The following is a 59,279-nucleotide window of genomic DNA, read 5'->3' as shown; positions in this document are numbered from 1 at the left end:
CTGTATATACACTTATACTTTCTTGGTCAAAAACTTGAAACGGGTCAGTCGTCTGAAAATGAAGGACAATACCCATTTTAAAACCAACTTCAGTAGTGTGAATCAGAGCAAGGTTTGTTAATATTGGGCTAAGGTCACCTAATATTGGGCTTCAGGTCACCTAAGGAATCACTGTCTAGATAGTATAGTATGTCAGGGCATCAACGATGGTGGGAAACGTAGGATAATTTGCATAAGGGGCTCAGCCCCCCCCCCCAACTTTTTTCGCAAAGTCAAACATAATATAGACATTTAACATTGGGGCGTAGGTTTAGCCCCCCCCCCCCCCCTTTTAAGAAGCACATTGAAGTTTAGGTCCAAAAATTGTATTTGGTAGTGGTTTTTAAAAAATTTGGTACTGGAAATGTTCCTTACCCACCCCCCCCCCCATCCCCCCCACGAAAATAGGGTTTTCGTGTTTGGACAATAAACATTTATCTTTTTTATAAATGTTCTTTTTGTTTGTCAAGGTTTTCCGTATGTTGGATATTTTTTTTGGGGGGGGGGGGGTCTTTCACTTAGGCCCTCCTTACTTTAAATTTGCTTCCGACGCCAATGTAAAATGTTAAAGAGAAAAAATAGCACTTTATGTCAGTTGACCCATGATTGACCCCAGAAGGGATATAACTCTTGTAAACATCACACTGTAAAAGGTGACATCACAATAACATCAATATACATTCTAAAGATATTTTGCATAGAAATGACTACAGGTATAACAGCTGGTATTTTTCAAAAATTAAAATCCATACAATATGCATATCTCTGAAATATGTACAATTGATAAGCAAAGAAAAAATAATTTCTGTGATAGTATCTTGAAAACAGTAGAAGTTATTCAGACAACTCAAATGGAGTATCTGGTCTTATATGCAATATTTGCATGAATTTAGTTCTTACCCTGAAAACTGTTGGATGAGTTGTCCAGAAAGACTCTTATTGTAGCCACTATCCAACAAATAACCCATTATATACATTTTCACTATTTCAATAACCGCATTTACATATACCTACAGAAAACCCAGTTAAAAATCTCTTCAACTCTCTCTCTCTCTCTCTCTCTTGTATTTGAGAGGCTGAGTGTGCAAATCAACAAAAGACACACTACATATGGAAACAAGAGGCCCATGGGCCTTATAGGTCACCTGAGCATTATGCAACAACTTTCCAGTGATTGAATTTGATTCATGTTTTAAGCCAGATGCTATGGCATTCACAATTTTGAAAGAGGCACCATTGATCCATCGTCGCAAACCATGGCCCAAATGTACGCTCCTCTCCCATCTGGCCGTGGTTGAACGAGGAAAGAATTCTTCGTAGCTCATTAAAACATTGACCAATGCGAGTAAAGCATAGTCGGATGATGAACTTTATCGCGACCTTTCAATATCCAATCGCAGTATAGGAAATATTTCTTGTATACTGTTGACGTCAGTTGTTGATTTCGATTGCGATGGAAACAAAACTTGCCAATGACTGAATATGATGTCACAATAGAGAGGCGTAAATATTCAAGATTACGACACTTTTTGTGATCAAGCAGCCGCGGGTAGGAGAGAGCTATACGCGGACTCCGGACCGTGGCTTGAGACGATGCCATTGATCATTATGACTATACATATAGCAGTTGCTTAGTTTGGGTATTTAATACCCATAGGCAGGATAGGGGAACAAAAAATGCATTTCAACTAATCAGTAGTATTCAGCAATAATCAGTAAAGCCCCTACCACACATGAACCCCTGACCCTTAGGCCGAGATCCACACATTGCACAATTTTTGAAAAGGCATCCTTGCTTTTCAAAAATATTTGATTAATACCAAGGAACAGATTTCAAACAATTCATTCGTTTTCAGTATACAAGTACAGCCCCCCTCTGTGGTACCCCTGACCCTGGGGCCTTGAAATTCACATTTCTGGAAGATAAGGGCCCTTGCTCATAACTATATAGTTAGTTCAGTTGCTTTAAAAATACCCAGGAGCAGAGAAGAAAATTTTCAAAAATTTTAATGTATTTCCACTATATAATCAATAGAGCCCCGCCCTAACACCAGAACCCCTGACCCTGGGGCCATAAAATTCACAATTTTGGAAGAGGCACTCTTGCTCATCATAACTATGCACTTATTTAGCCTATTTAATATCTAGGAGCAGAGAAGAAGATTTTTAAAGAAATAATATATTTTCACTATATAATCAATAGAGCCCCGCCCTAACACCAGAACCCCTGACCCTGGGGCCATAAAATTCACAATTTTGGTAGAGGCACTCTTGCTCATCATAACTATGCACTTAGTTAGTTTATAATACCTAGGAGCAGAGAAAATGTTTTTCAAAGAATTCATGTATTTTTACTATATAATCAATAGAGCCCCGCCCTTACACCAAAACCCCTGACCCTGGAGCGCCATAAAATTCACAATTTTAGTAGAGGCACTCTTGCTCATCATAACTATGCACTCAGTTAGTCTATTTAATACCCATGAGCAGAGAAGAAGATTTTCAAAGAATTCATGTATTTTCACTATATAATCAATAGAGCCCCGCCCTAACACCAGAAGTCCCTGGTGCAATAAATTCACAATTTTGGTAGAGGCACTCTTGATCATCATAACTATGCACTCAGTTAGTTTATTTAATACCTAGGAGCAGAGAAGAAGATTTTCAAAGAATTCATGTATTTTCACTATAATTATAATGAATAAGGGCCCCGCCCTAACACCAGAACCCCTGACCCTGGGGCAAAAATATTCACAATTTTGGTAGAGGTACTCTTGCTCATCATAACTATGCACCTAGTTAGTCAATTTAATACCCAGGAGCAGAGAAGAAGATTTTCAAAGAAATAATGCATTTTCACTATATACTTATTTAGCCCCACCCTAGCACTAGAACCCCTGACCCCAGGGCCATGAATTTCACAATTTTTTTGGTGGTTTTGGCCCCACCCCTCAGGCCCCAGGGGGGCAGGGATCATGAAATTCACAATTTTTGTTCCCCTTCACCCATAGATGCTTTGTGCCAAATTTGGTTGAAATTGGTTGAGTGGTTGCAGAAAAGAAGCAGAAAATGTTCAAATGTTAACACACGATGGACGACGGACGTCGCACGACGACGGAAGAAAACGGATAGCAATAGGTCACCTGAGTTTACTCAGGTGACCTAAAAATACTAAACTTCTTTTAAAAATAAATTTTAATCTTGTAATTGCATTAACAAATTTCTGTAGGTCCACAAGACCTGAAGAGCGGTCGGCCTGTTGCTTGGATCCACATGTTTACATGCCATATGAATGTCCAACAGCCTCAGCTGAAGATTGGTTGCTTGGAGACTATTTCCAAGGAAATAATTACACACACTTGGAACTTTCCAGATGTCTGTCTTTTCATCATAGGTCTGCATTTCCCTGTCATTGAAGTCTGTATTCCTGCTCCATCGCTGTTCTGGAGCTACAAACTCTCCATCTAGCTCACGATTTCCACATTTGATACCTCTCCATTTCCCATTGACCTTGGTTGTCAAAGCAACAGAATCAACATCATTCAGGACCAATCGCATATCTCCTGACAGCAAATACTGTGTGAATACTTTGTCTAAGCTGTTGGTATCACACATCACATACGCGGTGTCAGCTGAAGTGGAGTGAAGCTTGGAGAGAATTTCCAAGTAGTCAATGCATAACTGGAATCTTGTGAAGATATTGTTCATTTCTGGAAATGTATCTAGATGTAGGTTAAACTTGGTAGCTTCACCAAGGGAGTGAAATTCAGTTATCATAATATTATCACAGAAACCTATCAGCTGTACAATTCTCTGGTTTCCATGGAAATGTTTCAGAACTCTAATTCCTTGCTGAAAGTCCTCATGGTATTGAAGAGTTGTGAGTTGACTATAGGCTACGACATAATCCTTCCATCTGGCAACATACACCTGTAAAATCAAAAAATTCTTGATAGCCCAGCTTATAAAATTATTTAAAATATTTTCTTTTCATTCATATTCTAAATTGTTGAGAACTTGTCATTTAAAGCTTTCAGATATTAAAGAATACATAGAACCTTTAATACAAAATTCAGAATGGCTATTTTCCTCAGTAAGTTGACCTTGAGGATAAATACCTCTTTGACGAGTCCTCTCCCGATTCTGTTCATCTTCTCCACCTTCTGTACATCGTCACACGTAAGCCAAGGCTGACACTGGTGCATCCCATACAGGCTAAACTGTCCATATGGACAGACTGGTCGACAGAGTTCCTTCCCTTGAATAATGCTCTGGATACAAATAGGCTCTAACAAGTGTGTGTTTTTATGTGATGAATACCAAGTTAAATAAAATATTGGTGTGTGTACAAGGATAGCAAGTGTCAGGTAGAAACAGTTTGTTGGAGAAACTGAAAAAAAAAATTAAAATATCTACATGAATATGATATTTTAATGATCTGCATGGCTTGGTAGAATTACACTTTACTAATACTTTTTATGAATAAAAAATTCAAAATGTTACTGTTGCTGCTTAGTAAACACACCAAACTGTCAGTGATTGAAATATCAATAATTTCATTACTATAGGCCTTAATTCAGAGTTGAAATGGCAGAAATGCTGCAGAATGCTAATCTAAAGTTGCATATGCATTCAATAAATCAATAAAACACATATATGCATGTACATGTACAAGTACAGAGTTCCCGAAACGCACCGGTCCACCGGGGATCCCCGGTAAACTTTGAATGGGACCGGTAAAATCTTAATTTTATCGGTCAAAATGTCCGATGGTTTTTTTTTACAGACTGTATAACGTTTACATATAATCTTAACAAAATCATTTAATTCAATTGTCCTGACAATAAACAAATGCAAAACTAAAGGAATGAAAAAAAACGTCAGGGGCGCGCCAGATCTTGTTTAAATAAAATGTAGACGGTGATTGTCTAACATAAAAAGCTACATATTAAAATAATAATTTCCATAAGTCTGGGAGGAAAAACAGTTTTAAAAACACTGTCAAACAAATATTTTCCCTCTAATAAATATATGCACTCTGTAGTTCTGACAGTGAAAAAATGTGACAATCTACTTTCGTTTTGAAGGACGAATTTGCAGGGTTGCAAGAGTTGCCTGCTATTTCTGCTTGATTACAGACAATTTTTTACCATTTATTATTTTCTCTATAATTTAATCTATTAGCATGATAATATTATACCAACTTCTGGATTTTTTTTAATGTATTTGATAGCATTTAAAATACATGCGCGTTTTTCCCCTTTTCTAAAAATAGCGGACTGACTTGAATGTAGTAAAACGACAACAAATTCACTTAAAAATCATCATTTTCATGATAAATTTGCATATCTTTATATAATTAGTACATATTTTTAACTGTGTGGAGGTTGTATAATAAATTTTAACTAGTCAGAAATATCGGACGTTTTCCAGGCTTTTTAAAACGAGTTTGATATTTTACGTAATATTTTTCCTGGCACATAAAATACCAAAATCCAAAATCCAAAAGAAAAAAGCCTGGAAAACAACATATATTTCCCACTAATTCCAAACAATCAACCAAGAGTTGTCATGTTGCAGATTTTATTTAAAAAAAAATTTAAAAAAAATCTGTCAGAAAGGACATATTAAATAATTTTATACGATGAATTAAGCGTTGGTCATCACACGCCGTCGGCGACGTCAAATCCTGCATACACAGGCCTTATAGAAAATATTTTAATAATTTTTTTTTAAAAAATCTGCATTTGCCATCTTTTTATTTACACATATTATTTATTATATCGTTACAATTTCCAATCCTATAATATGTTAAATTTACATACAAAAAATTAATGTCCGGTAAATTTTACAACTGTCCGGTGAATTTTGAATATTTACAGGACAATTGTCCGACATATTTTTGACTAGTTTCGGGAACTCTGCAAGTATTTCTTCCATCAAGCGACATGTGAAAGATTTAATATCTGAAATAATGTATCCCTCTCCATTAAAAAAAAATCGAACACCTCCTCCCCAAATAAAAGGGGGGACAGCTGTATTAATGCAGCTAAATTATATAAGAACTAAATAAATCTAATCAAAACAAATAAAGTATCAAATAATATAAATCTCTAGGATTATTTAAAGTAAAACTGCAAGTGCTCAACCCTATCATTCAAACTTGACTCTTACTGACTCTTAGTCTTAGCGGTTAAGAAAATGTTTACGGCCAATTTGATACGGGTTTACAAATCCAAGGAATTATGAATAGAATTCAGCTTATATGAGTGGGATTTAAAAGTTGCTAGAAGAAATTTAATGGGAAAACAAGATCTGTAGACAGGAGTCAGGTATATATAGCCCTTTGGCTGTCCCCTCGCCACTGCCAAGATAAGCATGATAGAAGCATTGCTCTGTCATATGTACCGGATCCAGTGACTGTGAAGATGATAATTATTTCGCTGTTGTCCAAGATGAAAAACAACTAAAATGCTTTTTTATTATTTCAAAGAAATTAAAAAGAAAACAAATCATTACCGCAGAAACTGTTGATTTTTTCAGCTGTTTTATTTCGTCGTGTGGTTTCTAGTTTCGATTTCATTCCATTTTATTTTCACTTTCTTAAACGTGATGCACTAGTATATTGGCCTGTCAAAATATTGATTAAAGCACCATAAGCATAAGTTATTTGATTCTATGGATAAGAATTATTAAACTATTTGAAACAATATACTTAACAATATTTTTAGAGATCAGTTTTAAATGTCTGTGGTTCAAAAGCGCATCACGTGGCGCGTTCCTTTTCCGGTTATCGGCCATAAGTAAACAAGGTACGAGTGAGACTTGTGTCGCAATCAGAGCCAATCCATGATAAAATAAACAAAAAATTGTTAAAGTAACTTTTCTGTATAATAAATACGTTAAATCTTTTGTGTTTTTCATCACTATTTCGGCGCTAGGAAAGCTTAATTAAGAAATTTTAAGAAGGGGGGGGGGGCTTGACAGCATTGGTCACTGCAGGGTTTAAACTTAACTGAAATTTCCACGAGCCATGTGGGCTCCTGACATTTCAAATTTAGGAGCCCACTGCTAAATTTGTTAGCCCACAGTCTCTGTGATTTTTTTAAAAAAGCATAGATACTGGGACAAAAAGTAGATACAAATGAAATACATATATAAATTCATCTGTTTAAAATTGGAGTTCTTACTTTATAAAAATCAAATGTCATAAAAATATTTAATCAAAGGAAATAGAATTGTATTCAATAAACATTTTTACTATCTTTTTTTTTTTTTTTGCTTGGTAATACATGTATATAAATACGTAGCCCTGGTACATGTCTTCAACTGATAAATTGACAATGACACAATAAGATTTTCTAGGTTAAATATTTTAACTACAGCATATCTGAAATAGGTGAAAACACTTACTATTCATATGACTGAGTAGTTGGGAGTTATCTCTCACGTATCAACCATTTACATAGGGTTGGAGGAAATTCGGATTAGGAAAAAAGACGATCGTTTTAGGGAATTTCACAAATCGTGTAGTACTTTAAATGGAAAAGATGAAGGATATTTACGAACAATAGGACAATACTGCTGTGATTTATTTCATTCTTCTGTAGTTTTTAATCAAAAACCTGCATAAAATGTCTGTTTTTCAGTAAGGGGACTGGGAACGAATTCGGCCCATGCAGAATTTTTATTCGCCACGTTGGCGAGCAACTTACAAATTTTATGAGCCCACACCAATTTTTACTCGCAATTTGCGAGTGGGCGAGCGTTAAGTTTAAACCCTGTCACTGTGTACATGTTTTGTTTTTAAGGCCTGAGGATGAAGTTCAATAAAATGGTCACCTCCTCAAGGAGGAAGAACAGAAAGCGTCACTTTAATGCTCCCTCGCACGTTCGTAGGAAGATGATGAGTTCTCCCCTATCCAAGGAACTTCGCCAAAAATACAATGTGAGAAGTATGCCCATCAGAAAAGACGATGAAGTGCAGGTAAATTTCGTAGTTCTATATGTTTCAGTTCTTTACATTTAACTGAATGTCCTGTGTCAGCAATAAAAATTATTCATGGGCCAATTTGCAGATGCAGCCAGGGCTTCCACACTAATATCACTCCGATTTTGGTGAACTGTTGCATGAGCCTTTAGCAGGTCCAGTCCAAAGACTATTTCTACCTATGTATCTATTAAATTTAAAAGCTACGTAGGTATTTAAAGCCACCCAAGGTAGCTATTTTTACCTACTTTTTATAATTTCAGCATTTTGCGGCACAAAGACCAAACGGCGCAACATGGTGAATACCATATCTCTTGATACAGTCTTACTAATGATGAATACGACAAAATGTTGGCCAAAAAATGATTACTTCCTGAATTGGCAATTTTACTTTAGTTTCTACGCAAAATTGATAATATACAAAGTAATCATTTTTTGGCCAAGTTTTTGTCATATCCATCATCAGTGTGACTGTATTAAGAAATTTTGTTCTCACTATGTTGCGCCATTCCTGCATTTGGCCACAATATGCAAGTAAAGCAGAAAGTAGGTAAAAATAGCTACTTTGGGTAGCTTTAAATACCTAGGTAGCTATTAATAGCTATGTAGGTAGAAATAGTCTTTGGACTGGACCTGTTTAGTTTTGTCTGTGATAACAAAATAAAGTCTATAATTAAGGGTACTTACCACAAACAAAAAATGGATGCACGGGTTGATATATATTTTTTGACTGATTTTGATTTGAAATGACATAAATGATAAATCCCTGAAATATTAAGAAATCGTAGGTTTTCCTTGGTGCTTAGATATGAGATTTTGTTTTGCTTTCTATATAATTCCATACAAAATTTTGCACAATTTTTTAACCTTATGACAAAATCTTATATAATTCTCTCACTCTACTTGGTAAACATTATTCAGGATGTCAATTTAAATGTAAATCTATGAAAAATAATGCTGATTTCTGAAAAAAGTTTGTTTGTGTTATTTATCCTTAAGGAATAACTGTATAATTCTTTGGTTTCATGATGTCATCAATTGAGTGGCTTACATGATAATTTGCATATTAAACATTATCACACAAGTCAATCAATTGATCATCGTTATGAAATTAAAAAAAATCTGACAGTTATTCCTTATATTTACTTGCTCTTGATTTCGCCAATCTACATGCTGTAAACCTGACTTCTGTCTCTATGATTTTTTTAACCATGCCTACCGATTAACCAGTACATTTATGTAGAAATAAAATACATTTACGATTTGTAATTTTATCTTGGACAAATACATTAGAAATGTATAAATATTATGTAATCAAATCAAAAAATACAGATGGAATTGAAATTTTTAACCTAAATACTGTGTTGTGAGATGTGTATTGTTTTATTATGTATATAATTAGTAACATTAAGTTTCTTGAACATTCCAGAGTGGTCAACATGTTTGGTCATTTTATCTAGAACATTCTTAAATTTTGTGTATGTCCAGATTGTTCCAGTAATATCATGTTTTAACATTTTCTAGAATATTCTAGATTTATAATACTGTATAAATACCCTGTCAATTCAATGCATAGATATACAATAATTGTGAATACTTTGTCGTATAAGCACTATTGAGATATAACTGGGATATATATTTTCACTGGGACATTGTGTGCAGCAACGGACACTCTGATGTATGTATTTTTAGATTCTTGCTAAGTTTGTACTTTACGTTTCATACACTTATTATATATTACTGTAAATAAATTTTTGTTAAGTTTAAATTGTGTTATTGATCTTTGCTGGCATTTTGGGTAATTCTGACCCATAACAGAATTGGGGGCTCGTCCGGGATAAAGAATTTTTGCACTTTTGCAGTTTATTGTCAGAATTTTGTTAATTGAACCGTTAAATTTGATTATAAGCCAGCAGAAATCAACATGGTGTTTTCGGTCACAGACTCTCTTAGTTCACCAAGTGTTCAGGTTTTTGATACGTTAAAAAAAGATGACTTGATCGCATTAGGTTTGCATTTTGGGTTAGATGTTAAATCCTCTCAGAGAAAGCAAGACATTAGAATTAAGGTTGCAAACAAACTAGTAGAAGAAAACATCTTTGAAAAATACGATCTTCCAGAATATACAGTTAAATCAGAGTTAGGCTCTTACAAAATGGCAGAATATCAGTTTCAATTAGAGTTAGAGAAAATGCGATTAGAAAGAGAAAAATTAGAAAGAGAAGATCGAGAAAAAGAAAGAGAAGAGCGAGAAAGAGAAAGAGAAGAACGAGAGCGTGAACGAAAATTTGAATTAGACAAATTAGCAGCAGAAAGAGAAGAGCGTGCAATGAACTTTGAATTAGAGAAATTAAAATTACAAAACCAACCAGAACCGTCAGTTGTCAAAACTGAATTTGACGCAGCAAAAAACATTAGGTTAGTTCCGAAATTTCAAGAAAAATCTGTAGACAAATATTTTCCCCAATTCGAAAAAGTCGCAGAGAATCTTAAATGGCCACAACACGTTTGGTCAACAATGTTACAAAGTGTACTGGTTGGAAAAGCGGCTGAGGTATACTCTGCACTAGGGGTAGTTGAGAGTTCAGACTATGAGAAGGTCAAAGCAGCAATATTAAAAGCATATGAATTAGTACCTGAAGCATATAGACAAAAGTTTAGAAAGTATAGAAAGTTTGATAATCAAACATTTGTTGAATTTTCACGAGAGAAAGAAGATTTATTCGATCACTGGTTTAGATCCAAGAAACTTGATAAAACTTTTGCTAATTTGCGCCAAGTCATCCTGGTAGAAGAGTTTAAGGAATGTGTTCCTCAAGATTTGAAAACACATTTAGAGGATAAGAATGTGAAAACTCTTGAAGAGGCAGCAGTCATATCTGATACTTATGCTCTGTCACATAAAAAGAATTTTGTTTCAAGATCTCAGACTAGCAATAATTCTACCAATTCAGACACATATAAAAAGAGTGGTTCAGGGTCTCAGTCTTTCACAAGTTCCCAGTCTCCATCCCAAGGTGGTTTTAAGTCCGGTCCAGGACGTGTTGAAGGATCGTCTGGAATAGGGTCGCTTCCTACTTGTAGTTATTGTAAGAAAAAGGGTCATCTGATCAGTGAATGCTTTAAACTTAAGAGAAAAAATGATTTTGATAAAACTCAACCACACGCTTGTGCGGCAGTTAGAGGTGATAGAGAAGCCTTAGTTTCCATTTGTTCTGACACTCCTGATGTCCAGGGTTCACAGTCCAGTTCTATTGATTCTATGGAGGATTATAAGCCCTTTATGTCTCAGGGATTTGTCTCACTCGGTGACTCTAGCGAAATAAAACCTGTCCAGATTTTGAGAGATACTGGTGCTGCACAGACGTTATTGTTAGAGGGCGTGCTTCCTTTGTCTGAGCAGACTTCCACTGGTGGGTCAGTTTTATTACAGGGTGTGGAGCTAGGCGTCATTGATGTTCCCCTGCATAGAATTAGTTTGAAGTCAGATTTAGTTACTGGACCTGTTATCGTAGGTGTTCGACCTACTCTTCCCGTTCCAGGCATTTCTTTGTTGTTAGGCAACGATGTAGCTGGTGGAAAAGTTGTACCAGATCCTATAGTTTGTGAGAAGATCAATCCAGATGTCATGTGCGATGATGAAGATGATGACATTTATCCAGCCTGTGCTGTTACTAGAGCGATGGCCAGAAGACGAGAAATGGAGGCAGACCATACTCAAGCCTTTGACGAGACGAATTCCTCTGTTGATATTGATTTGAATGACACTTTCTTATCTGACCTTGATGGCACTCAAACCAGCATGGAACCACACAATATCAAGAAGCAAGAGAAGAAAGAATTTTTACCAAAATTTGGTGGTGAGGATGATGAGTTGCATCCACTAGTTAGCCAAGGCAAGGACATCCTCAGCCGAGAACGTTTACTCTCTGAACAACATAAAGACCCAGATATCATTCAACTTAGTAAGAGGGCACTTCCACCAGAAGAGGCTATTAAAGTTGGAGAATGCTTCTATATGAAAGATGGCATCCTTATGCGAAAATGGCGACCACCTGACGCTTCTCCAGATGAAGTGTGGCGTGTTGTTCACCAGATAGTGGTCCCAGCTGCTTATCATCGAGATGTCATGAGTTTAGCCCACGATACACCTATGGCTGGTCATTTAGGTATCAATAAGACTTATAATAGGATTTTGAGTCATTTTTATTGGCCTAAGCTAAGAAAGGATGTTTCGAAGTTTTGCAAGTCATGCCATGTCTGTCAGATGGTAGGTAAACCAAATCAGAAGATACCATCTGCTCCTCTCCAACCCATTCCAGCTTTTGAAGAACCGTTTAGTCGAGTGTTGGTGGATTGTGTAGGACCTTTGCCTAGGACCAGATCTGGAAACCAGTATTTACTTACCATTATGTGTACATCCACTCGGTTTCCTGAAGCCATACCTCTTAGGAATATAAAGGCAAAGAGCATAGTTAAGGCCCTAACCAAGTTTTTTTAGTTTTGTAGGAGCACCCGAGGCAATTCAGTCGGATCAAGGCTCAAATTTTATGTCGGGGTTGTTCCAGCAAGTCATGCATGAGTTGGGTATTAGGCAGTATCGATCAACTGCTTATCATCCTGAGTCCCAGGGAGCGCTAGAACGTTTTCATCAAAACCCTAAAAACAATGCTGAAGACCTATTGTTACCAGTATGAAAAAGACTGGGATGAAGGGGTTCATCTTGTACTATTTGCTGCACGAGAAGCAGTCCAGGAGTCTCTTGGATTCAGTCCTTTTGAATTGGTGTTCGGTCATACAGTTAGAGGTCCTTTGAAATTGTTAAAGGAAAAGTGGCTGACTGAGACTAGTGATCTTAATCTTTTAGATTATGTGTCTGATTTCAAAGAAAAACTTTACAATGCTTGTAAATTAGCACAAGAAAATTTGAAGAGTTCTCAGATGAAAATGAAAATGTGGTATGACAAAGATGCTAGAAATAGGGTGTTTAAGCCAGGTGATAAGGTTCTTGTATTTTTACCTATTCCTGGTCATCCTTTACAGGCCAGATTTTATGGCCCTTATAAAATTGAAAGCAAGATCAGTGATGTAAACTATGTAGTTAAGACACCAGGTCGACGTAAAGAGAAACGGGTTTGTCACATTAACATGTTAAAAGAATATTTTGAAAGGTGTGACCGAAATTCTGTAAAACCAGTTTCCACTTTAGCCAATGCTAAGACTGTTCAAAATTGTATTGAAAGTGATACGAGTGTAGAAATGAATGAGAAAGATTGTAATCAGAGTGTTCGTTTGAAAAACTCAGAAATTTTGGCTGATTTTGATGCCAAACTTGGACATTTGAACATTCACCAAAAAGAACAAGTTAAAAACTTGATGAATGAGTATCATCAAATCTTTTCGGATGTTCCAAAGAAAACTAATGCAGCTTGTCATGATGTCATAGTGAGTGACGTTCTGCCTATCAAACAACATCCGTACCGTCTCAATCCAATAAAATTGCAGTACCTAAGAAGGGAAGTGCAGTATATGTTGGACAATGACATTGTTGAACCTAGTAAAAGTAATTGGAGCTCACCGTGTATTCTTGTACCAAAACAGGACGGTTCCTACCGATTATGTACAGACTTTAGAAAGGTGAATTCTGTTACCAAAACTGATTCATACCCAATACCTAGAATCGATGACTGTATTGACAACATTGGAAACGCCAAATTTGTCAGTAAATTTGACCTGTTGAAAGGCTACTGGCAAGTGCCGTTCACAGAAAGAGCAAAAGAAATATCTGCTTTTGCTACACCAGATGGACTTTACCAGTATAAAGTAATGCCTTTTGGCATGAAAAACGCACCGGCAACATTCCAAAGGATGATTCACTCCCTTCTTCAAGACCTTGAGGGATGCGAGGCCTACATTGATGATGTCGTCATATACAGCAACACATGGGACGAACATCTCCGAATCATGCGTGCTTTATTTGACATTTTAGCTAAAGCAAACTTAACTGTGAATCTTAAGAAGAGCGAATTTTGTCATGCTTATGTAGAGTATTTAGGTCATAAAGTAGGTCAAGGTTATGTTACACCCATAATGGCTAAAGTGGAAGCTATTGCAAAGTTCCCGATTCCTACAAACAAGAAAGAATTAATGAGGTTTTTAGGCATGGCTGGGTTTTACAGAAAATTTTGTCCAAATTTTTCCTCAGTAGTTAGTCCACTTACAAATCTTTTACAAAAGAGGGTTAACTTTGAATGGACAAAGGACTGTGAAAAATCCTTTCATAAAATCAAATCTGTCCTTATGAGCAACCCAGTTCTGTCAACTCCAGATTTTTCTAAGCAATTTAAGCTTACTGTTGATGCTAGTGATGTTGAAATCGGGGCAGCTTTGTTTCAAGAACATAGTGATAAGGTAGATAGAGTTGTTTCTTATTTTTCAAAGAAACTTACAAAATGTCAACAAAAGTATTCCACCATTGAAAAGGAATGCCTTGCTTTGTTGTTAGCCTTACAGCATTTTGATGTTTATCTGAATGTTACTTTGCATCCAATTCTTGTATATACGGATCACAACCCCCTGACTTTTTTGCATAAATTGTCAAACAAGAATCAAAGACTGACTAGATGGAGTTTGTTGTTACAAGAATACAACATAACAATTAAGCATATCAAAGGCAAAGACAATGTTATTGCAGACGCTTTGTCAAGAGTATCGTAAACATACTAGATTTTGTATTAATGTACAAAACTTTTATTTTAATAATATAAGTTTTCATTGACATTCAAACTTTTTTAAGGGGGGAGGTGTTGTGAGATGTGTATTGTTTTATTATGTATATAATTAGTAACATTAAGTTTCTTGAACATTCCAGAGTGGTCAACATGTTTGGTCATTTTATCTAGAACATTCTTAAATTTTGTGTATGTCCAGATTGTTCCAGTAATATCATGTTTTAACATTTTCTAGAATATTCTAGATTTATAATACTGTATAAATACCCTGTCAATTCAATGCATAGATATACAATAATTGTGAATACTTTGTCGTATAAGCACTATTGAGATATAACTGGGATATATATTTTCACTGGGACATTGTGTGCAGCAACGGACACTCTGATGTATGTATTTTTAGATTCTTGCTAAGTTTGTACTTTACGTTTCATACACTTATTATATATTACTGTAAATAAATTATTGTTAAGTTTAAATTGTGTTATTGATCTTTGCTGGCATTTTGGGTAATTCTGACCCATAACAACTGTGAATTGTGTATTTTATCATGTTTATGGACAATATTTTTTCTTTCTTTCTTTTTTTTTTGATTTCCAAAAGAAATCTTAAAAATTAAAGTATTTTAAAATTGATATATGACTGTTTGTCACCAACATACATAAGCACCAGGTTGCTGTGCATTCTGAAATCTGCTCATCTGTCCAGTGTTCCAATGTGTTCTTATTCTTGAATTGAAAAGAGTTCACTGCCCAATATAAATACACTTTACGATTATTTTTATCAGTGTTTTGCTTACAAGTTCACAAATTCTGACTGAAAAATTGTAGGGAAAGTTTATCAGCAGTGAGAAATGTGAAGTGATCTAGAGACCTGTCATTATCTGATGAAATGTACAGTTATGAAAAGTAGAGTGAACTCATCAAACATGAATGCGCATGGGATTAAAAATGATATGAATAGACATTTTACATACAGAATGTAATATTATATAAATGGTGCCTGTTTTGGAGGGTAACAGTTGAAATTGACACCCCAAGGAAAACCATTGTCAACCGACGCGTCAGCGGAGGTTGACAATGGTTTTCCGAGGGGCGTCAATTTCAACTGTTACCCTCCAAAACAGGCACCATTTATTTTATTATACTGAATGTCATCCAGGGTTCGACATTAACGTTAGTCCGTTAGTCTCAGACTAATACATTTTCATTCGGACTAATAAAAATTGAAGCTAATTAGTCCGAACGGACTAATAAAGTTTTCTTGGGAGAAAAAAGAAATTACCGATGTTCAAATTTTTGACAACTTTCACTGGAAAAAACCCCATATTTATTTTTAGCTTTCTAGCTTCTTGCCGAGAAGTTAGGTAATTCTGAGTCAATTCGGCGCTTAATTTTAGGACTAATTGGTCAATCGTAACTACTCGGCCATTTCCGTGAACGATAAATAATATTATTTCTCTTTTGGAAAATGGCCGAGTAGTTACGAATGCTAATTGGTATGAAATTAAACATTTTAGTGATATTGATTTAGTATGACACATAAAAAAAGATGTTGGATGTTCATGTAAAGAGAAAAACGAATGAGATCGGGAATACTATCGTAGTTCCTGATTGTGCGATTTCAACGAATTCTTGGTATAAACATTTCATGTAAATGCTTTGTTTATTTCAAAAAAGTATAAAAAGTACAATGCAACATTAATTCTATTTACTTTTTTTAAAAATTTTTGACGGACTAATAAAATTGCCCGCGGACTAGTAAAAGTAAATAAGCACTAGTCCGGCCGGACCAAAGCCTAAAAATGTTAGTGTCGAACCCTGTCATCTAGATTTACAATGTCAGCAATACAAATCGTCGATCCCCTTTTCGTTCACGTTTAGAAAGCTTTCAAACTCCCCGCTACTTCGAAAAAGATTTCCTGACCTCTTGATTGTTTATTTGATGCTCTACGAGTCCTTTATCATCTAAAGTTTCATTGTTTCTGCACTCGCAAGCATGTTTTGTCTGTCGTTTGTTGTTTTCAAGTAAGCTACATCGGACGCAAGCTTTTATTGACGTCAGTTTTATTCTGGTTCTTTCAAACGTGCAACTGACGTTTTGAGAATTCTACGTTGAACCGTATGCGCATAATTTCCACGCATGTGGCATTACCGTTGTGTTACCCATTGTCACGTGTGTTGCTAAGGCTGAGGGTAATAGAACAGATTGTTAACTGCGTCTAAACCAATCAGATTTTAGTATTTAACATGAAAGTATAATAAAAATACATGTATATGGCTGTCGGCTCAGTGTTCAACTTGCCAACCATTTTGGCTTGCATGGTATTTTAGCTGTTAAAAATTTTCTTTGGCCTTTGAATTTTTTATCTGCTGATTTCTACTGCCATTTTCAATTTTCTCTGCAAATGGCTGATAGGTAAGGGAAATCTGAAACTAGTTAGAAGATTGATTCTAAATAGGTCAAGCACTCTGTTTAAACCCTGACTAAATTCATTTTTATTGTTAATTAATGTACTAGGGAAAAATACATTATCATACATTTGAAGGTACAACATGTATAAGTGAAATTGTAATTTTTATTCAGGTTGTTCGTGGTCATTACAAAGGACAGCAAGTGGGAAAAATTGTCCAGGTGTACCGTAAAAAGTTTGTTGTGTATATCGAAAGAATCCAGAGGGAGAAGGCTAACGGAGCCTCTGTCCACGTGGGACTCCACCCCTCCAAGGTAATGTAGAAGGAGAACGACTTACTAAAATTACAACTCGCAAGTAATTGCGAGTACCAAAAAAGTAAACTCGCAATTTCAAAATCCAACAAGTGGGACAAAAATTGAGAATTTCATGACTCTCTATAGACCATTTAGTAAAAATGCATTAACTACATTACTGTAATTTATCTATTGAATAAAATTGATCTTCTGCCATTGTGTGAAAGAATCATCAAAATGATCTGCTGTTACACTGTGAGAAAATACAAGAAATTCTTGCTTTTTCTTTCCTTCACAAACGGTGTTGTAATAATCACTCCCTGATGTGTTTTAAGATTGAAAGATGAAATAAACCATACTGACAAAGACTAAAATTGTCAGTTTCAAAAAAAAATGTTAAAATCCATTTTACAATGTTTTTAATCTCAAAATCACTTAGCTATAATGTCTCAACTGGTCAAATACAATGTCACTGCCTATGACACTATGTTATGAAAAGACAGAGGCAAAGGGGAAATTATAGAAATATAATAAACAGAAAAATCAATGTTTTGTAGTTAAATACAGAATTCATTTCACATGTGAGACAGGATTTTTTATCATTTTCACTCATGCTTCTTACTTGTGAAAATATAAAAAAAAATCCTGTCCCACTGTGAAATAAATTCCATACTCAACTACAAAACATTATCTCTATTAAAATTCATTTTAAAAAATTCTTGTTTTCCCCTTTTAACATGAAGACAAATTGATATTTTAGTTTTGTAAATTCTGTTATGAAGAAAAATTACATACTACACTGTACATGTGTAAAATTCTCTGACTGCGTAGGTAATAATTTTTTTTTATTGCAGGTGGTGATAGTGAAATTGAAGATTGATAAAGATCGCAAAAGAATTCTGGACAGAAAGGCTCGTTCTAGACAAGTTGCTGATAAGGGCAAACACACTGAAGAAAGTGTAGCGATGGAATCATAATAAATTAATGGGGAGAAACCAGTTCTTTTTGTTTGTTGAAATGTAATACAGTATATATCCCAGCTTTCCTGGCCCCAAGACCATAAATTGAGAATAGACTTAAGTCAGAATTTCAAACCAAAACAACTTTTAAATAAAAAAAAAAAAATCCATTATGTTGTGGATTTAGATGCTTGAAAGAACTGCAAATGTTTCAGCAAATTACACCTTTAGAAAAAAAAAAACTCAAAATTCGATTTAAAAATCAAATTTTACTCAAGTCTGTTCTCAGTTTATAGTCTTGGGGCCTAATTATTGATGAAATTCTTAGATTACACTGTAGACCTTTCCCAAACAAGATGTGTTTGTGAAACACTGATCCCCCCATATTGCAACATAGTGAAGATTAAACTGTTCTTCAATGCAAATTTAATTTATTGGTACCCAAAGTAGGATCATACAATTGTGAAACATGAAAGCCCTATCACCATCTGTTCACATTATGGCCAGGCTAAAGTTTTTTTCATAAGTACAGAAATCTTCAAGATCATGGTCAGAAGGTGAAGGTTATAGGTGTCCAATGAAAGGTCTTTCCACAAAGAACACGTGTGAAGTATGGGAGCCTTAGCCCTAACCATTCAAAAGTTATGACCAAGGTTAAAAAGAGTTTAAAAGTAGGTTAAAATCCAAGATCAAGGTCAGAAGGTTAAGGTTATTGGTACTGAATGAAAGGTCTTGTCACAAGAATTACATATGTGAAGTATAAAAGCCCTAGCCCTTACTCTTAAAAAGTTCTTGCAAAGGTTAATGTTTTTCTTAAGTCCAGAAATCTGTAAATTCAAGGTCAAAAGGTCAAGGTTATTGGTATCTAATAAAAGGACTTACACAAAGAATACATATGTGAAGTATGGAAGCCCTAGCCCTAACCGTTCAAAAGTTATTGCCAATGTTAAAGTTTTTTCATTAGTACGTAAATCTCCAAGGTCAAAGGGTCAAGGTTGGTGGTATCCAATGAAAGGTCTTGCCACAAAAAATATAGATGTGAAGTATAAATGTTCTGGTATCTACTGTTCAAAAGTTATAGCCAAAGTAAAAATTTGGAATTTTTGTGTAAAAGTGGGTCAAACTCCAACGTCAAGGTCAGAAGGTCAAATTTGGTGGTACCCAAAGAAAGGTCTTGTCACAAGTAATACACATGTGAAATATGAAAGTCAACGCTCCGCTAAATCAAAAGTTATGGGCAAGGTTAATGTTTTTGCGGACAGACAGACAGACAAACGAACACGACAAAAACTTCGTTTACGGGGGCATAAAAATTGAGAAAGTTGCCATTATTTGATGGATTGATTGCATACAATCCTGAAATTTTGATTCAGTGGTTGCAGTAGTGATAACAGGGGTTGCAAGCTGCAACAAGATGTATTTGTGAAACACTGATGTCCCCGTATGACAACATAGCGAAGGTTAAGCTTTCTCAAATGCAGATCAAATATGTTGGTACCAAAAGTAAGGCCTTTTCACAAGAAATGCAAAATATAAAACGCTAGCTACACTGTTCCAGGGTTATGACCAAGGTTAATATTTTATAAGATAGGAAAACTCCGGGTCAAGGTCAGAGGTTCAAGGTTGTTGGTTTCTAAAGAAAGGCCTTGTCTTAAAGATTACGTATGGGAAGTATGAAAGCGCTGACCCTTACCGTTCAGAAGTTATGGACAAGGTTAAAGTTTGTAAAAAGTAGATCAAACTTTAAGGTCAAGGCCAAAGGGTCAAGATTCCAATGAAAGCTCTTGTCACAAGGATTACACATGCGAAACATGAAAGCTCTAGCCCCTACTGTTCAAAAGTTATAGTCAAGGTTAAAGTTTGTAAAAAGTAGGTCAAACTCCAAGGTCAAGGTCAAAGGGTCAAGCTTCTTGATATAAATGAAAGGTCTTGTCACAAGGATTAAATTTGTGAAGTATGAAGGCTCTATTCCTAACCCTTCAAAAATTATGGTTAAGTGTATTTTTAAAGTAGGTCAAGGTCAAAGGGTCAAAGTTCTTGGTATCCAATGGAATGTCTTTTCACAAGGATTGCATATGTGAAGTATGAAGCCCATTTACTTATTGTTCAAAAGTTATAGCCAAGGTTAAAGTTTTTTCATAGGTACGGAAATCTCCAAGGTCAAAAGGTTAAGGTTGTTGGTATCCAGTGAAAAGTCTTTCCACTAAAAATGTTAAGTATAAATGTCCTGATATCTATTTTTTAAAAGATGTGGCCAAAGTAAAAGTTTTAAATTTTTGTGTTAAAGTGGGTCAAACTCCAAGGTCAAAAGGTCAAATTTGTGGTACCCAAAGAAAAGTCTTGTCACAAGGAATACACATGTGAAATATGAGTGTCATAGCTCCACTTAATCAAAAGTTATAGGCAAGGTTAAAGTTTTTGAGGACAGACAAACAGCTAGACAGAGAGACAGGCAGACAGACAGACAAACAGAGAGGCAGATAGACAGACAGACGGACGGACACGACAAAAACTATATACCCCCGAAATTTCGTTTACGTGGGCATAAAAATTTTAAACTTAAAAGAAGGTGGAAAAGCAAAGAACAGAGGATGTGTAGTGGAAATGGACAGTAAAAAAAATAATTATACAGTAAAACATAGCTTGTAATGAACTGATACCTGCAGCGAAGTGATTTTCATTCCCTTTGGCTTAAATCATTGATAGTTAATATTGGACATAACGAATTGGGTTTATAACAGCAAAATCGCCCATCCCTGGCACTTCCTTAAAAGTATGCTTTACTGTACATGTATACATGTAAATGTACTGAAAAGGGGGGGGGGTCGTACTGAAAAGGAGAGGAAAAAAGTTAATGGATAGAATTTAAAGCTTATTGCTGCAAAATTTAATCCATGTATATTTTCTAGATGTGTGTTGGAGGGGGGAGGGGGTTCAACAGTATTGTCCGACTTGTTTTTAGCCCTACTGGTCAGAGACCAGAAGAGCTTATGCGATAGTAATGCGTCCGTCCGTCTGTCTAGCTGTCTGTAAACAATTTTTCAAAATGCTACTTCTCCTACAAATTTTGATCTGATTTCAATATAATTTGGCACACAAGTAGACTACACTAAGATACATCATTCTGTATATCGGTTTTTGATTTCAATGAACGGTGTTGCCGTGGTTACTAAAAATAGAAATTTCTGTGAAATACTTTTAAAATGCTACTCCTCCTACAGCTTTAATCTGATTTCAATCTAACTTGGCACACAAGTAGAATATACTAAGATACATAATTCTGTATATCGGTTTTTGATTTCCTAAACGGTGTTGCCGTGGTTACTAAAAATAGAAATTTCTGTGAAATACTTTTAAAATGCTACTCCTCCTACAGTTTTAGTCTGATTTCAATATAACTTGGCACACAAGTAGACTACACTAAGATACATAATACTTTTTATCGGATTTTTTGATTTGATGAACGGTGTTGCCTTGGTTACTAAAAAATAGAAATATCTGTGAAATACTTTCAAAATGCTACTCCTCCTATACTTTTGGTCTGATTTCCATAGAATTTGGCGCATAAGTTCATGTAGACTACACTAAGATACATGATTCTGTGTATCGGTTTTTGATTTCGATGATCCGTGTTGCCGTGGTTACTAAAAGTAAAAATTTCTGTGAAAGACTTTTAAAATGTTACTCCTCCTACAGCTTTAGTCTGATTTCAGTATAACTTGGCACACAAGTAGACTACACTAAGATACATAATTCTCTTTATTGAATATTGATTTCGATGAATGGTGTTGCCGTGGTTACTAAAAATAGAAATTTTATGAAATACTTTCAAAATTCTACTCCAAATACAGTTTTAGTCTGATTATAATATAATTTAGACTACACTGAGATACATTATTATCAGTTTTATGATTTTGATGATTGATGTTGCCATGGTAACTAAAATAGAAATTTCTGTAAAATTTCATTAAAAGCTACTCCTACAGTTGTAGTCTTACTGTATTGCAGTCTTGTCACAAAAAGAGACTTAATCAAGGATCATTATTTTTATTGATTGCTTTTGTAGAGTTTATGTCTCAACTGCTACTTTTCTCTTAATCCTTTATTATAAGTATATACAAACCAGTAGAGCTACAGTCTCGATAGAGACTTCTGGTTTGGTTGATCCAATGACCTTGCCAACAAATTACAGCCTATGATACTCCTCCATGGCACCTGATCCCACCTCTGGAGGTTCGTATTTGCTCTTCTTCTGATTTATATTGTTTGATTGGAAATTGGAGCTTGAAAACTGAAAAGGGAACTGTGGGATAGCCCTCGATTTTGCAATAGCCAAAGTGCCAAGCTAAAAACAAAAACATAGGAAATCAGAGATTACAGAGCTCACCTCAACGAATGTTGTCTTTAAGTAAGGCAAAGTCACACAATTAACCAACAAAAAGTGTACATTCCAAAAATGAAAATATTTAAGCAATTTTGATCTGATACTTTGAAATAGACCTACATAAACAATTTAAACTAGTTCTTCTTCATGAAAATGTAATCAAAATCCAGCATCTGAAGCAAATTTGAGAATTTTCATCTCTTGATGAAAACTTTAACCTGTTCACTCAACTGCAAAATGTAGGTCAGATTCAGCATCCGAAGCAAGCCTGGTAGTGTGCATCCTTAGATGTATCATCCATGCAAGTTTGGTCAACATACGGCTTATAGTTACTTGGAAATGAAACCTGCACCAAAAACTTCAACCTGTTCACTCAACTGGAAAATGTAGGTCAGATTCAGCATCCGAAGCAAGCCCGGTAGTATGCATCCTTAGATGTATCATCCATGCAAGTTTGGTCAACATAGGTCTCATAGTTACTTGGAAAGGAAACCTACACCAAAAACTTTAACCTGTTCACTCAACCGGAAAATGTAGGTCAGATTCAGCATCGAAGCAAGCCCGGTAGTATGCATCCTTAGATGTATCATCCATGCAAGTTTGGTCAACATAGGGCTTATAGTTACTTGGAAATGAGACCTGCACCAAAAACTTTAACCTGTTCACTCAACTGGAAAATGTAGGTCAGATTCAGCATCCGAAGCAAGCCCGGTAGTATCCATCCTTATGCCCTGTTCACACGGAGAGTTTAATTCGAATTAAACGTAAGTTTACTGCGAATTAGCTTCGCTTTGCGTTCACACGGAGAATTTAATGCGAATTAGTTTACTTCGCATTAGTTTACTGCGCATTAAATTACTTCGCATTAGCTCCGTGTGAACGCTAAGCGAAGCTAATTCGAATTAAATTTTTGGGCATGCGTAATGGCAAAATTAAGTCAAATGCGTCATGTCAGTGGTCAAATTGAAGTACTTGTGCTATTTTTGAGTGAAAAACTAAGGAAAAATGTGTCAATCACTAAAATATGTCTCCAGACACTGTGACATTATGTCAAATGCATCTGTTTCAGGATAAGGTGACGTGATTTGTAAATGACGTCATAATAGCCTTCCTCACGCCTGACTGTCAAAGTAAAATTTTAATTCGCATTAGTTTACTTCGCATTAGCTGTCGTGTGAACGCAATTTAATTCGCATTAGTTTACTTCGCATTAGTTTACTTCGCATTAATTTACTGCGAATTAAACTTTTCGTGTGAACAGGGCATTAGATGTATCATCCATGCAAGTTTGGTCAACATAGGGCTTATAGTTACTTGGCAATGAGACCTGCACCAAAAACTTTAACCTGTTCACTCAACCGGAAAATGTAGGTCAGATTCAGCATCCGAAGCAAGCCCGGTAGTATCCATCCTTAGATGTATCATCCATGCAAGTTTGGTCAACATAGGGCTTATAGTTACTTGGCAATGAGACCTGCACCAAAAACTTGAACCTGTTCACTCAACCGGAAAATGTAGGTCAGATTCAGCATCCGAAGCAAGCCCGGTTGTATGCATCCTTAGATGTATCATCCATGCAAGTTTGGTCAACGTAGGTCTCATAGTTACTTGGAAATGAAACCTGCATCAAAAACTTTAACCTGTTCACTCAACCGGAAAATGTAGGTCACATTCAGCATCCGAAGCAAGCCCGGTAGTATCCATCCTAAGATGTATCATCCATGCAAGTTTGGTCAACATAGGGATTATAGTTACTTGGAAATGAAACCTACACCAAAAACTGCACCAAAAATGTTAACCTGCTCCAAAAACATTAACCTGGTCATTCCTTTGCTGAAATTGCAGCATCTGAAACTTTGACTGGTACAATGAAACACACTAGAACCATCTTCCATGCATGTCTAATCAATATAGGACATAGAAGTACTTAAAAAGAAAACTGCTCCAAAAAACTTAACCTTAACCTGGGACGCCGAAGTGGACGCCGACGCCGACACCGACGCCGACGCCGAGGGTATTACATAAGCCCCCCCAACTTCGTTGAGGTGAGCTAATAGGATTTTCGAGTCAAAAGTTATTAGGAAAAATTAACATTTTTGAAAAGTATGTTCAACTTTAAGGTCAAGGTAGCGGGGTTAAAAATCAAGAAGAGGTAGAGGTAAGGGTTTCATATTTGACACGTACATTATCTGTGACAAGATATTTTCGAGCTACGATTTCTGACCCTTTGACCATAGGCACTCCCCATCTTAATTGTTTAAAAAAATATCTCTACTATTTGTTTATAGTATAGTAGAGATATTTTTTTAAACATTTAAGATGGGGAGTGCCTATGCCTTTGACCGGGCTAAGTTTCGAAAAATCAATCTCGGTGATAACTTCTGAATAACATAGATTCTATGATAGGGTGTTCATATTTGACACAATTTGCCATAAATAATGAAATCTCACCGCCAAAGACACCGGGGGACCATAATTCTTTCATACAGAGAGAGAGAGAGAGAGGTCACCCAGCCACGTAGCATCGTTTTTGAAAGTGGGGGGTCAGCCAGAGAAAAAAAATTGACTTACCTGAAAAAGTTGACAAGCAAAAAAAAAAAAAAGAAATTGCTCAAACTCGAAAATCCTATTTTGTTTTTAGCTTGGCACTTTGGCTATTGCAAAATCGAGGGCTATCCCACAGTTCCCTTTTCAGTTTTCAAGCTCCAATTTCCAATCAAACAATATAAATCAGAAGAAGAGCAAATACGAACCTCCAGAGGTGGGATCAGGTGCCATGGAGGAGTATCATAGGCTGTAATTTGTTGGCAAGGTCATTGGATCAACCAAACCAGAAGTCATGACCAGTGTTAAATTTTTGTGACAGACTGACAGAACAACAGACGAATGAGATTTAATGTCCCCTCGCTTTCGCCAAGCGGGGATAAATAAAAAAAGAATCTCTTTCTGCATTCAATGAAACATATGAATAGCAAAGACGTATACTAAGTACCTCCAATTAATTTGAATCGGGCTCGGGATCAACATTCGTGTCCCTGGCAATTGCGACGCTGTGGCCAGTTACTCACTGAGCAAATTATTGACATAACGCATTAACTTTTATAATGGATGTGAAGATACAGGAATACATGTAAATGAGGTAGGGTTACATAACTTTTTGCTTGTGATAATTAACACATAATTTCATTGCAAAGTAGTTACGTAGATCCATGCATAAGAACAACAGAACAAATTCTGGTTGAATACTAAGGGAAGCTAATTCGAATTAAATTTTGACTCATACATATGGTCAGAATTAATTCACAGGCCACATGTCTAGCTAGGTGTCTGCTATTTGTGGTTGAAAGTAAAGGAAAATGATGTTACATGTATAATCACTAAATTCAATGCATAATCAGACACTATGATTATTATGTCAAATGCTCTCAATACATGACATGATTTACAAATGACGTCATAATAGCCTTACTGATATAGCCTTAGTGTGGAAATAAAATTTTAATTCAAATTAGTTTACTTCGCTTTTTAGCTGTCATGTAAACACAATTTAATTTGCATTATTTTAATTCACATTAGTTTACTTCGCATTAATTTACTGCAAATGAAATTCTACCTATGAACAGGGCATTAATAATATAGAATTTTGTGTTGTAGTGTAACAGGTTATGGGAAGTGGTGGCAGTAAAAGTCCACCAGTCAAGGAAACTTTAACATCCAACAAAGAAAACACAGAGTCCTCTTCACCAAGTCCTGCTCCTCTGGACACAAATGTAAACGTTAACAGTGGCGGGCAGTCCACCAATCAGAGTGAAGCAGAGTCTGGGTCAGCCAATCAGAATCAGGACAAAATAAAGCCACAATCCAGCGAGAAATCTGTCCTCCCAGAAAAAGCAGCAGAAAGTGAGGGAAATAAAGAACAAACAGAGAATACGGAAGGAACAATGCCAGTAAGTGTAGACCAGGGCTCCTCTAATTACCGACCTTTTCAAAACATTCTCTAATTTTCTCTCTTCATAATGATTAATTTTGTTAATTTTTATTATGAATTTAGTGCCTTTTAGAACTGGTATACAGTATGTATACTAAATAGACGCAAGAGCTGTTTGTGACGTCAAAAGTTATAAATTACACAGACAAACATTGCAAGGGAAAAATAGCAAATTAATTTTAAAAATACAGTTGTTTTTTATGCTAATTTAACAGGATAATTGTTCTTTATTAAATTGAATTAAAAATATACATTTTGGTGTTTTTAGAGTATTGAAAATGCATAAAGTTCCTGCTGTGTATTCTACCGTGCGGTGACAAAGTTTTGTGTGTTTTAATTGTAGAAATTTGAACCTTATAGATTTCGAATTGATTTCATAAAGAAAATTACACTGAATGTAAATAATGTGATATGTAACATGACACAGTCCCATTGCATCATGATTTATGATGTTCTATATATGGCCGTATTGTTACATGTAAATATATAATGCATAAATACATCCACACCAAGAGTTGTATAGACCTATGTACTTTTATACAATTCTGTCTTGGTGACAAAGTAATGTATCTTTGCTTTCCTTTTAGACAACAAAACCCAAAGAGGGTGCCAGTCCCGCGGAATCTGAGGAGAGACTGATCCCGGAGGTTCACAAGGAACAGCAGTTGTTTGATGACGCTCTCAGCTCCGCCTGTCAGCTGGTCAAGAGTCAGAGTCTGATGAAGCTGGTCACCCTCAATGTCACCTCCCTCTGTCTCCAAAGAGCCCTCCCCCAGGGATTCTCCCTGTACGAACTCCTCAAGAAAATGACCAATTTACAGGTAACTTTGATCCCTTAAGGGCCTCTCCCTGTATGAACTCCTCAAGAAAATGACCAATTTACAGGTAATTCTTATCCTTAAGGGATTCTCCCTGTATGAACTCCTCAAGAAAATGACCAATTTACAGGTAACTCTGATCCCTTAAGGGATTCTCCCTGTATGAACTCCTCAAGAAAATGACCAATTTACAGGTAACTTTGATCCCTTAAGGGATTCTCCCTGTACGAACTCCTCAAGAAAATGACCAATTTACGGGTAACTCTGATTCCTTAAGGGATTCTCCCTGTATGAGCTCCTCAAGAAAATGACCAATTTACTGGTAACTCTGATTCCTTAAGGGATTCTCCCTGTATGAGCTCCTCAAGAAAATGACCAATTTACAGGTAACTCTGATCCCTTAAGAGATTCTAAATGTTTGAGCTCCTCAAGAAAATTTCAAAGGAAAAATCTCTTAAATTGTTTTAATATTTTACAGATCTCTTACCTAGTGATATAGATATATGATATATTTACAGGATTTGGACCTGTCACACAACGACATGGGACCCCAGGGTTTCCGCAGCCTCTGTCTGGCTATGTGTACCAATACGTCTATATTGTGTCTGAATCTCTCTGACAACAAAACTGACACAGACAGCGCTGTAAGTACAATATGGATTCCATTTCTATTTGTTTTGTCTGTGATAACTCCTTGAAAGTTGGTGGATTTGATTTCTTGATATGATTCTGTCGGCATGTAAATTTCACTAAGCAATACATTAGAGCTAAGGAGGCCTAGCTAATGTGCATGTAAATATTGTGTCTGTCTTTGTGTTTGATGTCAGTGGGTGGGCACTATTGAAATCGACATTGGTGGCCTCAAGAATTTAAAAATTATTAGACTACATTTTTAAAATCTTAATTTACAAATTTATTTCACAATGAAATGGAAATATAAGGAATCACTGTCTAGTTAGTAGAAATATGCCAGGGCATCGTTCATGCCCTAGCCTATTCTACTAACTTGACAGTGATTCCTTGATTATAGGAGTACTGTCTGTTCAAGATGAGAGTACTAGGAAAATTTTCATTTTAATGATGATTGCCATATGCAGTAAGAGGTTATAATTTTTATTTTGTGTTCATCACAATACTGTATACTGTAGATCACTAATTTTTTGCGATACCTTATTTTCGCGAGGTAGTCATTGATTCCTGATAAGCAAGACAAAATTTTCAAGCATTATGGTTATTGCTCTATATAATCCAAAGGAATGCTATTAAACACAAAAAATTAAATTTTCCTGAGCACGCTATCTCGGGTAAATACGTGAAAATAAATTTCTCGCAAATCAAAAGTGATTTACAGTAATATACATTTCATATATTCATTTGTCAAAAGAGAAAGGTGTCGATGCAGGTGGACATTTTGGCCAATGGGTTTTGTTGTTTATTTGTTATTAGTTACTTCTTTATTTATTTATAGGAATGCCTTGGATTGATGCTGAGTCATAATGGCAGCATGTCTTATCTCAATATCTCAAATAATTACTTTGGAAAAGATTATTTCTCACGCTGTGTTGGACCAGCCCTGAAGACAAACAAATCACTGATGAATTTCAGGTAGGACTGGAAAAAAATGAATGTCCAGTAATTAAAAAGAAAACTCATCTGTATATGCATAGATATATTGGGATATTGTTTTTTATATTGTATGAAAATCACTCCCTTATTATCTGAAACAGAGCTGAAAACATAGGGGCCACTGATGTGAAGGATTTCCTGGCAGGACTAAAAGAGAACACGTCTCTAACAGAACTGGACTTCAGTAATAACTGGGTCACAGACAAAACAGCTCTAGGGGCTGGATTGGGTGAAGTCTTAAAGGTTAGGTCATAATCTTACTTTATCAGACTGTTAACCAGGTATTATTCGCAGCATCTTTTATTTACAATTCTTGAGTTCAGAAACTGGTTCTGCATGATAAATATTCAAGACTGAAAGAAAGTCAAGAGACTCACAGATATTTCTTGCTAACGAATCAAAGTTGGTTTACAGTAGTGTTGGGTAATGGACAGGATAGTTTGAAGTTAAACATATTGGATGATGTTTGGTAAAGACAATAAGAAAGGGATAGTGAGGAAATAGTAATACAGTACAGCTATTATCCAAAGTTTGATATATTGGATATTATTGCTGGGTAAGAAAAATAAGGAATTGTAAAAATAATAATCCAAAGTTTAATTTATTGGATGTTCAGCTAGGAAGAGAGCATTATGAAGAGTTGTTTATATAGTCCTATTTACATTTGCAAATGTTTCCCTTTATATAACAAAATTGAAAGCAATGCATTTCTGTAACTGTATAAATACGGGTTCCTCGAACGTCATAAATGTTCGACGTAATTTACTTGTGACTTCATAAAAGTTCAACGCGCTATCAATGGAGTAAATACATGCCGTTGCGTTTGAAAAATAAAACATTTCAATTAAGGCAAATATAAAATATGATAAGTCACAAATGTAAATATAATTAATAATTTATCATTTTAAAACATCTATTGGGCTAATAAAGACGGGTTGGCGAGATCAAATTCATCATAAAGCCCTTTGGGCTTCATGGAATTCGATCTCGTGACCGACCTGTATTCATATCCCGATATTTTTTTAAAATGATACCTTATTTCTTAACTAAATTTAATGGATCAACTATTGCTGCTTATAATGACAAAAATGAAGGGCTTGTCCTAAGTTTGATACATGTGCTCTGTAAAGGACAAACAATATTCTTAAAAGTACATGTTGACTGTTGAAGATATAAGTTGATCTGTAAGACAAAGCAAATGAAGTCTTTTTATCGTATATTGGACAATCCTTAAATTAGGACAATCCAATATATCACTGAATAAATAGGAATAGCTCTCGGACAGCCCAGGACAGCTGGAATTTTTTATGTAATGTATTTGTCTTCCCATCTTTTAATCAATCATGTCATACCATGCTGGTGACACTGTTTTCTCTCATGGGATACAACTTTAGATAAATAAATAAGAATACAGGTATATCAGCAAATACAATGGTGATCCTCTGTAGTATATAACAAATTCTTTAGATGAAAAATTAGAAGTATAGGTATTAACAATATGACTCTCTGCTTTAGTCTTGTACAAGTTTGAATCTTGTTGTTGATACAGAAGAATTTTGTTTTCAGAGGGAGAATTGTGGCCTGGTCTCTCTGGCATTGGCTGGTTGTGAAATAAACAAGACAGGAGCCGCCCATCTCCTGGAGGGGGTGAAGGAGAACACCTCCTTAAGTGAACTCAATGTCAACAGACTGGAGGTACACAACCAATCCAGTCACATCACTCATTAAATATTTCTTATAAGTAATTAAGGTAAATGATTGGTTTGTTTTAATTATGATTTTATTTTCTCTGAACAGTTCGAGTCACTGTCCCACTTACTGCATTTTGTTGCTGCTTCTGCTAATAATCCAAATTTACAAGTTCTATCCATTGATGGTGCCAAATTTAAAGACACAACCGTTGATACCAAAGGTATTGTGGATTGAAAAATGCAAAATCTGTTAAAGTAAAAATAGATATTAAAACAACCTTAGCTTTTAGTCAAAATGAAAAAAATTAGGTACATGTATTCCTTATCGCATGCAGGTTCAAAAGTGCACAGATTTATAACAGACAGTTACCAATAATATGGTATTTACTATTTATACAGATATAGTTGTTCCGGCCAGAGAAGCCCCGCCCTCCTTACAGATTCTGAGTTTGAGTGACAGTCACCTGACGGATGAATTCTTCGAGGCTCTCCAGACACTGTACCAAGGCAGGCAGATTCCGCTGGTGGAAATTGACGTCAGTAGCAATGACGGCTTAACGGGAAAATGTGTACATTTCCTCGCGGAACTTACAAAAGGTAAAATTATTTAAACAGTTTTGGATTGAATGCATCATGGGGCTGTGTATTTAACGAAGTATTTTAAAGAAATTTAATTTTTGATGATTCATAAGGATGTGAACTACCGGTACTAGGCTTCACTGCAGTGTATTTCATGGACTGCATACTTGCTTCCTGATGAATATGCAGGGTTGAAGCATTGTAATTCTTGTTCCTCATGAATTTTCAATTGTTTTTTATTTCTATTATTTATTCAATGACTTGCCATAGATTTATGTCATTTTACTATACTATCATTTGTAGAAGATTTTACTATTTTTTTAATGTTTAAGGTGTTTAATAAAGGCCTTCTTAATTTTATTTTTTGAATTAATTTTCCAATCTTACTGTCAGGAGATGAGAGTCCCTCAACAATACAAAAACTAAGACTGGGTTTGTGCAGTGGAGTGAAAAGTTTACCGGAGGAGTTGATCAGCAGTGACCTCCCTTGTCTGCACTATCTGAATGTTAGGAAGTCTAAGATACCGGATCTCTACCATCTGTCTAAACTGTTCACTGAGAAAAACCTGACCACTCTGATCCTGGATGGACAAAAAATTGCCAACACTGATACACTAGAGAAACTTCTAGGTGAGAAAATAAAAGGGGAGAGAGATCAGAGAGAGGGGGAGAGAGAGATAGAGAGGGGGGGGGAGAGAGGTGGCAATATAACAATAATTAGTCAAGATATTTTTGATGACCTGGTAAGTATTGTTTATTATGCCACATGTACATGCTATACTGACATTAACATAATATTGTCAACTGGGAAAAAAACTTGTAATATAAACTTAAGTGTTATATTATCAAGATTTAATATACTGTAAAACGAGAAAAAATTTGGAAATGTATTCAAAAGGCAATATTGAAGTATATTTTAATGCCTTATTGTAATTTTGAAGAAAAAATCCTCATAAGGATCACATTGATTGAATTCCTAGAGTGTTTGAACCACGTGCAGAATTTCTGAAATACATGTATCTCGTAATTATTTCAGCTGGATCCAGCAAAAGTCACCTGACAACGTTAAGTCTGAGTAGCTGTGCTCTGTCAGCCAATGATATCAAACCACTCTCTAACGTCATCAAAGAAGGGTTAAAACTTCAGATGCTTAAGCTGGCGGGAAACAGATTGGAGGATCAGGGGGTGTTGGTCTTAGTGGAGGCAGTAGCAGCTAACAAGACACACCCTCTGGCTGTATTGGATGTCTCCGATAATACAGTATGTCTCTTGTAAAGCGGTATATCTTCAACAATATGGTACAGGCATTTACTGCATATGTTAGACGTCTCCTATAATACAGCATGTCTCTGATAATACAGTACATATACAATAATATGGTACTGTCACAGGTTTACTGTGTTTGAAGTCTCTGATGATGTGGCATAGCAATTACTTTGCAAGTTTTAATCAATTATATGGTACAGTCATCAAGTTGTTTCCTCCTGTGACAATCACTACTACCTGAATATAAATACTTCATCAAATAGTTCACAGTGTTTTATTTTTATAATCATTTTTTTCAGTTTGGTGATGAAGGAGCAAAACAGATAGCCAGTTTATTTACAAATAAGAAGCATAAGACACAACTCCATAGCCTTAATCTCAGTCACAATAATGTAGGTAAGTCATAATAATGTGAGTAAGTCAATCCAAACTCAGTATCTTAGAATCTCATTCACAATAATGTGAGTAAGGCTATCCAAACTCAGTATCTCAGAATGTCAGTCACAATAATGTGAATAAGACAATCCAAGCCCAGTATCTCAGTCACAATAATGTGAATAATGCAATCCAAACTAAGTATCTCAGTCATAATAATGTGAGTAATGCAATCCAAACTCAGTATCTCAGTCACAATAATGTGAATAAGACAATCCAAACTCAGTATCTCAGCCACAATAATGTGAGTAAGGCAATCTAAACTCAGTATCTCAGTCACAATAATGTAAGTCAATCTAAACTCAGTATCTCAGAATCTCATTCACAATAATGTGAGTAAGGCAATTAATCCAAACTCAGTATCTCAGAATCTCAGTCACAATAATGTGAGTAAGGCAATCCAAACTCAGTATCTCAGTCACAATAATGTGAGTAAGGCTATCCAAACTCATTATCTCAGAATCTCATTCACAATAATGTAGGTAAGGCAATCCTTACTCTTGTGACTTTTATAATTGTAGGTAAGACCGGGCTCCTGGCTGTAGTGTCTGTGATTGGGGGGAAATCCCCTCTGAGGACGCTCTATCTACAAAATCAGACCACGGCACCACAGCTGACTATCCCAGACATGGTGGAAGTCTACACCAAACTGGCTCAAAACCTCGGTTTGTGTTACTTCTGTCAATGTTAAAATGTACTTTAATTTTTAAGTGAATAATCATCAAAAATTGGTCAATTTGCATATTAACGAAAAATTTAATAAAAACAAGTTTTTAGAGTCTTCATTAACTTCTTATTAACAAACAGGTTTTAAGATAAAGAAGACAGGAGACCAGATCGAGCCTGGTTCCTGCGATCTCCCCAAACTCCCTGAGGGTCTGGTGGTACGTCTTACAGAGCTGGGGGGTAACACAGGTAAGAGATCACTACTCCTGGGGGGGGGGGGTCAACTATAAAATCTGTACCCCACAAAACCAGCTACAGGAGTAACACAGGTATGAAATCTTGACCCAACAATTAATGAATAAATGACAGCTGATGGTGATGAAGGTAAGAATTCTTTACTCTATAATGACTGCTGGAGGAGACATAGGTTAGATTTCTCTTTCCTACAATAGCTCGTGGGAGGGGTAAGGGCAACACAGTAAGAACTCCTATACTACAATGACTGCTTAAGGGGCACACATGCACAAATCTCTTCTCCATATACATGTATCTTCTGGGAGGGGGTGACACAGGTGAGAATTCTCTACTCTACCTCATAATAACTAGGACAGGTACCACAGGTAGAATTCTCTAATCTACCCTACAATAACTGGGAGGGGGTACCACAGATAGAATTCTGTACTCTACCCTATAATAACTGGGACAGGTACCACAGGTAAAAATCTCTACTCTATACTATAATAACTGAGAGAGGGTACCACAGGTAGAATTCTCTACTCTACCCTATAATAACTGGGAGAGAGTAACAGGTAGAATTCTCTACTCTACCCTATAATAACCGGGAGAGAGTACCACAGGTAGAATTCTCTACTCTACCCTATCATAAATAAGAGGTGGTACCACAGGTAGAATTCTCTACTCTACCCTATAATAACTGGAAGAGGGTACCACAGGTAGAATTCTCTACTCTACCCTATATTAACTGGGAGAGGGTAACACAGATAGAACTCTCTACTCTACCCTACAATTACTGTAAATTTTTAAAATGAACTCTTCCATATAAATGGATGCAATATCCCTCTCAAATACAATTGACCTATATTTCATTGAAAAAAAAAATTGAAAAGTAAAATTTCCTAGTAGTCATAACTTTATTTTGATAATGAAGAAGAAAGTTTTAATTGGAATAGTATTTTCTAATATTTTTTATAATTAACATGAACTAAACATTGAAGCATGCTGGTGTGAGACTTTGTGAATATAAAGTGACTCTCTATAATGTATAATTTGTAGGTGACATTGGTCAGATGTTGGATAGTGTTCGGATTAAGACGGATTACATCCTTGAGAAACCCCCACTGTTACCTTACAGTGATATCCTGACCATTTGTGCCGTACTGAAAGGTTCAGGTATGCTCACATTTTGTTTTGTTCCTATATAAACATAGACAAGATAATTAAAAACAAAGCCATCCCACATGGTATTGTTAAATTTGAATCTTAAATAAAAGAGATATAATTTTTATGTTTAATGAAGGAATTAAGTGCAACATTAAAATGAGCCATTTTCTGGGTTCCGGCCCCAGGATAGGTTAATTTGATCATAAATTTATACTGAAAATTTCCGAACACCTGCACAATCTTGTTGTAATTGTAAAACAATTACGATGGGCCTATTCTAAAATTATGCATTTCACTGTTAATTATCCGACAGTCCATGGAAAATGTTGGGTCAAATGTATTAAATCTTGATAAGGTCTGTGCTTAATGCTAGATCTTTGAAGAGGCTTATATTTTTGACTGGATGCTCAAGGACGCTCACAATCAGATTTGTCAAAACTTTCCAATAATTACATTTCTGAATCAACTAAATATTAAAGCCCTACTGGTGATAAATCAACATTTATTTCCTTACAATACTCTAGAGATACAAGGAAATTTTAGTTTTAAAATCCACATACTAAATGTAGGAGTTTATGTTATATTCAGTACTGTACAAAGCACATACAACCTGCAGTGAAGAACACTAATTGGTATAAAAGATATCGTCATGTAAGAAGTTTTAGTTGAAAACTTGAAGCAGCTTTAGGGCACATCTGAAACAAACATTACAGAGTTAGGGGGAAAACTACTCCAAAAATGTACTAAAATTAATTCTTAAAAAAGACATGAGAAAATCTTCAATTCATTTTCTAGGTTCTGAGATTCCTGTGTGGTCCAGTGAACACTGGAGAATGATAACAGGACTGAACCGACCGACGGCTGATGCCCCGTCCTGGCTAGAGGTAGGTAATTGTCAACATTATGTAAATGTCAGCATATCATCTTGTGTAATAATGTTTGTACAGAGGGAATCCAGATTTTGGCCTTTGCTTGCAATAGGATATCTGCATGATAGACATATGTTTATAAAACATTAGACTGACCATCGTATGAAAATCTGACTGTATCTATGAACTGTTATGTAATATCTGACTGATAAACTGTAATGTAATATCTGACTGATAAACTGTAATGTAATATCTGACTGATAAACTGTTATGTAATATGTGACTGACAAACAGTAGTGTAATATCTGACTGATAAAATGTTATGTAACATCTGACTGATAAACAGTAATGTAATATCTGACTGATAAACAGTAATGTAATATCAGACTGATAAACTGTTAGGTAACATCTGACTGATAAACAGTAATGTAACATCTGACTGATAAACAGTAATGTAATATCTGACTGATAAACAGTAATGTAATATCTGACTGATAAACTGTTATGTAATATCTGACTGACAAACAGTAGTGTAATATCTGACTGATAAACTGTAATGTAATATCTGACTGATAAACAGTAATGTAACATCTGACTGATGCACTGTGTTATGTAATAACTGACATATAAACTGTTATGTAACATCTGGTAAACTGTTATGTAATATCTGACTGACAAACAGTAGTGTAATATCTGACTGATAAACTGTAATGTAATATCTGACTGATAAACAGTAATGTAACATCTGACTGATAAACTGTTATGTAATAACTGACTTTAAACTGTTATGTAACATCTGACTGATAAACTGTAATGTAATATCTGACTGATAAACTGTAATGTAATATCTGACTGATAAACTGTAATGTGATACCTGACTGATAAACTGTTATGTAATATCTGACTGACAAACAGTAGTGTAATAACTGACTGATAAACTGTTATGTAATATCTGACTGATAAACTGTAATGTAATATCTGACTGATAAACTGTTATGTAATATCTGACTGATAAACTATTATGTAATATCTGACAGATAAACTGTAATGTACTATCTGATTGATAAACTGTTATGTAATAACCGACTGATAAACAGTAATGTAATATCTGACTGATAAACTGTTATGTAATATCTGACTGATAAACTGTAATGTAATATCTGACTGATAAACTGTAATGTAATATCTGACTGATAAACTGTTTTGTAATATCTGACTGATAAACTGTTATGTAATATCTGACAGATAAACTGTTATGTAATATCTGACTGATAAACTGTTATGTAATATCTGACTGATACACTGTAATGTAATATCTGACTGTATTATCTGCCTGACGATCTGGTGTGTAATATCTAACAGATAAATTTCTGGAATTTTTCACTCATATTGAGTGGTCACCACTTGCTCATGGAGGACCTCACGTATGTACAATATAACAGCTCATAGACAAAATTCGATATAGTATCTCACAAATAGTCTGAAATGTAATTGACAAATTGTTAAACATTTGCGTTACAATCTGTGATGTAATAGTTGACTGACAGACTGCTTTCCCTTGTTCACAGTTACCCGACAGTCGAGATCGGTGTTTGTATCTCAGCAATCTCCCGGCAAACTCCACCACGCAGAAACTGGAGGCCATACTGGAAATGGACGCCGACTGTAACCTAGACGAAGTCTGTCTGATGAAGGTTCGTCTCTAACATCTATCTGACTCTTTTTTACAGAAAACAAAATCTGTTTATTTGAACATTTCATTTCCATGCTAATTTTATTGTTGTATCAGTCATCAAAAAGTCTTTTCATACAAAAGCAAAAAGATATGTTAATACAGTACTGCTACTAGTGCTTATCAAAGGTACATGGACACAGATTTCAAGTTAATATTTTCTCAGATTTTCTGTAAAATATCATTACTTATATGTTGTCATAGCAGTTCACAATATGATATTAAAAAACTTATTTTATCTGGAAATTATTGAAATTTCTGGACGCATTTGATGATCAAGATCTTGCACTTTCACAAAATATTCTTTATTCTTAATACTCAAAAAAGAAAAAAATTGTATATTAATGAAAAATGTTAAAACTGAATTAGATCCAGAATATTCAGAGTAGAAATGAAAGAAATCAAAAACAACTCACCGGTATTGTCTGTTGGTTTGTCTGTAGTTTAAACAATTGAACATGCCCAGTGAAACATAAACATTAAAAATAACAGAGCTTGTGCCCTCTTTACAAAAAACAGTAAACATTTCCCTAACCTGACTGACTAGCTTAAAACAGCCCATCTCAAAACTTTTTTAATCTCCAGAAAGCAATTTTTTTTAAACATTCTGGAAAGTGGATTTTAAAATTCAGCATTGAAATTTTCTATGAAAAAATTTCTCACCTATACCTACTGACACAATTTATTTTTCATGCTGAGTCTGGAGAAGGCAAACATTTTTAAAGTTTGGCTATAGCCATTTATCAATTGAGATTAACCTTTATTTTTTTTATTGATAGGACCCGGTGACTCGCAGTGTTAACGGTGTTGGGTGGGCATTAATGACAGATGAAGAGTCGCTACAGAAAGCCGTGGATTTCTACAACTCAGGGGAGGTCAGGAGCTGATAATCTGTTATTCAAAATTAATGTACAACTTTACTGTGCATTGAACAATTCTGTACAGGAATGACTTTGAACAGCTAACTCTAATTTGTTTTTACACAATAGTTTACTATTTAAATATTTGTAATTAATATAAATTTGCAGGCAAAGGTCTTTGGACAATCCTTCATTATATCCAGGGTGAAAGTGAAAGTAGATGATGATGAACATTCTGTGGCAGCTCAAAAGGCCAAGTAAGTTAGACTTCATTATTCTCAGCAGCCATTTCAATCCATTTCAGATTACAATTAGTTTTAAATTGATAGTACACATGTACTATAAATATATTATGTATATATTGTTTATGCAAGCATCTCATGTAGTTCATATAGATTATGTGTAATGTAGTATACCCCTTGTCAACCAAGTGGAGAATGTACTGTCCATGCATCTAATTCATTATTTATTTTTTTATATTTTTAATTTACAGAGAGGACCTAGAGTTGAGGATGAAGTTGAGACAGAAAGAGGAACAGGACCTCAGACGATTAATCCAGAGGACAACAGAGGAGTCATGGAAACGCCACGCCTACCGACTGGCTCACCCCGCCTACGCCGATGGCAGGATCTGGTAGTCACAGCAACATATCTCTGTCAGGCAGCAGTGGTATCCGTCCATTGTGATAAACTATATTTATTTCATAATCTAAATGAAAAACAGATTTTTACCTTTCATATATTTGAAGACGGCAATTAAAAGTGTGAACAAGATACATTGGAGATGGTGATGTAATCTATACAGCACATTTAATGATCGTTCAATGCCACTATTATGAGGAAATCCAATTAAAAATTAATTTTCAATGCATGCCTTAATTTCCTTTGTGATAATTTATAATTAGTACCTTGTCTATTCTTTTCATAACTCATTTTAAGAACACATTGACATAATCATTTTTAGCTCACCCAATCTAAAAGCTCAAGTGATAACCAGTTGTTCAGCATCTGTTTATCCATCTGTATGTCCTTCCATCGGTAAACTTTTCACATAATCAACTTGTTATCAAGAACCACTCTGCCAATTTTATCCAAAATTGGCACAAAGCATCCTTAATTCGTAAGTGGATTCTATATTGTCACTGAAGAGTCAAGTCCCTTTCAAAGGAGAGAAAATCAAGAAAAAGGCAAAAATAATTAATCTTAGGGTTGGGTCATTAAAAAATCTCAAAAACCACTGTGCCAGTAAAACTCTAAAATTTGTGTGGAAGCTACCTGAAGAATTGCAGATTTTAAAATATTCAAGTCATGACCCCAGGGCCACAATAAAGGGGATGAAAGTTTTACATTGAGATGAATATTAGAAAATTCATTTAAGAAATAACTACATGTACTTTTCAATTACAGGGGCCGGTAACATACTATAAATATTTGATTTTACATAATTACAATATTTTTGTTTGGTTTTTGAGACTAAAATATCAAGGTGGTTCAAGGTTAATATCTGGGGAATTTTTTATTCTTCCAATCTTATTATCTAACTTCTAAAGATATTTTGAAGAAAAACAAAAGCATGTGTTATCTTTTGTTCCTTTGAAATCTGGTTTGGTGTGTGTAAAAATGTTGTTTTCTGTTGGGCAAAAAATATGAAGGCTTACATGAAGTATGTTTATAGCAACTTTCAGTTATCATGTTTGATTTCAATATTTGGGAATTGTCCAGACCTGTTTAAAGTTAGGATAGAGCCATTTTTTCAAGGATTAGTATAAAAAATGTTTTAAAAAGAAATGCGCTGACTGTCCAAGAGTTACTTTTATTGATGGAACTTTTATGTCCTCTATTGTGGGTTTTTGTTTTGTAATGGATCTGTCTTTTGATTTCAATCTTTTTGTGAACCAGCGTGTAGATCTTTATCTGACTCAGTGTTTAGGTCTTTATCTGACTCAGTGTTTGGGTCTTTATCTGACTCAGTGTTTAGATCTTTACCTGACTTAGTGTTTAGGTCTTTATCTGACTCAGTGTTTAGGTCTTTATCTGACTCAGTGTGTAAGTCTTTAGCTGACTCAGTGTTAAGGTCTTTATCTGACTCAGTATTTAGGTCTTTAGCTGACTCAGTATTTAGGTCTTAATCTGACTCAGTATTTAGGTCTTTATCTGACTCAGTGTTTAGGTCTTTATCTGACTCAGTGTTTAAGTCTTTAGCTGACTCAGTGTTTAGGTCTTTAGCTGACTCAGTGTTTAAGTCTTCAGCTGACTCATTGTTTAGGTCTTTAGCTGACTCAGTGTTTAGGTCTTTAGCTGACTCAGTGTTCAGGTCTTTAGTTGACTCAGTGTTTTGGTCTTTATCTGAATCAGGTCTTTAGCTAACTCAGTGTTTAGGTCTTTATCTGACTCAGTGTTTAGGTCTTTAGCTGACTCAGTGTTTAAGTCTTCAGCTGACTCAGTGTGTAGGTCTATAGCTGACTCAGTGTTTAAGTCTTTAGCTGACTCATTGTTTAGGTCTTTAGCTGACTCAGTATTTAGGTCTTTAACTGACTCAGTGTCTAGGTCTTTAGCTGACTCAGTGTTTAAGTCTTTATCTGACTCAGTGTTTAGGTCTTTAGCTGACTCAGTGTTTGGGTCTTTAGTTGACTCAGTGTTTGGGTCTTTAGCTGACTCAGTGTTTGTGTCTTTAGCTGAGTCAGTGTTCAGGTCTTTATCTGACTCAGTATTTAGGTCTTTAACTGACTCAGTGTCTAGGTCTTTAGCTGACTCAGTGTTTAGGTCTTTAGCTGACTCAGTGTTTAGGTCTTTATCTGACTCAGTGTTTGGGTCTTTAGCTGACTCAGTGTTTGTGTCTTTAGCTGACTCTGTATTTAGGTCTTTAGCTGACTCAGTATTTAGGTCTTTATCTGACTCAGTGTTTAGGTCTTTATCTGACTCAGTGTTTAGGTCTTTATCTGACTCAGTGTTCAGGTCTTTAGCTGACTCAGTGTTTGTGTCTTTAGCTGACTCAGTGTTTGTGTCTTTACCTGACTCAGTGTTTAGGTCTTTAGCTGACTCAGTGTTTAGGTCTTTAGTTGACTCAGTGTTTAGGTCTTTAGCTGACTCAGTGTTTAGGTCTTTAGTTGACTCAGTGTTTAGGTCTTAACCTGACTCAGTGTTTAGGTCTTTAGCTGACTCAGTGTTTGGGTCTTTAGCTGACTCAGTGTTTGGGTCTTTATCTGACTCAGTGTTTAGGTCTTTAGCTGACTCAGTGTTTGGGTCTTTAGCTGACTCAGTGTTCAGGTCTTTATCTGACTCAGTGTTTAGGTCTTTATCTGACTCAGTGTTCAGGTCTTTATCTGACTCAGTGTTCAGGTCTTTATCTGACTCAGTGTTTAGGTCTTTAGCTGACTCATTGTTTAGGTCTTTATCTGACTTAGTGTTTAGGTCTATATTTGACTCACTGTTTAGGTCTTTAGCTGACTCAGTGTTTGGGTCTTTAGCTGACTCAGTGTTTAGGTCTTAATCTGACTCAGTATTTAGGTCTTTATCTGACTCAGTGTTTAGGTCTTTATCTGACTCAGTGTTTAGGTCTTTAGCTGACAAAATTTTCTTTTTTCACCATGGAAAATGCGTTACACTAAATTTTCATTGAATGGGGACATCTTAAAAGACTTTTATTTCAAACGATGTGGGTATCCATTCTCTTATCAGAGGTTGTCAACAAACATATTATGACTAAATATGATGTAAGAGAACGATCCTGTGAAATATCAAAGAGATGCGAGAAGATTTTTCAGCTTTTTTTCTAGAATAAACTCTGTTTAAGGTATTTTTGTTACAACGGGACAAGACGAAAATTGACGTCATTCCAGAATATAGTAGTCTGTCAATGTGTACATGCCTTGTAATAATACTTCTTTTTGTTACAATATTATTGGCGAGAAAAAATCCTTTATTTTCACATTAAATACTACATGTTTATTATCAAGACTGTATTGCAAATGTAAGCTGAAAACGGATTAAGCTTATTATTTCCTATTAGTATCAGTAGCGTATCAGAAACCCTTGGCCAGCGAAGATGAGTTTTTGTATATTTCTCTTTGAAAGTACAAGAATTTACATCATTTGAAATTTATCTAAAATTTATGATAATGCAGTCTGATTTTTTTTTGTCTACAATCATCTAAAGGTACTATAATTTTAAATTAAGAATATCTCGCAATGCTAGGGGACCTGATTCTACACATTGCCGTGGCATTTGCATTGTGCGAGCTCTGTAGGAACTGTATCAATCCTCAAAGCTGAAATGGCTTGCCTGAAATAAGGGTTAGGACATCTAAACAAGAGGCCCATGGGCCACATCGCTCATCTGAGTAACTATGGTGATACAGTTCTTTACCAGATTTCCCCTCTTTTTACATCTATTATAAGAATAAGATTTTTAAAGATTGTTCCTATATATTTCTATGTAAAACTTGGATTACCTATTGTGGCCCCGCCCTAACCCCGGGGGTCATGATTTTTACAATTTAGAATCTACACTACCCAAGGATGCTTCCACATAAGTTTCAGCTTTCCTATTCTACTGGTTCTTGAGAAGAAGATTTTTAAAGATTTTTCCTATGTATTTCTATGTAAAACTTTGACTCCCTATTGTGGCCCCGCTCTACCCCTGGGGGTCATGATTTTTACAATTTAGAATCTGCACTACCTCAGGATGCTTCCACGTAAGTTTCAGTTTTTCTGTCCCAGCGGTTCTTAGGAAGATTTTTTAATGACCCCAACCTATTTTTGTATTTTCTTGACTTGATTATCTCCCCTTGGAAGGGGACCTGACCCTTTATTTTAACAATTTAAATTCCACTTCACCAAAGGATGCTTTGTACCAAGTTTGGTTAAAATCGGCCCAATGGTTCTTGAGAAGAAGTTGAAAATGAAAAGTTAACAGACGGACGGAGGGACAGACAGACAGCTAGACGGACAGACGGACAAGGTGATTCCTATATACCCCCCCCCCAACTTCGTTTGCGGGGGGTATAAATATGTTGTTGTACACTTCTTCTAAAACAAGTCTGGATAAACAAAAGTTCAAATATATATGTTTAGTAATTTTTGTATATATTTTTTTTTATGAATTACAAAAGAATTTTCATCAATTGATATATTTCATATCCCCTGGTAATGCATGCTGAAGTTTTGTCTATGAACATCTGTTGGCACTACAATCTTAAATTTAGAATAGTTAGAAAAATTATCAGTAGTTATAACATGAGGTATGTTGCGTACGTCCTTAAGGGGTGTCCTTGTCTCCTGCTGTCTTATCATTCCCAACAATCAATAATGAAGTCACAGGTACTTCTTACACACATTGTTAAGAACTATTTTCATATTTTGACGGAGCATTATTTCTAGCGTTGTCCGGAGTCCGCAAAAAGGGCAGTTTACAAGAATGGGAGAGGGCCGCACTTGTTGACATTAGCCGTGGTTTTCAACTGTGCATATCTAGAAATACTTTCAAAGTTAAATCAAAGTTCTTTTTTAAGTCAAACACCGAAACAACATAGGTACACAAAGCGCAGCATTCCTATGCAAAAGAGCAGGTAAGTGAAACCGGAAGGGGGGGGGCATGTTCATGAGAGTATCTGAAGATCTATATCACATGATAAATATATATTAGGACGTAAACCAAAGCATTCTTACGCCGACTTTAGTTCCTTCTTTTAGAAAACTTTCCGATTTAAAAATGGAGCTTACTTTTAAGGAGAGGGGAGGGGGGGGGGGGGGGTGGTCAACAAATTAACTTTCACATATAACTACAATATATCTTTTAAATATGGTATCTTAAACTGTCAATTATCATCTGACAAAGAAAAACTTTATACATTTTAGTTCTAAAATTTGATCAGTTTTGTATATCTTTATATGGAGCTCTTCTTCCAAAGAAGATCAATATAGTCTAAAAATGGCCACAATCACCTAACCTTAACATCTACGTGTAATTTTAAGTATCTGATGATAAGACGTTAGTAGCCAAATATATTACATTAAAACTAAACACGTATTATTGTGGCTATAACGTGTCCATGTATTATATTAATTCGTTACCTTCTTAGTGATAGGTACATTTTAGCTCACCTGAGCTGAAAGCTCAAGTGAGCTTTTCTGATCACCCATTGTCCGTCGTCCGTCCGTCCGTCCGTCTGTCTGTCTGTCTAGCTGTCCGTCTGTCTGTGCAAACGTGTCCGGTCTATATCTTTCTTACGGAGGAACATTAGAATCTACTACTCCACACAAAGATTGCCCATGACCTAAGGGTGTGTCATGACCTTGACCCAAGGTCATTTGAGGAAGTTCAAGGTCACTGGAAGAAAAAAATCATAATTCGTGTCAGGTTCATATCTTTCTTATGGATAAACTCGGTAGGTTCTAATTTCACACAAAGATTGCACATGACCTAAGGGTGTGCCATGACCTTGATCCAATATTATTTGGGGAAGTTCAAGGTCACTGGAAGAAAAAATTCATAATTCGTGTCCGTTCCAAAACTTGAATCTACTACTTCACACAAATATTGCTTATGACCTGAGGTTGTGTCATGACTTTGAACCAAGGTCATTTATGCAAGTTCAAGGTCACTGACAGAAAAAGTTCATGATTCGTGTCTGGTCCGTATATTTAGTCTATTTTTTTATTAGGCTGCGCCTTCGTTTCATTTAAGAAAAATATAATGAGCAATTATATTTGCACGAAAAATGTTTTAGCATTTCTCTCCTCTTTTAGATCCTTAAAATATTCATGATTTAGCACTTCTGAAAAACCCAGCGGGGGGTATTTTGTCCCGTTTGGACAGTTCTAGTTAGACATTAAAATGCATTTCACAGTCCCTTTACATATTGAAACTCTTCAACTCCAGGGGGACGTGTGTCCTTAAGAGTAGCTAAAATCACCTGATGACGATTACACTACAATGATATCAAGAAAAACAACACAATTTAAAATTATTTTGTTATGTAATTCAAAAACCTCTTCCTGGAACTGCATTGCAGATCTAATTTAGGGCGCTTATCAGATGCCTTGAACAATAGTATTGCCGTAAAAATTGCGAAAACATACCAATGCATATCCAGAATATGAAAATCGATATTATTTGAAACGAAATCATCTTTTAAGTAGCTGAAACACATATAAAATCTCATTTATTAAAAAACAAAAATATTTCATAAAAAGGAAATCAATTTCGTAAATTGTATTATGTTTGAAAAGAGCTTTTAATTCTTTATGCGCAAATCCTGATCAAAGTATTAAAATACGGTATGAATTTGTTTTACCAAATCGAATGATAAAGAATTTGATTACCTTGGAGACTTATTGCAATAGAAAAACAAAAGGGTGTTTTTTTAGGGGACTCTACATTGAACAGATGGGAATGCACTATGGCTTTTGTACATTGGATATAAAAAGAATGGTAGGAATTCAATAACTTCCCTATGGATCAACATGAATTGTTTACTTTTCTAAAATAAAGCTTCGTTTTGTCTTTTAATTTGATTTTGTTAAAAAAACGCCCATCCATTTGCGCGGGCAACCTAGCTTCCCTCTCCCATGGGAACTAAATTTACATCGATCTCTGTAATTACCAAAATCTCATTCAAGTTTCTATTTATGTGGACAAAAGGAAATGCTGTTAGTTTGAAAATTGGAAATTTAATGTGAAAATTTGAATATGATCATATTTTCAATTATATGTCTGTTGTTTGATAACACTTTGCAAAGCGCCAAAGATCGGAACAAACACGGAACACAAACTGTGGGCCAATCTAATGCGAATACGCACGTTTTGAGCGCACTGACCAAACATAGGCTATTAAAATCAAACCTAATTATGAATAAACTTGGTAATTTAATCAATACTTTGATTGTTAACCATCACTTTGTATAAAATAGTGTAATGCTGGGTTCGCATAGCCGGAACCTTTAATTGATTATCACCTGTGAAAGGTAAATATTTTATCATATTGATATTTTTATATGAAAGCCTAATACATTATCCTTCGTCTTTTCTTGAGAACTTTTTACATTGAATTGATTTTTCGTTTTAAAAAACTTCAATCAGTGCGCGTGTCTCAAGGATCATTTTAATGTATGATCAAATTTGAGTCCTATAATATCTGTAATTTAAAACATTTAAATACTTTTATTCTTAAACTTCAACAATTTTACAGGAAAAACGTGATTGGCGAAGATACGATCTTCAACTATGATGTCATGGTATAGAAGAGATTCGGGTGTCATAAGTTGCGCACGCATTGCTAATCACCAGCGTGGCCCGGACTAGCTGCATCTTTTAAAGCAGTCATTAATTCCAATCTGTATTAAGAAAAACCCTCCCGGGTTCACTGATATTTCATAAAGTTGCAAATGAAATGATTGAGGCCTATGCCATGTTCATTAGAAATTTATTGAGAGATGTATGCATCACACTCAAAGTGCTTTCATCAATTAAAAATGATTACATAGAGAGCATGTAAAAGGTAGGCAGCCAGTGATCGGGCTGTTAGAAACAATTAATTGCATTTTACAGAGCACTCTGTATAAGATTCTGGGTCCGCGGGACAATTTTACACAAGAATTGAAAAGATATGTAAGTTGATAGAGCGGTGGAGACTGCCCTCGGTAATGAAGAACAAGGTCAAAAGATGAAGAATGGAGTGCTGTAAATTCCCAGGTGCGCTGTTTTTCTAATGATAATCAAATTCTTCTTATTGTGTGTGAACGACATACCCTGTAACTTTTTGTTTTAATTTGAAAACGGAAATATATTATCACCTTTCTCAAATTGTCTGAAACAGAAAGTTCAACGTTCTGTTACAAATTCGAACTAAATCAATAATCACGATATTTCAAAATATTAATATGAATAAGATTGCGTATTTTGGATAATGTTTTTAGAAATATAAATGCGGTTGTATATTGTGTGAAACACATGCCCCCGTATGACAACATTAGCGGGGTTTGAATGTCTCATATGCAATTACAAACTCAAGGTCAAGGGATGGAAAATGTTATCACCCAAAGGAAGGACGCATTCTCAAAGAAAAATTAACAAGTAAAATATGGAAACCCAAACACTAACCATTAAAAAGTTATGGCAAAGATGAAAAGGTTTTTTATTTCAAAATTAAGTCAAACTCCAAGGTTAGGGTGAAAATTTTCGATATCCAAAGAAAGGCCTTGTCACATGGCTATACCTGTGGAATGGAGATTCTAGTACTAAACTTCAAAGATCATGTCCAAAGTTAACGTTTTTTAAAAGTTGGTCAAACGCAAAGGTCAAGGTCGAAAGGTAAAAACTGATTATATCCCTGGAAAGGTTTTTTTTCACAATAAATAAGCACGATACACATTAAGTAAGAATCTCTGAGCATCGACTGTTCAGAAGTTTTAAACAATAAAATGCTTTCTTTGTTTGTTGTTACTGGAATGAACGGAAGCAGCTGTTGCAGAAAAAAATACATAACCCGCGTAAGCGGGTTATGTAAATTTTTTCGGGAATAGCTGCGACCAGAAAGACATTTTATTGTTTATATTTATATCTGTTTAAATTATCATTTTAAATTATTGTGTTAATGATGCGACATTTTGTACGTTTCATTGATGGAACGACTGATCTGTACAGGTGATATGCCCAATGTAGTTTATGCAGGGATGAACGCAATGGGTTTTCAGAAGTATTCATATGTAAATATATACTAGTATTCAAGGTTATAGTTCGGTAGATCTTGCAAAATTGGATTAAACTCCAAAGTCAAGAGGTCAAATATTTTGGATTCAAAGAAAGACCTTGTCACAGGTAATACAAATACATGTATGAAATATTAGAGCCATAGCTCCAGTCAAGCAAAAGTGATGGACAATGATGCGGACAGACAGACAGACGGACGGACGGAGCAAAAACTATTTATCCCCGAAATGTTCGATTGCGGTGAACCCCCAAAAAAAAAACAATATTTACCCAGATTGTGTGTATCATATGAACTTTTTAAAAATATGTAAGAATTAAAATGATAGCCCTTGGATTCCGGGCTGAGGCTCCAAGGAATTTAAAAGTTGTACATGTATTGAAAACGATCAATACTGTTTAAAATCCTCCTTTATTTTGTTATAAAATAATATCAAGAAAAAACTACGAAAGTTTGAAAATCATACCTATGGCTCAAGGTTTAAATCACAAAATGGTATAGTAAGTTGATCCTATAAATCGGACACAAGGTGTCCTTGTAAGATAATTTACAGGTGGCAAATGCATTTTCGTGAAAGGTACTGATATTGAAATTAAAAATATAAAAAAAAAACTCATCTTTTCGCATAAAATCCAATGTCACTTGCAAATTCATACATGCAATATACAGATGAAGTGAAAAGCAAAAATCTTTTGTTAAACCAAATTTAATAACGAGGACCCCCCCCCCCCCACTTTACCCGGAAAAAATTATCCAAAATTTTGTCATAAATTCTGTAGAAATGTAAACTTAATAATTCTGTAGAAATGTAAACTTAATGTTTTACAGCAGCACCATCTCCCTTAAGCTTTGAAAAAAAGAAAATCCAGAAAAAAATAACGATGTTTTTGTCTTCTTCCGTCTTTTCTCACAGAAATTTGCATTATATATATTGCGTAAAAATATGAAAATAAACTTTGTGATTCAACAATTTGTAATCATTGAAATTTTATTAGAGTTTCATACTTCGGTATTGCTTTATTACTGTTTTATTTTTTTCTTTAAAATTCAAGCTTTGGAATTATAAGGGCTTGAATAGCATTTTTTTTAAAAAAAGCTTGGTGCGAATTTCATGATATTTGAGAATACTCTACTTATTATGAATAGATAAAATAACAACCAGTCTACGGGGAATAATACGATCGTTTTTTAATAAAAAATAATTAGAATGTTTAATTCAGCAGGAATCGCACAGAAGCAGCCTTTCATTGCCCATTAAAAGAGCAATTTTTCCTATTAGCCAATTTCTGCATTTCGTCTTTACTTCCTCTATGTGATCAGTTTACAAGGTTAGAATTCAGTTAATAACATGTGTTTAAAATCAACACAGAACGAATTTGAAGTTTAAATATTTATACTACTGATAATGAATTAAGGGGGCGGAGCCCGGCGCTCGTCCACGTGCCGCAGACAAATTCAAACGATTATAACGGGGTCGAATTTCATCGAGTGTTTGATCTCATTGGCTGCTGGTAAGAATTAAACATGTCAGTTTTCGTACAACAGATAATTTCCTGACAGAGGCATTGATTCGTTGTGATTATCAAGTTATGTCAATTAATAATCGTCTGGTTGGCGGTCGACTTCTAGCCTGGATCTCACTCGTCTTCATTTCCTAACTGACAAATTTCATAGAACTGTTTTTCTGCTTTAATTATTCCATTAGTTTGGGTTTATTTTTGGAAGCCGATACATTTTTTACGAATTTTGAAGAATATTTTATTTTGTATAAAACATTCCCACGCGATGGACCTATGCCTGAAGAGACGGTCCTATGATATCGACAGTTTGATTGGTGCTGGGTGTTCGGGTGAGTACTATACAGGTCAATTACTAGTATTGGTCAATTTCTCTGACAAAATGATAAGTGGAACATTATTATACTGTCTGACATTTCACTTAAATAAAATCAGCATTAATATTCATACAGTGTATAAAGTTTTTTTTTTCATTGAAATCAATATATTTTTGTTTAAATTAACATTATTTTATTTTCATTTTATTTTCAAAGTTATACCCTTTTGCTTTTTATTTGACTTTTTAAAATCTACATTATGTGTTGTTAATAATGTATATAGATTTTTTCTATAATATCAAAGATACTTCATAGAAACCAAATATTAGTGGCAGTTGATGGTGATAATACGACGGTTTTTGTAATTACTCATCACGTTTTACAATCTTAATTACGTAAATAAATAATCATGGTATAATATTTATATGTAATTTATTTTCTCTAAGTCTTGTATATACGTAATTCATTATTGCATTCATTAGGTGTTACATATACAGACAAGAAATTGTTTATAATTTTTGTAATAAATCTAATAAAATCATCTTTCTTAGGTAATTGTTATGCCATGTTTACTATAAGAGTATCAAAATTCCCGGTATTAAGATTTAGTCAGCAAGTTAACGTACGATGTTTCCTAGCTCTCATAGCACTTTTCTAAAAGAGGGGAAAGGGTGACCAAGCTTTATTCTTGTAGTTTATTTTTTATATTTAGATTTTGGGAGTGGTTATTATATATATTTTATCTTTTATTTTTAGATTTTGGGAGTGTATATTATATATATATTTTATAATAAGAGGTTGGAGCATTTAAAATCCTGTGATCTGATATAACATTATAAAAATATTTTTATAATAAAGTATAAATTATATATATATATGTTCTGGTGAATAATATCGATATTTTTGCACTGTTTCCCTGCATAATGAAATTTCTTCTTTATTAGTGCTACTGTTGCATCTGATTCATTATCAAGTCTGAAAGGTAGACATTAATTTTATTAAAGTGTTTACGACATTCAGGTGTTAACAAAATTTAAATTTATTGTTTGCGGGGTTAAGCTTTATATATATCTGAGATTTACTTATATTTTCTATATACCTGGTTGGTTTTATTATATATATATTTCTTAATCTTCTGATGATAATATTAATTTAATTATTTCAAAATGTGCACGTATCGGAATCAACATTGATTGGTTTCTTTAAAAAAAAATTAATAAGCTTTTAACATTAAGCTCGTTTTGATATGTGTCTTCGATCAATGATAAATACAATAGGATATTAAAATATCTGTCTAGATTTGAAAGAAATATGATAAATTTAAGATGTAGAAATTGTCTAGGACCACATTTCTTATAGAAAATACGGTAGGATCTTGTCAGCAGAGATGAAATTTGATTTTTTTTTTCTTTTGCATGTATAGCAGAACACATTGTATGTAATCATCCTCAAACATGTAAAATGACATAAATATTCAAATCGATTTCATATTTAAATACATAAATAATTAGTGTACCCATTATCAATGTCTCATATAATTTTTTTTTTTGTTCTTATTCAAGTTAATATCACTTATAAACCTTAGATAAAAGCGAGGATGGAAATGACATATATGTATACCAGAAATTGATTCCGTGCTTATTGCGGACGTTTTATATTATAAAGCATAGTACATAGAAATGGGGTGTCCGTCTGTCTGTACATCCGTCCGTCTGTACGTCCATCCGCCTGTTACGCTTTGGGGTACCCATCTCTTATCCTCAACTCCTCTTATACCAGTGAATGGAATTTAATGAGACTTTCATAGAATCTTTGTTACATTGTGTATCGTACATTTTGTATGTCAAAACAAAGTAACTGTAATATTTTCCTTTTCATGAGACTAGATGATTGTTGTGCCCATCTCTGATCTCAAGCCTAACGCTACCAGACATTACAAAAGGATAGGAACAAAATTAAATATAAATTTATTCCAGATTAGTATCTTGTCTAAAAAGTTGAAGACGGTAATAAAAATCAAAGTTTTCTTCTTTTTCTTCCAACAATTAAATTTATAATATATTTGATCATGAATACTATAAATTAAATATTTGTCTATTTCATGTAAGAAAATGGTACACATACAATACGGAAAGCTTTAATCTTCTTCGCTACATATCATCTTTTAATAAGATACGACTTGCTACATTAATCTTTTATTAAGATTAGATTGACCAAAGTAGAACACCCAACTTATAAAAATTTGTGATGACCATTAGTTACAACCGGACATCTGAATCATTCAGAAGCATCGCCTTATTGGTCCCTTTTGTCTATCTGTAGATATGATTTAACATAATTTATTGAACTGGACAAAAGTAAAACCAACTTAGGTTGTCCTCTCCAACACAAATGAAAATAAAATTTTATATATATAAAAAGACATGTATAACACAATCCAGCAAATGGAGTTCTTTTTTGAAAATTGAAAAAGGGTACCTCAGATTGGCTCATAAAGGGGGGGGGAGAAAAGAGTATCTCATATTGGATTGTTGGAGGGGATGTAAAATTGCGCATCATTGCATGTTTAGTTACTCAAAAATTAATTAGTTCAATAAAAAGTAACTAGTATTGAAAAAAATAAAGGGGGTCATTTTAAAATAAATCATTCATCAAATTTATTACAATTCTGACAAGAAATAAAGTCACCAGTGACATTTAATCCTTTTTTTTTATGTCATTAATATTAACTAAGTGCAGAATCCCTTTCGTATCGCTTTCAATTAGAATATATGCGACGTAAATAAATGCAATTCCGAAATTATTTTTTTTAAATAATTGCCGGATTTTTCCACTAATGAATGAAAATAACATGAATGATCTTTATAACTGTCAAATTTTTATATCCCAATGGACTGCTTTATTAATAAATGAAAAGAGACAGAATTTCCAAAATAGTTATAATTGCTGATTTTTGAGATAATAAATATATGTGTCGAATAAATGTATTTGTAGACTCTAAATTATTTAACAAATTGTGATGATGGATCAAATTAAAATTATAGCAATAAGTCGTGAGGGTATAATATCGATCTGGTCTATTATTAGAATCACTCATTGATTTCACAATCCCAATTTTCAGTTTTTTGGACTTAAAAATTTATATTTTCTTTGTTGCCATTATGCTTCATTGAAATTAAATGTTGAATTTCCGCTGCCTGTCCTAATTTAATGAATGAAACTGAATATTCTGTTCCCGACGTGATAATAATAATAAAGACACAAAACAAAACGATAACCGTAAATGTTTATAAATTTTAGTGCATAATTCATCACACAAAACATTATGAATCCAAAGATGTGCCCGATTATAAATATTTTCTTGAATCGGTTCTATTGCTTATTTATTCATGAATAACTGACAAGCTTTATTCATGTTATGACCGGGAATATTATATTTCGAACTCAAAGGCTTAAAAATCATCGCAGAAATTTTATTCTTTTTCTCTCTCATGATTTTCTTTGTTCAAATAGAAAAGAATACTTTAACAGCTTGTATCAGTACATTCCTAATTATTTGTTTAAGATCTTTCCTTGTTACACAGAAAACCTCAAGTCATATTAAATGAATTATTCATTTGTAAATAAAAAGCATTCAAACTAGCATCCATAATTAGCCAAATTTGATATTTCAAATAAAAAAAAAATTGTAAGTGTTGGGCATTAATCGTTTCCTATAATGAAACGTGTAAATAAATCGTCGTCATTCTCGGTGTAACAAGGCGACCAGTGTTTGCAGAATCATTGAGAAATTATCCAAGAGGCTTCTCTATTTGCTCATTACGATTAAATTTTAACTGATGCTGCAAATGGCCAATTATATGCCAATTTAATTACCTTAACCTTGTCAAAGAAATCAATTTCTCTAGTAATTATGTACATATGTGTACAAGAATTTATTTACGCGAAAAAAAACTTGCAACTGAGAAAAGTACAACGTTATTCGACATTTTTTTTATAAAGGAAAGCGAACAAACACAATCATGATGTACATTTAAATATAACGGGTGTGGGTAAAAATAAAATTTTACGTGATAACTCATCTTCCTAAATATTCTTTTAAATTTCTTTTTATTCCGAAAGCAGTCAAAGAAATACGTTCAAAACGGGAGGACACACAGTATAGCCCATAATATTTATAAATTGTGCGCTTATAAACATTAACCTTGACCACAAACATCTTTTCTTGACTGATTATTTCTTACCTACAGACAGTACTTCAACCAATGACGAAAAGCGAGAGGACACTGAAGTGCGCCAGAATTTCAAACCGAGCACGTTTCCCCAGTCCCCGGATGTAAAAATAAATGTAATAAAGAACGAGACGGGATTGAGTGAAAATAAATACGAAAAGTCGCCGATTGTTGGTGAAGACACATCTAATGATGGAGAAGAAATGACTAGGAGAATACAAATCGACGGTTCTCCTATCGACTTCCGGTCCAATCCGGAAATGTACGGGGACCGGGATCTTGAGGATTATGGAAAACGAAAACAGCGGCGGTACAGGACGACATTTACTAGCTTTCAACTGGAGGAATTGGAGAGAGCTTTTCAGAAAACACATTACCCCGATGTTTTCATGAGGTAAGGTTAATTATTTGCTATTTCCGTATCTCGATGTTATTGATATTTTATTTAAAACTGTCGAATGAGCAATGTTATTTTGATGTCATTAATCTACATTTAAATTTTAAATATGCAACTTTAACAAATATTGATTTTTTAATGTTTTACAGGGAAGAGCTTGCAATGAGAATAGATCTAACCGAGGCAAGAGTACAGGTACTGTTTAAAGTTGGCTTCATTTTCCCCTTCGCTCCTAAAATTTTATTTTACATAGGCATCAACAAAAATTAAATTCAAACATTTTTTCATTACTAGGTCAATACGAATTCAATTTAGATTATCTGAATTGAACGCCCTTCCTTTTCTAATCCATGTTTAGAGCGTGAAGTTTATAAGAACTTTATTAAACGGTGAAGATGAAAAGATGTCCTCTGAAAACCTATTCTCTTATTCAAGGCCAATAGAAATCATATTTCGGTTTCTAGATAATGGCGTTTTGTTTAAATTGGATAAAAAGTGACTACTTTAAAAACATCACAATTAAATTAAAATTATATTGTGTTTAAAAATCACACTTAAAAGGACCGAGCTTAAATGGAAAGTAACCCAATGAAATGGAATGTTTACGCATGAAAAACAGATAATATTTCAGGAACCTCTTGATCGCCTGCTCTTGTTGAAACAGCTTTTCAAACGCTCCCTTCGCCCAGAGTTTTTCATAAGAAATTCGCTCTTGTCCATGACTAATATATCAAACTCATCTCTTCAACTAATCAAGAGCCCTCTGTCGAACAAAACCACACTCAATTCAAGTACCAAAAACGCCGGTAATGGAAGATGATTTTGAATTTGTGGGGACATTGATACTTAAATTCAAACATGTCACCGCCATTTACGAACAATCAAAGTCATTGTCAATGTGACGCTTCGAGTTATTAATTTGTTTGCAGAAGGAATAGTGGTGATATTAAAAACATTTTCGGAATTTAATTAGATCTGTTTAAACAAGGTGTAAGTTCTACGTTTAAGACACCAACAACCACTTAGGTATAAGGGGGAAAACTTAAGTTTAATAGGATCTTTTTCATTAGGGCGTCCTTCATAGACAGTGATAAATCAAATCATTCTCAGTAAAAATATTATAGAAATAAAGTGCACATAGATCAAAAGAAAATAGAAATAGAACTGAATCAAACTTTATTTACTATTTAACAAAACTTGTACTTGACTTTTGTAAGGTACTCAAATAAAAAAATCGCTTTTTATCTCATCTAGGTTTGGTTTCAAAACCGCAGGGCGAAATGGAGAAAGAAGGAAAAAGTTGGACCGCAATGTCATCCATACAGTCCGTATATGGGGTACCCCACACCCGGGATGGCACTAGGACCACGCCCAATCGTCCCGTCCCCTCAAAGTTATACCGATCTTTTATTCAAAGCTTACCACTCTCACATTCAAGGTAGAAATGCGCGCACTTTCGGACAGACGCCACCTGTTTCCAGTTTTTATGGGACGCCAAATTTGATGTCACCGGAAATATACAGCCTTGCCATGCGTGGTTTGATGTATCCTCCGAATTTTGTGAAACTAGCGCCCCCTACACCAGACATATCATTCCAGAATCTATTGGCTGAACTCAGTGTCAAATCAAAGTCCACTTCAGAACGTTTGTCATTTTCGCCAGTTTTGGAGAACGAGAGAAACTCCTTAGTTGGAACCTCGAGGCAAAAGTGTGTTCGAGATTCCGACGAACGGTCAGACGATATAAATCAACCTTTGACTCCGTGACGTAAGAGGCACGATTTGTCGAAATTTAATTACGCCATATTTAGTGCAATACGTTTGAATGAAGGCCATTTTTTAAAATTACGAAAAACATTAGTGCTTTAATTTGCTACTTGTTGTGTTCTAAAAGTGCTGTATTTGATGTTTTGTCTTGTTTTATTTATAATATTTTTGCAACTGAAAACGCAAATCTTGAATAAAAACTTTGAGAAGAAAAGTATAAAAATAATATTTCACGCTTAATAAAACGCTTTTAAATATTCATAAAACCCCCCTTCCTCTTATAACAATGTTTCTGGTCGATCAACACTAGAAGAATTCAAACAAAATCAATAGGAAGTTTTTCCTTATTTTTTAAAATTTAATCGGAACGAAGCCACCATTGCATCGCTGTGGAAATTCTGCGAAAAGCACAATGAGAAATAAAATCTGAGTGGTCAGTCAACTGATTTTTCCCACTGGACAAATTTACGCGTCAAAATGCATTTATTATTTATCCCAGCACATAAATTCAAATTTATTAAATTGATTTTAATGGAAATGATTGTAATAAATTTGATGCCGAGCCACTCCGTATCTTGAACTGGTAACTTCCGGGGTCCCTGTTGAGTGATAAACATTGGCCGGGATTAATGGCACGTGTCCGGCTAATTAAGGCGAGGCTGACGCTATCACGGCCTTTTGCCCGCAGTTCACAAAGTAATTAAATAGACACATTATACTTTGTTCTTGTATGAAATTTTAATCAAATTGATTTTTCATTACCTGACGAATGCCTCTCAATTTAACACATGTCATAAACGTCTTACGTGATTAAAAATAATTTATACGTGTACGTACACAACTTTCACTTTAAAAAGGAAGAATGGCCAAAATAAAGTATGTGCGTGTATATATAAAATGGAAAAAGCATTTTGTATAGAAAAATCGTCTGTCTTCTGTTAAAACCATGTGTCCTTGCTGTCAATTATACAGATGCCCTAATTCCTATCTACTTACCGGGGTTATTCATTGGGATGGTATCGGAAAACAATTGCTCATTAATTGATAAATTAACAGAGAATTTCTCCCTCCGCCGCAGGACTACACAGGAGCGAGGCAGGTGCTCACAGAAAGTGAGGAATTTCCTCATGTCGTAATGAGCTATTAAGAAATAATTGAAGACAAATTTTCCAATGTCCCGGAATCACGATTTCCGCCATCTTCTACATTCTCTTCAATTAAGAAATTATATTGAATAAAAAACGGATATTAGACTGTAGTTTTACCCCAGGGTGATGCGTGACTTTTGGGATCAGTATTGAGAATCCGAGGAAATTTAATCGAATTATATCTTGTACTGGGAACCCATACGGAAAAAAAGGGCAAACAAACTACTATAACAAATTACTAACAAACCACTATGGTTTTATAGTTTTTTTATAGCAAATCACATGCAAATGAGCTAACAGACTATACTCTAACAAACTACTATCAAACGACTATATCAAACCACTCTAACAAACTACTATCAAACCACTCTAACAAACTACTATCAAACCATTCTAACAAACTACTATCAAACCATGCTAACAAACTACTATCAAACCACTCTAACAAACTACTAACAAATCACTGGTAACAAATCCACCAGCACAACACTAGATTTGAATTTTTCCTTTACAAATCCACAGGTCTTTGAAAACACCTAAAACAGTCACAATTTGAAATATTCAACAAGTCTTGTTTCAGAGTATTTTAAATTCCAGGATTCACAAGTTTAGCCAATGAGAGTGCAACATTCCAACATGTTCCCTTTTTCAATTCCAAAAGTCCATGTATTTCACATATTCTAACAACACATCTTCATTTTTTCAAAAAAATGTTCTTCAAGTTCACATTTAATTATTAATATTCATCTGGCATGGAAAATGCTGCAATATTTCCTTTTTTCTGGCCTTATTGCAACTTTGAGAGACATCTTTTTTTGTCTTATTTTCAAGTATACTTCCCATAATCTAATGCATAACTGATCTAAACTAGTATAGGAATTATAGGTCAATCTGAAAATAAATAAAAACCCAAAGCTAGTAAAAAGCATACACATCCACATTCACAGAAGGTTAATTACTGTAGTCCGCAGCCTTATTGTAGGTAAAAAGGAACTTCATGACATGCATTAAATACCTCTTCTGTTATATCCAGATCCATCTTTTAATAATGTTAATTGCTGCTTTTTCCAGTCAGGGATCTTTCAGATTGATACTAACAATTTGAATGTCCCTTCAGCAGTTCCTTTGTTTCTGACCTGCTTGATGGTTTGAAAATTGCAAATAGCAACACCGGATGTAAAGATTTGTTCTTGGAAACTTCAACAATTCTAGATAATTCAACCCTGCATGTCTGGAAAGTAATTTCCCATGTGGTTAGATGCAAATGCTATACTAATAAAACACTGTTGCAAGACACTAAGTCTAACAAACCATAAAGAAATTACAATCACCAGAAATGAAAGACTAACAAACCACTGTAGCTATTTTTAGAAACAGTGGTTTGTTTGTGTTTCATTAAATGCTATACATCAAACTACTTTAACAAACCACGTATAGTTTGTTGGTAGTTT

General features: G+C 34.7%; 5 protein-coding genes across 7 annotated transcripts; 3 read left to right on the top strand and 2 right to left on the bottom strand.

Annotated features, from left to right (window-relative positions):
• Nucleotides 1–3,187: 3,187 nt before the first annotated feature.
• LOC134250379 (protein O-mannose kinase-like) lies at nucleotides 3,188–6,642 on the bottom strand. The gene is made up of 3 exons (XM_062732733.1): nucleotides 6,559–6,642; nucleotides 4,158–4,429; nucleotides 3,188–3,969 (listed from the first exon to the last, which is right to left on the bottom strand). The coding sequence occupies exons 1-3, from the start codon at nucleotides 6,620–6,622 to the stop codon at nucleotides 3,235–3,237; spliced, it is 1,071 nt and encodes a 356-aa protein (XP_062588717.1). The 5' UTR covers nucleotides 6,623–6,642; the 3' UTR covers nucleotides 3,188–3,234.
• Nucleotides 6,643–6,764: 122 nt separating this feature from the next.
• On the top strand, nucleotides 6,765–18,467 carry LOC134250412 (large ribosomal subunit protein uL24-like). The gene is made up of 4 exons (XM_062732772.1): nucleotides 6,765–6,851; nucleotides 7,851–8,026; nucleotides 17,347–17,487; nucleotides 18,324–18,467. The coding sequence occupies exons 2-4, from the start codon at nucleotides 7,859–7,861 to the stop codon at nucleotides 18,444–18,446; spliced, it is 432 nt and encodes a 143-aa protein (XP_062588756.1). The 5' UTR covers nucleotides 6,765–6,851; nucleotides 7,851–7,858; the 3' UTR covers nucleotides 18,447–18,467.
• Nucleotides 18,468–25,845: 7,378 nt separating this feature from the next.
• LOC134250409 (uncharacterized) lies at nucleotides 25,846–39,622 on the top strand. Of its 3 annotated transcripts, XM_062732767.1 has the most exons (20): nucleotides 25,846–25,951; nucleotides 26,467–26,759; nucleotides 27,388–27,621; nucleotides 28,137–28,262; nucleotides 29,087–29,223; nucleotides 29,346–29,487; nucleotides 30,811–30,939; nucleotides 31,042–31,156; nucleotides 31,335–31,532; nucleotides 31,908–32,144; nucleotides 32,551–32,774; nucleotides 33,080–33,176; nucleotides 33,737–33,880; nucleotides 34,023–34,130; nucleotides 35,175–35,291; nucleotides 36,078–36,166; nucleotides 37,720–37,845; nucleotides 38,663–38,758; nucleotides 38,912–39,000; nucleotides 39,237–39,622. In XM_062732767.1, the coding sequence occupies exons 2-20, from the start codon at nucleotides 26,478–26,480 to the stop codon at nucleotides 39,379–39,381; spliced, it is 2,835 nt and encodes a 944-aa protein (XP_062588751.1). In that variant the 5' UTR covers nucleotides 25,846–25,951; nucleotides 26,467–26,477; the 3' UTR covers nucleotides 39,382–39,622. The 3 variants fall into 3 exon arrangements, with proteins under 3 accessions (XP_062588751.1, XP_062588753.1, XP_062588752.1); XM_062732769.1 differs by lacking the exons at nucleotides 25,846–25,951; nucleotides 26,467–26,759; nucleotides 27,388–27,621 and adding an exon at nucleotides 27,772–27,812; XM_062732768.1 differs by lacking the exons at nucleotides 25,846–25,951; nucleotides 26,467–26,759; nucleotides 27,388–27,621 and adding an exon at nucleotides 27,964–28,004.
• A 1,431-nt stretch (nucleotides 39,623–41,053) lies between these two features.
• LOC134250388 (clumping factor A-like) lies at nucleotides 41,054–42,974 on the bottom strand. The gene is made up of 3 exons (XM_062732740.1): nucleotides 42,944–42,974; nucleotides 41,875–42,210; nucleotides 41,054–41,754 (listed from the first exon to the last, which is right to left on the bottom strand). Exons 1-3 carry the CDS (start codon nucleotides 42,972–42,974, stop codon nucleotides 41,054–41,056), a joined length of 1,068 nt encoding a protein of 355 aa, XP_062588724.1.
• Nucleotides 42,975–49,999: 7,025 nt separating this feature from the next.
• On the top strand, nucleotides 50,000–56,806 carry LOC134250385 (retinal homeobox protein Rx1-like). Its single transcript, XM_062732737.1, has 4 exons — nucleotides 50,000–50,299; nucleotides 54,535–54,910; nucleotides 55,063–55,108; nucleotides 56,168–56,806. The coding sequence occupies exons 1-4, from the start codon at nucleotides 50,236–50,238 to the stop codon at nucleotides 56,678–56,680; spliced, it is 999 nt and encodes a 332-aa protein (XP_062588721.1). The 5' UTR covers nucleotides 50,000–50,235; the 3' UTR covers nucleotides 56,681–56,806.
• The last annotated feature ends 2,473 nt before the right edge of the window (nucleotides 56,807–59,279 follow it).

Source organism: Saccostrea cucullata, unplaced genomic scaffold (assembly GCF_032062105.1).
Source record: "Saccostrea cucullata isolate Sc308-1 unplaced genomic scaffold, CSIRO_AGI_Scuc_v1 ctg102, whole genome shotgun sequence".
Classification (NCBI taxonomy): Eukaryota; Metazoa; Mollusca; class Bivalvia; order Ostreida; family Ostreidae; genus Saccostrea; species Saccostrea cuccullata.
This window is presented reverse-complemented; position numbering and strand designations above follow the sequence as displayed.

Bases quoted from the DNA above. Each gene is read 5' to 3' on its own strand.
- LOC134250379 (XM_062732733.1), bottom strand. From the start codon at position 6,622: ATGAAATCGAAACTAGAAACCACACGACGAAATAAAACAGCTGAAAAA. The intron at 4,430-6,558 runs GTAATGATTTGT...TTTTTTTTTCAG, and splicing joins AAAAATCAACAGTTTCTGCG to TTTCTCCAACAAACTGTTTC. The intron at 3,970-4,157 runs GTATTTATCCTC...TTGATTTTACAG, and splicing joins GGAGAGGACTCGTCAAAGAG to GTGTATGTTGCCAGATGGAA.
- LOC134250412 (XM_062732772.1), top strand. From the start codon at position 7,859: ATGAAGTTCAATAAAATGGTCACCTCCTCAAGGAGGAAGAACAGAAAG. The intron at 8,027-17,346 runs GTAAATTTCGTA...ATTTTTATTCAG, and splicing joins GAAAAGACGATGAAGTGCAG to GTTGTTCGTGGTCATTACAA. The intron at 17,488-18,323 runs GTAATGTAGAAG...TTTTTATTGCAG, and splicing joins TGGGACTCCACCCCTCCAAG to GTGGTGATAGTGAAATTGAA.
- LOC134250409 (XM_062732767.1), top strand. From the start codon at position 26,478: ATGGGAAGTGGTGGCAGTAAAAGTCCACCAGTCAAGGAAACTTTAACA. The intron at 32,145-32,550 runs GTGAGAAAATAA...TAATTATTTCAG, and splicing joins TACACTAGAGAAACTTCTAG to CTGGATCCAGCAAAAGTCAC. The intron at 39,001-39,236 runs GTAAGTTAGACT...TTTAATTTACAG, and splicing joins GTGGCAGCTCAAAAGGCCAA to AGAGGACCTAGAGTTGAGGA.
- LOC134250388 (XM_062732740.1), bottom strand. From the start codon at position 42,974: ATGCAAATGCCACGGCAATGTGTAGAATCAG. The intron at 42,211-42,943 runs GTCCCCTAGCAT...ACACTGAGTCAG, and splicing joins ACGGCAATGTGTAGAATCAG to CTAAAGACCCAAACACTGAG. The intron at 41,755-41,874 runs GTTAAGACCTAA...ACACTGAGTCAG, and splicing joins AGACCTAAACACTGAGTCAG to GTAAAGACACAAACACTGAG.
- LOC134250385 (XM_062732737.1), top strand. From the start codon at position 50,236: ATGGACCTATGCCTGAAGAGACGGTCCTATGATATCGACAGTTTGATT. The intron at 50,300-54,534 runs GTGAGTACTATA...TCTTACCTACAG, and splicing joins GATTGGTGCTGGGTGTTCGG to ACAGTACTTCAACCAATGAC. The intron at 54,911-55,062 runs GTAAGGTTAATT...AATGTTTTACAG, and splicing joins TACCCCGATGTTTTCATGAG to GGAAGAGCTTGCAATGAGAA.